General features: G+C 55.3%; 1 protein-coding gene across 2 annotated transcripts; it reads left to right on the top strand.

Moving 5' to 3' along the window:
* Window positions 1–3,729: 3,729 nt before the first annotated feature.
* C3H8orf34 (chromosome 3 C8orf34 homolog) lies at window positions 3,730–53,011 on the top strand. Of its 2 annotated transcripts, XM_054178941.1 has the most exons (13): window positions 3,730–4,191; window positions 16,184–16,331; window positions 17,177–17,308; window positions 20,181–20,309; window positions 25,908–25,936; window positions 28,879–29,048; window positions 30,058–30,224; window positions 32,995–33,130; window positions 44,147–44,232; window positions 46,684–46,757; window positions 50,585–50,705; window positions 51,161–51,660; window positions 51,981–53,011. In XM_054178941.1, exons 1-13 carry the CDS (start codon window positions 4,123–4,125, stop codon window positions 52,041–52,043), a joined length of 1,824 nt encoding a protein of 607 aa, XP_054034916.1. In that variant the 5' UTR covers window positions 3,730–4,122; the 3' UTR covers window positions 52,044–53,011. The 2 variants fall into 2 exon arrangements, with proteins under 2 accessions (XP_054034916.1, XP_054034922.1); XM_054178947.1 differs by lacking the exon at window positions 20,181–20,309.
* Window positions 53,012–60,948: the final 7,937 nt, after the last annotated feature.

Genomic DNA, 60,948 nt, shown 5'->3' with positions numbered 1-60,948 from the left:
GGTTCTGGAGGTGAGAAGAGTGGAGGGTGACAAAGCCACCACCATGCGATGGTGAGCAGCACAGAGCTCAGGGGTCAGAGGTGTGCACAGGGCAAGAACTGAGCAGTGTGGGCACCAGGATCTTAGTTCTAAGTCTGTGCTTTTGCCCCTCTCCCTCTCCTGTTTTAATTTACACTTCCCTGGGTGTGGTGCACGGAATGGGGACAGCTCTCCTCCTGTGAGGCCTGTGTGCAAATCTGTTCTTGCAGTTCAGCCCCAAGTGCTGGGGAGCTGAGATGCTGCACACTGCTCTTGAAAGGAAACCAGCCACAAAATGAAGCAAGGAGCAGAGCAAAGCACAAGCCCCAGGGCATGTTTTGTGACCTGGTTGGCATTTTGGTGGTCAGTTGCCCATACAAAAAAAATGGCTGAGAGTAATAACAATTTCTGGAAGTCCCAATCAGTAGTTTTAATCCAGGAGCTGTTTCTAAACCTGTGAGGCTTTGGTGTTCAAGTTCATCTGAAAAGATCTGTATTAGCATCAATTCAAAAAGCTAACTTAAAATATCATAGCTAAAGGACTGGCCCTGCTTTTCCCCTAAGAACTGAGAGGGCAGAAGGGGCATCCCCTGCTGGGGAAGATTTGCCTTTGTTCGAATTACAGCAAGCCTGTAGCTCAGAGAAGAATGCGAACACTTGGTAAGGAAAGGAGAGAAGCTGGGAGGAATTTGGTTGGATGGGTTAAAAGGTTGTTTTGTTACTTTGACCTATTGTGTGCCTTAATTACACGTACGCTAGTAGGAAGCAGCCAATTTAGATATGACACCTTTGCTTTCAAAGCCTGTAGAACCCTGCTGTGTAACCTAACAAAGGTCTTCGCTTGCTTACAGCTGGTCCTGAAAGCATTGCTCCGAGGCGAATCCCAGCAGCCACACTTGTACAGTCCCCAGCTCTCTGTGCTCGTTTGCCAGCGACGGGCATTGACTGATGGCTGTCAGCCTGGCTTCTCCTCAATCTAGCAACGCTGCCTTTGATTTCTTGGAAAACAAAGAGGCAAAGCTGCCAACAGCGAAGTGCCTTTTCCTACCCTGTCATGTCACTGAGTCTCTGCAGGAGACACCTGCACTCCTCTCCCTTCTTTCAGCTGCTGGAGACCTTCAACTAGGACACGGCAAAACAAAGGCTTGGTAAAGAACTGCCTGTGCTCAGATCTCCACCCCCAAAGTGCCTGATCCCCATCGATGATGACCCGTCAGGTGAGTGCTAGGGGAGCTGTGGGACTATGAGATGTGTCTGGTTACAAAGCTACTGCTGCATTTGGCCTTGGAAGCTTTCCCAGGCACTGTAGGATTGCTGGTGTGTTTCCCTGGCCCACTGGAAAAGTCTGGGTGAGGATTCAGAGAGGCAAGAGAAGGTCGAAGGAAATCGGAAGCAAGAATGACCACGGGTACCAGAGAGATCCAGCATCCTTGGAGAGCCTCAAAAGCTGTCTGGCAGCGGTGCTGGGCAGACAGCTGCTTGGACCAGTCCCTTCCAGCCTCAGCCCTTCCGTGGGAGAAAAACAAACCCCACGACCCAACCCCAGAGTTTTTAACACAGAGACTTCAGGACGCAGCTAACTGCATAATGTGCAACCAAGGAGAGTTGTGCTGTCTCTAAAGCCTCCTCCGATCGCTCTCTTTTCTGTTTATGTTGCTGATGGGCTTCCTCCTTCGCTCCTCTGCGGTCTCCACAGCGCAGTGACAGTTCGCAGGTCCTGGTGCGGTGAGGTCCCAGCGGGTCAGGGAGTGCTGCTGCCTGGAGAAGTCAGGCTGTGTCGGGCTGCAGAAACATCTGCTCTCCTTTCTGGGTCACGGGAGTGAAGCCTGACTTCGCAGAGCGGCAGAATTCTATCAGCCTGGGTTCTGGTGGGGTTTGTTCCTCTGATGGGCGTCATTAGAGCCGCTACAGAGAACCTGCAGCACCGGCAATTAGCCCGGGGATCGTGTGATCCTCATTAGGCTGATTAGGCTCGCTGAGCACCACATTATTTAAGTGGCTCCAGGCAAAGCAGCCGCGCTCTGCTGGGAAGGATGCGCTGACAGGCCGAGCCGGCAGAGGTTTAGAAGGGTGCCAGCATATTCGCTCCCCGCACCGACAAAGGGCAGGGAAATAAACACCGTGCCTGAGCCTGGGGGCAGCAGTGACACGGAGCCTGTTCCAGCGAAGCCACCGAAGAGCTCTACAACTCATTTCTTGCCTTACAGGGTGCACTGCTAACGCACTTCCACCTGACCTCCTGCTGGGGAGAGGCATGAGGTTAGGTCAGTAGGGACGTGGGAGTCGAGTGGCAGCCCGTGGCTGTGGGAACAGAGCTCTTGATCTTCAGACTCCTGAACACAAATCCTCCTTTTCTCCCACGGTTCCTGAACGAGGAGAGGTTTGTGCTCTTGCTTTTGCAGGGCGCTGCCGGGTGGGGAGCAGGCAGCCTGATTCAGCAGCTGTACTGCGTGTTCCCAGGATTCTGCAAAGCTGGTTTGAGCTGAAAAAAAATCTAGTGAAAAAACTGAAATGTCTTCCCCCCCCCCGCGGTGTTTGTTGTTTAACAGGTGAATGCTGGTACAGCAGGGTGAGTTAGTGCAGAGGAACAGAGGCGTCAGATCCTGAGAGGCATGAGTTTGTTCTTCTCCAGAGAGAGGGAGAGAAAGCAGCTGGTTATGACCCTGCTTGCAGGAGGGGTGGGGAGCTAATTACTTGAAGGGAAGAGAGAATAAACACAGCTTCTTTGATGGAGCCATTAACTCGCTGCTCCCTGCAGCCAGCTGCAAATATCTCCTTTACCTCTCCAGGGTTTGGATGAGCCCTTGGCTGTTGGAAGGAACTGGTGCACCCATGTGGGCATTATGCTTCCCACTCTAACAAGGATGCTGAGGAGCTGGAGCAGGTCCAGAGAAGGGCAACCAAGCTGGGGAAGGATCTGGAGAACAGGGCTGGGGAAGAGCAGCTGAGGTAGCTGGGGGTGTTCAGCCTGCAGGAAGCCAAGGAGAGACCTCATTGTTCTCTACAGCTCCTGGAAAGGAGGCTGCAGGGAGGTGGGCTTGGTCTCTTCTCCCAGTGAACAAGGGACAGGACAAGAGGAGATGGCTTCAAGTTGCACCAAGGGAGGTTTAGGTTGGGCATGAGGAAAATGTTCCTCATGGAAAGGGTTGTCAAGGCCTGGCCCAGGCTGCCCAGGGCAGTGGTGGAGTCCCCATCCCTGGGGGAGGGGGTTGGGGGGTTGTTCAAAGCCATGGAGACGTGGTGCTGAGGGACAAGTGGTGGCAGTGGTGGCCTGGTAGTGCTGGGTTAAGGGTTGGATCTGAACGGTCTCTTCCACCCTAAAACGTTCCGGGATCCTCTAAGTCTATGGCTTCTCCAGCTCCATGCTGCTGGTATCATAAGCAAGGTGGCATTTTAGGATTTAAAAGTGATGTAACAGTCAAATCAGGTAAGGCAGCCCCTGCACCCCCATTTCCCTGCTCCTCCACCTGCTGAAGTTCTCCAGACCCGGCCAGCTCCTCACCCTGCCCGGGGTTCTCCCGGTCCCGGCGAGCGGAGTCCCTGGCGAAACGGCCCCAGAGCTCGGGAGCCCGGTATTGCCGGGGGCAGAAGCCCATCCTCGGGAGGGCAGCAGCGCAACCCCCGCCTCTCTCCTCCCCCTTCCCTCCTTCCGTGCGCCGGAGCCCGGGCGGCGCTGCCGGGAGCCCCCCGGCCATTGGCTTCGGGCGCGGCGCTGCCGGGAGGGCGGCAGCTCGGCTCCAGCCGCGGCTCCGCCGGTAACCAAGGCGCTGCCAGGCACAGGCGCAAACAGCCGCGCACGGAGCGGGCTCGGGGCCGCCTTTGCAGCCTTTCCCCTTCCTCCCTGCACCATGCTCCGCTGCCGGCGCAGCCCGCCCGCTGCTCCCTGACTGGGGCACAGAGCCTGCTGCTGCTCCGGCACCCGCCCACCGACCCTCGCTTACCCGAGTTAGCTCCATCCCGGGGACTACGGGCAGCGTCTTCCCTCCGCCCGCTCCCCGTTGTGGCAGCCCTTGGGCGGCGGGGGAGTGAGCTGCGAGCAGCTCGGAGGGGACTGCAGCCGCCGCGGGGGAAGAGGAGCTGCAGCCGCCGCCTCCGGAGCTCTTCATGGCGGCTCACCAGCAAACCAGGATCCAAGCCTACCTGGAGAAGAACAAGATCGGGCCCCTCTTCGAGGTAAGCTGCCGGGGGCTTCGCCGCCGCGGGGGCCTGGTGCCCCCGGTGACGGCGGCTCGGGTGAGCGCAGGGACGAGGACGAGTTTGAGCCTGGGGATGGCACCGCCGACACCCCCTTGTTCTCCTGTACCGCACCTGTGCCCTCTCTCGCCGCCCTCCTCCATGCCCCCCAGGTGCCGGAGCTCCGCGCAGCCCTTCCCGGCGGTCCCGTCCGACCGGGGACTCGCTGCCCTCCGCTTCTTCAACCCCTGCGGGTCGTGGAACAGGTGCCCCTGCGCCCTCCCACCCGCTCCCCGGATACCCCTCGCGGTGGTGGGACGGCGGCTGGGGATCGGCACCCGTTCGGTGCGCTGCGAGGGGGCGGTGGGCTCCACAAACCCCTCGACTTGTCCTCAGGGCAGGTGCAGGGAGGAGCCGAGATCCCGACGGTGCCCTTCCGTGAGCGGCAGCGAGGAGAGGGAGAGGATGGATGGGTGGGTGGATGAAAGCCCCCGCCGGGAAATCCGCCCGCCCCCTGGACCCGGCACTCCCGAGGAAATCTGTCCTGTGCAAAGTCCCTGTCGATGGTATCTTGCGAGGTTCTCACCCGCAGTCACACACTCGGCAGCTCGGCTTTGCTGTGGGCTTGCCTTGCTCTCACGGAGCCGCGCTGGCTCGGATGGGCAGAAGCACAGATGTGCATCTTTCACTCTCTCTGTGCAGAAGCTGCGAGTTCTCAGAATTCAGGAGTGTGCTGGAGCAATCGTGATTATTGCCACTTGCTCATCCTGTTTCTCAGGCAGTTTTTGCATCTAAATGCACATACATTAACTCCGGCAGCCGGATCCCCAGACGCAGCTCCCTTTTCTCGGCATTTAACTCCTTCTCCATCGGTGAAACCTCTTCTGCTCTGCTGTGGTGGATGCCTTCTCTCCAGTGCATGTTTAGGGCTAGAATTTGCCAGCCCTCCTAAGACAGGTTTGAATTTGGTTAGTGTTGGCTGAGGGCTGGGGGTTGCACGGGCTGAGGCTGGCTCAGTGTCAGAGGCGGTGAATGTTTTCCTTCAGCACGTCAGTGGCAGGGTGCTGGGGAGCAGCAGGTGATGTTTCTAGGTCTAGAATTCACAGAAACCTCTGAGCAGTTCTGTCTGTGAATAAGAAGCTGCTCAATGAACACCGTTGCTAGGGCTGTGCAGGGAGAGGGTTTGGGGATCTTTCAATGGGAGCCTTGAGCCTTGGGGCTGTGGAGGAGTTAAGCCCTTGGCAGCTGTCATTTTCTTCTCCGTTTTCTTAACTCCTTGTTTTACACATTAAAATGCAAGCTGCTCGGCTTGCCTGCCGTGAGTCACTGTGTTTTAACCTAGTTTCTTGGTAGTGTAAGATGCTCCTCTCTGTTGTAGGATGCTTCAGAGCTCAGTAGTGGAGGAAGAAGTGGAGAAGTTGTGTCGGTTGCAGCCTTTCATAGATCATTACATATTTCACTGATCCCTAGAGCAAGGGAATTTCATCACGGTAGGAGGAAGCTGTGGAAGGCTCTTTGCATAACCTTGCAGGCTGTCCACAGGTTGTCAGTGCCCTCCTGTGTACCAGGAGGAGATCCTGGGTGTGAAATCCACACAGACCTGAATAGTCAGGAGAGGATCTGAGGCAAGAGGGTTGTGTAGCTGTTTCACTTAACTCTGTAACGCTGGGAGGAAGAGGATGGGGATTCTTCTCTCTTCCACTCCCTGGTTAGCCATTCAAAATCCAAAGGACGAGGTGGAGAGAGGACATGCAGGCTTACTGGGATGAAGGCAGAGATGGTGATGCATAACCAGGTCCTAGCACATATGAGGAAGGATCAGCCATCAGGAGGACCTGGTCCCATGGATTCTGGATAGTCTCACAGGCACAGCCGGCTGATGGCTGGAGCAGAGGGTGGGTTCAGCTGCTGAAGTACAGTTCCCTGCAGCACAAGCTGTTAGTGGCTGGTTGGTCATTCTGTTCCAGTTACCCTGGTGGTGTCTCTTTCCTCCCTTCTGTCCCGTCCTTGCCTGGTACGGTCTTTCGGGCTTTTTGTGCCTCATTAGCCAGCAGTATCTACTTGAGAACATCTGCTCTTTTGGCCTTCAGCTGGGTTTGATCACCTTCAGCACCAGCTGCATGTGCAGGTGAGCTCAGGTTTATTCCTTTGGTGTGGTTTGACACTGGAGCTGTCTTCCCAGTTCGTGTAAAGGAGAGGTGTTGAAGAGACATTGCTGCCACGTGAGCTGCAGGCAGGCTGTGGGTCCCCCCTTGGTTAAAAAGTGATTTCCATCTCCCTAACAAAAGGTAGGAGTAATCTTCTGGAGAAAGAATTAATGAGCTGGGGCTGACTCAGCAGGCATCAGGCTCCTCCTGACTACCACCAGTGCCTCCTGAGGGGTAGTAGGAAGTCCTCTCCCCTCAGCTGTGAATGGCAACACACAGGTTCACTCCATTCCAAACAGTTTTACTAGTTAAGTTCTTATTTATGGCTTGGAGGTGGGAAGGGAGGTGGGTGGGAATTAGTGTGTGCATCTGAGACTGTGTCAGTTTTGGGACTTAAGACAGATTGCAAACCAACTTGGATGCTTCAGCCTCATTTCCCCCCTGGAATGCACGTCCTCAGATCAGGGGGTTCTCAGACCTGCTACTTCTCTGCCTTTTCCTCTCCCTGCTGCCTAGAGGGTCTGCAGGTAAAATCCCTCTGAAGCTATAGGTCAGCTGCAGCATGCCCTGGGCTGTGCAGGTGTGCAGAGCTGACAGTGAGGTCTTCTGCCAGGTTCCCTGAAGGGCTTGCCCCGTGTGTAGGGTTTGTGTGCTGTGGTTGTCCTTTTCCTTTCACTTGTGAGACCTTAGGCATCTCTGTAAGAGATCTTAGAGCTCTCCTTTAGGTTTGAGGAATGCCCTCTGGAGATGCCTCCCTGGGATTCTGCTGCTAACACCAGCAGAGCACTACCTGGGTGTTTTATTTCCTTTTTTAGGTTGTTTCTTTTGCTCTACTGAACTTGGAGTGCAACAAGAATTCCCAATCTGATTTCTTTCTGTGATGAAGCTTCACTGTTGTGGGTTTTCTTCCCCCCCATCTTTCTCAAATGTGAACAGGAGGTGTGTGCCTAAAAAAGGCTGGGACAGAGTATTCGGAGTGGGCACCCACTCAGTGCTGCCTGAGTGAAGTGCTGACCCACTTTGTGCTTGGAGCATCCAGTCCTGGCTCTGCTGATAACCCCAGGCAGGGATCCTGCAGGCTTGGTGTGGCTGCAGCTCCTCAGCAGCCAGCTGTGCTCTCATCTGGGCAACCTGGCAGTGAGCTGCTGTGCAGGGGAGCTGGATCAGCACTCCTGAGAACAGGCTGCAGTACATCTCCACATTGAGTCTTTGGGAATATTCTTATGTGTAGAGCCACAGCTAGAAAGCATCTGGCAAGTACCTCCTGGTTGTGCAAACCAGCAGGCTGAGAGCTCTTGGAGCTATAAAGAGCCAAGTGGACAAAGCAGTCCCCTGGCTCCCTAAGAATCTTTCTCAGAGTAATGAGGGTTTAAGACTATAATTTTGGTTTGAGCACATAAAGGTTCTGTGCATGTTCAGAGAGTTACAGAACTGCTGTGGCTGGAAAAGCCCTCTGAGGTCACTGAGTCCATCCAGCAAGCCAGCACCAGCAGGGCTCTGGGAGTGTTACACAGGGAGGGGCAGGCAGAGTTGGTCTCTTCTCTTTGTTTTTGCTGCCTGCTTCAGTAGGACTTTGTGGTAGCCTCGATGTGCACTGAAGTAAAAGACCTGCTTAAGGGGAGGGAAAGTCAAAAGTGGTGCAGAGATGTCCTTTGTCTTTTGGGGAATAGCTGCTCTGGTAAAGTTGTCTTTAAGGACAAGCAAGTGAAAACCCTGACATGAAACTCCAGGCAGACCCTTGGCTGTGGACAAAGCTCCATCAGCAGGGGCTTTATGCTTTTGGCTTGGACTGGGGGACCGGCAGGCTGCAGGAGCTGTCAGAAACCTCCTTGTAATGAGGCCCTGGTAATCCTCCTCTCCTGTGGAATCTGGGTTTGGAAGAGGTTGGCCCTGAATGAGCAAGATGACATCTTGGGGTCTTGCCACCTGACAGGTCCGTCTGTCAGCACTTCTGCTGTGTGTGCTCCTCTGGGAGCATGTCTGCAGGTAGCTGAAGGCTGGGACCTCTCGGCTGTGTTGGAGCCTTTTTAATTGAATCTTTCCTGCTCTCATAGCTTGTGGTGCTCCAGGCTGGGGGTTTAGTACTCAGAAGGGCAGGCTGAGAGGCTCAGTTGCTGCAGGTCCTGGTTATGTTCATTGCTGGCTGCTCATCCCTGCTGTCCTTGTCCCAGAGCCGGTGGTTGTTTCACTCTGCCCTTAGCAGAGGAAAGGGAAGAACAAGAACAGAGAAGTGCAGAGAAGTGGGAAGTGCTCAGTTGGTTTGGCTTGCTGGGTCACCAGGTAGGCTGATGGGGAGCATGGCACTGACTCAGGAGAGAAAATGTGGGTGCCAAAGGGTGAGGGGTAGGAGAGGAGCACAGGAAGTTGCTGCATAAGGGCAGAAGTGATCTCCAGATCATCCCAGGGGTCCCAGCTGCTGTACACCAGGAGCTTGTGTGTTTCAGTCAGCTTCCTGTGGACCTTGGCTTTTAAAAGTGCGGTTCCCCAAAGGTGAGGAGAGTGTCCTGGAGGCCACAGTCCCTTCTGGGAAGGAGCAGAAGAGGGAACTGGATCGTTAGGAGGAAGTGGACCATGTGAATAGAGTGACCTGGAGGTGAGAATGGGTAGGACGTGGGAGGGGATGGGGTGACAAAGATCGGTGCCTCCTTGCCTGCACTGTGCTTTTTCTCTCCTTTGGCTTCCTTCTGTAAGCTCAGACAAATGGTTACCTGGGAGCTGTGCTGTTCTGCTTTGAAGAGAGGTTCTAGTGCTTGTGGTTGCTGAGAGTAGGACTGAAGGGTGACAAGCACAGGGCAAACACCAGAAGATGTCACTTCTCATCACCTAAAGAGCTCTGCGTGTTTTGCACATTTGAGTGTCTGACTCATCCTCCTGCTACTTGAGCTTGGCAATGCTGCTGGGATAGAGCTCTGCCAGGGAGTTAAAGGTGTCCTTAGCACTACCACTGACACTGCTGTGCCACAAGCTCCTGCAGCAGGCTGGCATCACACTCCAGTTTGGCAGGCTGAACACACCCCCACCCCCAGCTCTCTCAGCCTGTCCCCACTGCAGAGGGGTTTCCTCCTGGGGTCATTGTTGTGGCATCCTCTGGACCTGGCCCCTGTCTCCTGCAGTGAGGATGCCAGAGCTGGATCCAGCACTGGGCTTTGACACATCCTTTTGCATGGTGTGGAGCCTCCAGAAAACCCAGAAGGTGCTGGAGAACTCCTGCTGCATGTGCCCAGGTGCAGGGTAACTGCAGCAGATGTAGGGCAGTGCCCAGTGTGACACAGGGAAGCTGTTTGGAGGCGAAGGCTGGCTGGAGACTCACCTGTGTGGAGCAAAGAAGGGATACAGAGAGGACTAAATGGCTCAAGTAACAGATTTGAGCTCCATTTCCTATCCTGTGAAGGAGAATACCTGAAAGAAAAAGCTAGCAGGGGAGAGAAGGGAGCAAAGGTAAACACGAAATGGGAGAGCAGATTCAGTGGTGACAGAAGAACAGGCTGGGAAAATGAAGTTGGCCAAAGGACAGAGCCTCTTGATGGTTATTAGACTGAAGAAAAACCCAAAGAGTGAGGAGAGGAAATAAAATACACAGGAGTTAGGGTGCTGAGAGGGTAGCCAGGGGTCTGGCTGCTGTTCCTGCTTCTACTGCCCCACAGCACGATCACAGATTGCTCTGAGCTGCCCTTTCCCTGCACAGACTGCACCCCCCTCTGGCCCTTTATCTTTGCATGCTTTAGCCCAGCAAGGCCCTGAGCTCATCATGGCTCTTCTGCCTGCTCTGGCTTCTTAGTGCTGCCTCAGTGCCTGGCAGTGGCATCAGTCCCATGGCCTGGTGCCATCCATTGCCCCAGATGGGCTTCTCTCTCCTGCCCTGCCTCGGAGCTCCCATGTGCCCAGGGCTGCTGTGAGCACAGGGGGCTCTCACCAGGAGCCCTGCTGCTGGTGGTGAGAGTTTGCCAGAGGAATTCCTGCACTTGGAACCAGGCAGATTTAGCCTGAAGTCGAACAGCGATCAGACCTGCAGGAGGCTTTCACTGGGCACTCGCTGCCATGGGTGGGGAGAGAGACAGGGGATGATGGTTTCAACTCAGAGGAGACTTAGTCTAGAGAGAAGGAAGAAATGTTTGACACTGAGGGTGGGGAGACCCTGGCCCAGGCTGCCCAGAGAGGTGGGAGAAGCTCCTTCCCTGGTACCATTGCAGGTCAGGTTGATCTGGGCTTTGCTTGGAGGTGTCCCTGCTGACTGCAGGGGGTTGCACTGGATGACCTTCAAAGTTCCCTTCCAGCCCCAGCCAGCTGATTCCAGGACTCTATGTGATTATTAGAGCTCACCTTTCTTTGATGACTTCTTTTAAAGCCATTTTCTGCTGTTTTCTTTTCCTCTGGGGATAAATCTGTATTCTGAGGCGGTGTTTTCATTCCACAGACCAGTGTCCATGGGTTGTCCTTCCTTCATCCTTGTGCTTTGCATGGTGTAGAGATGGCTTTAACCTTGGGCTCAGCTATGTCACTTAGCTAATGTGTAACTCAGAGTGGAGTGTCCAGCTTATGTAAGCTGATATTTATTTAGCTGTCCCCATTATCTCAGACCTACTTTAGCTGTGGCCATGATATGATAAGTGTCAGCCTTGAGCCTGTGCAACCACTGCTCTTGTCCTCCCGGGGGCCAAATAGCAGTGACCAACATTTCCTTGCATTTCAGAGGCTTTTCTTCAGCTCCTGTTGCCACAGTTCTCAGTTTCCAGCTGCTCTTGAACTCCAGCATGAGGGAGGTTGTTCTTGCTGCTCACTTGGGTGAGGATTCTGTGGGGACTCAGGCATGCCAATCACTTCTGAATGGAAGAGTAAAGAGGAACTGATGATGAAGGTAAACTCTGGAGGTGCTGCAGCTCTCATCCAGCAGCATCACACCTGAGTCTTCATTGGCATTCATCTCGTTTTCAGCTGCAAGTGCTGGTTTTATACTGAGAGGTGCGAAAGACCTGGCAATACGATGGGCTGGTGGCAGCAGCTGCAGTCATGAATCATTGAACACAGAGGGCTGAACAAGAGGCTTCACCTTAGACCCTGACATTGGGATGAAGAGGCTTCAGCTGATCAGAGCAAGCTCAGCTCTAGGCTGCTGAGGTTGCTTTTGGGAGAGGCAGTGATGCACAGAGTGCTGCTTTGTGCCTGGAAGTTAAGGAAATCAGAGCAGGTTGTGCCAGCCCTCCTGAGCCCCTGCCTGTGAGCATTGCCCTCCATGGAAGCCCTGAACCCCCCTCAGAGAACCTCTGCTTTCCTCTTCTCTTGGCTGAACTGTGCAGTGCTGCTCCTTTGGGGCAGAACTTCCCCTGGCTGACGGAGCAGGTGGGAACTGAGGAAGATTCTGGGTTACACTTCAGGGAAGCCTTACAGTGACTCTGCTCCATCCCAGCCACCCTCATCTGATCAGTCCCTGCTGAGTGCAGGTCATGATGTGAGAGGGACACTTCCACAGCCCCAGATGGGTATGCAGAGGGCTGCTGGGAGCAGTGCAAGCTGCTCCAGAAAGTCTTTGTGGTTCAGCAGGCTGGGTGATTGGGGCATGCTGGGCTTACCTGGGGGCATGGCCCTGACCACCTCCTCTTCTGCTGAGCTGCTGGCAATCCTTGGGAGCAACCCAGGAGCAGTGACCTCCCTTTTGACAGCATTCTTGTCTGAAGTGAATGAACAGGAGGAAGGAAACCTTTCAGGGACAAAGCCCGAGAGCAGAAGTGTGAAGCTGCTTTGTGATCTCAGGAGCGCTGGGGACAAAGATGTTTGAAATGCCAGGAATGAGATAAGATGGGAAAAGCCTCAAAGGAAAGAGGAGTGAAAAAAATACAGCAGGAGGCTGGGGCAGGTGCTGCAGGTTAGGATGTGTGTGGTGGAGTGTGACAAACTGTCATCAGCTCAGCTTGGAGCTGTCCACCAGGCACACGCTGCACGTACCCTGGCTGCTCATCTGGGAGCTCGCTGGGCTCCTCTGCGCTCTCTGTGGACCAGATCACCGCTGACATTGGTGTGAGGTCTGCTGGATCTAATTGCCATCGTTTGGAGCTGATCAGAGTCTTGTTGTCTAAGCCACCTGATCCTTTGTCTGGTCAGGAGAGAGCTCTCCTGAGGGCTGCTCAGAAATGAGAGTGAGCAGCTTGCAGCCAAGGCTGCGCCCCTCTGCCACAGGCTCTAGGAGTCAGCCCTGTGATTGGTGTGTGGTTACTGTTAGCCATGACAGGGCAAGACAGAATGTCTCTTAATTAATTTAATAACCTGCTAGGTACATTTAGACATAGCTAATTAGAGCTTTCTTGTAATTGGCCCTATGATTAATTGACTGTGAAGACTGCTTCATTTGTATGAGCCGCATGGACAGGCACAAGGCGATGACAGCCTGGGCCTGTGCTGAATGGCTAATGGAGGAGCTGAGCACAGCACAGCAGTGAGAGATGGTCCCTGCAGGAAGACCTCATGCATTAGGTGCTAGCTTAGACCTGCTTGCTTCAAGATCTCTTGCAGCCTCATCAATATGTGCACACCTCCTGCTCTTGGAAACATCCACAGCTCAGCTGCTGCTAGTTCCTTTCAACCCAGTCTGTCTTACATGGCAGTGAGAGCAGTGGCTGTGAAAGCCTGAGGAGACACAGCTCCAGAGGAAGGAGAAATCACTGCCCACACTTCTTCTGGCTTGCACAGGGCAAGGTGCAATCCCTGCAGGAGTGTCCTGCCAGGTTTTATGGAGCTTACAGCAACTTTCTGCCTGCTCTGTCTCATTCTGGTCAGGGCAGGACCTAATCTGGGGTAGTACAGTGGGGAAGCAACAGCAATGGCTGTGCTCTCCTGGTGCTCCAGTCTGTAGGGATCTTGGAGCTTCCTCCCACCCCTTCTCTGCAGTGCAGCTGGGGTGCACAGGGGGATAGGCACTGAGAGCTGAGTAGGATTCTGCACTTGTTACCAGCTGGAAGGCAAAGGCTGAGGGAGTCCCACTGATGGAGAAGGCAAAGGGATGTAGTGTGGAAGGGGGACACAGCAGTCGAGATGTGGAGAGCAAGGAGACCCAGCCTGGCATGGCTTTCTCTTTGCTGTTATGAGGTGTGCTGTGCACAGAACATGGTATAAAAGAGGCAAAACTTTCTCTCATTTCAGTTAGGTGTAGCTGAGCTCAAGTAGAAAACGCAGAAGTTTGAGCTAGAATCAGAGACTGCATTGGGCTGGAAGGGAGTTCCAGCTCCAGCAGGCTGCCCAGGGCCTCATTAAGTCTGATCTTGAATGTCTCCAGCATTCACCACATCCCTGGGCAGCCTGTTCCAGTGTTCCACCACCCTCACTGTGCAGAACTTCTTCCTGGTGTCCAACCTCACTCTGCCCTGCTCCAGAGCATTTTGAGGAGACGTCGGCGTGCCTGACACTTCTGCTTGCACTCACAGCTGAAGCTCCTGTGCTGAATCTCAGATCAAGACATGGATCTGTTTCCATCATCTTGTGCTGTTTCTGTTCTGCCCTGGTGCAGAGGCAGCTTCATTCAGGCTGGTTCTTGCCTTCCCCTGGTGCAGCCTCCCCTGCCGAGCGCGCCGTGAGTCAGAGCAGAGAGAGGCTTTATTTCTGTGCCTCGTTGTACACTTTGGTTTCTCTTATTCAATCCCTTCCCTTCTGACATCTTGTTTTGGAACCAATTCAGACCTGTGAAGTCTATTTTGAGCCTGGTGTAGTTTGTGATTCCTGCTGTCTGCTGAGCTGTCACCCGAGCAGCAGCTGAGAGCATGGAGCAAGCTTGGGATGCTTTCATCTGAAGGTGGTTCTGCTGCAGAGTGGTGCTGAGGTGAGACTCCCCCCAGCAGGCATTGCTGACCTCTCATCTCCTCTCACCTTCACTGAAGCTCATGTTTAGACTTAAAAGCTGAGCTGAGTGCTGACTGGGGACCTGTACTGCTTGTGGGAAGTTTGCTCTTTCTGTTGGGTGGCTTTGGGGTTTTGGTTTCTCTTGCTCCTTCATCCCATGGCACAGCAGCCCAACACATGCAGGTCACACATTTGATGGGTGAATGCCTCCCTGGAGCTGTTCAAGGACAGGTTGGATGAGGCCTTGGGCAACCTTGTCTAGGGGAAGATGCCCCTGTCAGTTCCAGGGGGGTTGGAACTGGAGGATCTTCCAGGTCCTTTCCATCCCAAACCATTCTGTGATGTTTCCTGCTGGGGATGATGAGACTCAGAGGAAGCATCAGCTTGAGGAGCATGGCTTGGGGATAAGCAGGTGCTGTGAGGTGCCTTGGTGGTCTGGGTGGCAGAATCTGGTAGGAGGGCAGAGGCAGTGAGGACTCCTTCTGGGATCTCTGGCAGGAGGCTGTGGAAGGAGATAACTCTCCTGCTCGTGGATGTGGGTTTGCACAGAGCAGGTGCCTGAAGCTATGCTCACTGTGCTGTTAGTGCTGGCTGGGTGGAGGTGTCCAGTGCAGAGGCCAGGACTCAGCTGTGCTGAGCTGGAGACCACATTCAGATCTTGCTTGGAGCAGCTTGGGAAGCAAATCTCCAAGAGCTTCTTCCCTCCCCTTTTAGAACAGAATACTCAACCAAAGAGCTCTGCCCTCCACAATCACCAGGCTTCATGCTCTGGGCCACCTTGCTGTTGAGTTGCGCTTGCTTGTAAGGACCTCTCTGGAAGTGCTTGAGGCAGCTCAGCTTGAGGCTCAGGACACAAAGAAGTTTGGTGTTTTGCACTGCATCTTATTGCCTCTTTGGGAGGGTTCCAGCAATGGTTTTTCTTTTCAGCTTTAGGTGTCCAGGAGTGGCACAGCTCCTTTGTTGCTCCAGATAAAGGAGCCTCTCTCTCCACTCCTTTAAACTTTCCTGGTTCACAGTGCAGAAGTGATTGTGCTGGGGGTCAGCACAGATCTCTCCCTCAGCCAGGTTGTTCTCAGTGTTAGCAGAGGCTTACAGAGTGGTGCTGCTGGACAGGGGCTGATTTCCCCTCCCCTCAGAGCTGCTCTTGTTCCTTTTGTGCTGGATGCAATTATATCCTTCAGTAAGGTACAGAATCCCACAAGCAATTTTGTCAGGTTAATTAAAGACCATTTCCTCCTGTCAGTGGTGGCAGCAGTCAGGCACTGGCACACAGGCACTGGCACACAGGCACTCCACCACCTCTCAGCACCACGTTTCTGTGTGGATTTTGCCATGTGTCCTTAACAGATTGCCACCCAAGCTTGCCTTTAGAAATGAAGAGCATCAGAGCCTGCAGCTCTCTTCTCAGCTTCTTGTTTTATTCATCCAAGACCAAAAAGAAAGTCAGGATTGAGAGAAATGGTTCAGTCTAGAGCTGGCTGCTGCAGCTGGCCCTTCCCCTTCGGTACAGAGCCCTCTGCAGCAGGGCTCCTCCAGCTGCTGTGTCACAGCAGTGCACCTTGCTGCTCGTCACCGGTTCTGCGTTTTGGAGGAAAAAAAGGAAGCAAGCTTTGCTGTCAGTGTTGCCAAGCAACCAAAAGATGAATTACTCCACTTTCTGGATTTTTCTTGTGTGATGTCTGTCAGAGGCTTTCTCCCACCTTGGTGAGAGACAGTCTAGATGAAGCTCCCCTCCAGAGCTCCGCCGTCTCTAACATTAGCAAGCAGCTGAGTCTCTCCCTGTTTGGGCTGGTTTGGGTAGGAGTGGGCAGGCAGGGGCTGCTCACTGTGCAGTCCAGAGGGTAAGTGACTGTAGAGGCCAAGAGCCCTTCAGGGAGCACCATCTAGGGCAGAGCCAGCAGCTGTGTGAGGATGTGGCTCTGTCCAGCTGCTCTCTCCAGTTGGTAACAGGCTTGCCCTCTATTGGTGCTCCTTTTGTGCAACATCCCACTAATGTTTTGTTCTGTTTTGATTTCCCAAAGGAGTTGATGACCAAGCTGATAACAGAGACCCCTGACCAGCCAATCCCATTTCTAATTGATCACCTTCAGTCCAAACAGGGGAACCGTGGGCAGCTCCAGAGGACCCTGTCTGGCTCTGCTGCCCTTTGGGCAGAGACTGAAACCCCAGGTATGTTCTGCCTGCTGGGAAGGGCTGCCTGCATTCTCACCCTCCTGCACTTCCCTGCATCCTCTCCTGGCTGGGCATGCCCCATGAACCCTCTTTGCCCAGCAGACACTGAATTGAATGGGTGCTGCTGGCTGCCAGCTGTGAGCGTGGGGCAGAGTGTGGGAACATCTCCGGGAGAAAGAAGGTGCAGATAAAGGTCCCTTGGTTCCCTCTTTGCCTTCCCATTTCCCTTGCCCCTCCTGTGGTGTGTTTGTGCCTGAGGTTAGCCTCCATCCAGGTATTTTCTCTGAGACGACCCATTTTTGCCAAGCCACCCTCCCAACACCTCCTGAGAAGCTGCTGGTGCTACTTCATGAACCCCACAGTGAATAATTCATGACAGCAGATCTTCAGAAGCATAAAATATAACTTCTGAACTAATATTTGCTGTGATTCTGAAGCAGAAGTGTTGGCTTTGATATTCTGGCACAAGCTGCTATTAGAATGTTGGAGGCTGCACTTAAAAACTGACTGTGAGAGATCTCAGGGAGTCCAAATGTTCACCGCCTGACAAATCAGCTTCCTGTTGCTATCAAATGGAAAGGTTTAAGCACTGCAACACAGAAAGCAGCAAATGGAGGTGAAAAGGACCTCTCCATAACAAAAAATGGAGGTTGTGTTTCTCATGGCCAAACTTAGTGATTTCTGAGTTCTGATGTTTGGGAAGTGGCAGCGCTCTGTGAAAGGCAGAGGAGAACAAGCAGAGCAGGCTTGGGCTGGGACTGCTGGGGCTTGGGCTGTGTGGCTGCAGTGTTCGTGAAGTCTTTGGCCAACCCTCTCATTGCCTGGTTCTCTTCTTTCAACAGAAAACAAGGGAACAAGGAGAGATTTTAGAAGCTATGATAAACCTTGGCAGGTAAATGCAAAGAAGCCTAAGAAGTCCAAGAGTGACCTTGCTGTGTCCAACGCTTCCCCACCCTCGCCGGAGTCCAAGTCATGTAAGGAGCTTCCCTACCTTGTTAGCTGCTGCAGAGTGCCAGGCCCATGGCAGTTCTGTTCTGTTGGACTGGGGTGGAAGTGGAAAGCAAACTATGAGCAGCTGAAGTGGCTGGAGATACATGCTGGGGGAGTTTGAGTCTTGCTCTGTGATCACCGGAGTGATGAATGTGCAATGATCAGGGAATTGTTTGCTTGGGGAATCCAGTCCAACATCAACCCAGAACTACCATGGCCACAGGGCCACAGGTTTCTTGCACACCTCCAGGGATGGGCACTCCAGCACCTCCCTGGGCAGCCTGTTCCAGTGCCTCAAGTGTTTCACAGCTCCTCCTTACCCCATGCTTCAGTTCACCATTCTCACCACATCCCACTCACACTCCACCACTGTGAACATCTGCTTGGCCCTGCTCAGTCCAGGGCTGCTCATTGCTCTCTCAGGCTTTCAGTGTCCAGGAGCTGTGTGAAGCACTCTGGCTGTGTCAGCAGAGAGCTGACCTGGATGCCAGTGTGGGCTGCAAAGCCAGGAGTCATGTTTTGCTCACTAACAGCACAGAGATTTTTGATCCTGGAGGTGGCCATGCAGTGTATTAATGAACTGGAGGACTTGAAGAGCAGCTGGCCTGGCTCTGTCTGCAAGCCCTGAAGTGTGCAGATGATAAAAGCAGTATTGATCCTGTGCCATCAGCCAGCAGAGCAGGCTTGCTGAGTTGTGACAGGGCTCTCAGGCACCTGGGAACGAAGCTGAGATGCACTGGCTGGGGGCTGTGCCACCAGAAAATGATGGCAGGCAAGTCTGTGCAGCCTTCTCCTGTGGGATGGGGAAAGCTCAGCTCCACAGGGGAAACCTGAATGTTTCTGTGCAAATGCTGTGATGGAGGTGCACTGAATCGCCTGGGCTGTAGGCAAGGGGCTGTGAGAGAATCTCTCAAGTAACAGGGTCGGGCTTGAGGCAGCTGATGTGATGAGGGAGCTGAAATCACTGCTGTGATGATTGTGAGGAATGAGTGAGTGGAATAAAGAAAGAGGAAGGTCAGAATACTGTGGAAGGATGCTATGAAGTGTGTAGTGCCAAGTGCATGGGAATGGGGTCTGATGGACTCCATCCATACCAAAGAGGGTTGTGTGTTTCAGAGGGTCTCCAGGAGTCACAGGGTTTGTCTGTAGCCTTGGCAGTTCTGATCCTGGGAGCTCCACAGCTGCTGGGTAGAGTTTATCTTGCTTTCATCGAGCTTCATTCATGACAAATTGTACCTCAGGGTCCCATGGTTTCTCTAAACTTCTGCCCTGTGGTGTTCTGAAGGATGTGGTTTGTTTCAAACTGATGTGATGCCAGTTCCAACTCCTTGGAGTTCTCTGCAGCCTGGCAGCCCTGAGGTTTGGTCATCTTTGGGTGTGGGTTTGCTGTACTCAGTGTCTGTTAGTCCTTTGGTGGTGCTGTGAGGTTCCTGTGGTGTGGGCTCAGTGTGCCCATGGAGAGAGAAGGCTGCCAAGCTGCAGCCAGGATGGGAGGCGTGGTGCTGCAGGCTGGGCTGGTGCTGCAGGCTGGGCTGAGTGTTGGCACACTGAAGGGAGGAGAGGAGATGGCTGCAGAAGCAGGCAGGGAAGGAGTGTGGGATCTCAGCACAACAGGCAGGGGAGCAAAAAGAGACCTCAGGGTAGAATTTCTTTCTTAGCCTTTGCAGCTGGTCCCAGGCTAGAAGCAGTGCTGTCTGGGGCATTATTGCATTCTTTTTCTTTATTTCTCTTTTTCCTTCTCCTTTTTGCTGTAAATAAGAAAAAGGATGAGAAATACTCAGGTTGTGCTCTCCTAGTTCCCTGTGCTAGGGGCTGTGAAGGGAGGCAGGTTTTGGTCACACAAGAATTTAGGTGACTTTTAATGAGCATGGTGGTTCCTAGCCCAGGGCACTACAAATGGACTGGTTGGCATTTCAGAGTGTCCCCAGGAATGATCAGAGCTGGTCTCTGGCACTCCAACCTGCCCTGCTCTTCCCTCCTCCTCGCTGAGGCTTCCTGTGTCCCTTTCCTCCTGTTCCTCTCTGGTGGCTCTGTTTAATGTCTCCTCAGTCTGTGATTGCAGCTGAAGGCATTACCTTACCTCTTGTCCCCTCATGCTCACCCTGCTCCTGAGAATTTGGTGGTAGATGATGAGTAGGAGACTGTGAGCTCAGGACTCTTTCATAGGCTCCTAGAATGGTAGGGATTGGAAGGGAGCTCTGGAGATGACCTATTCCACCCCCTGCTGACACAGCTACACCTAGAGCAGGCTGCACAGGAAGATCTCCCCCAGGATGCAGTTTGAGTGTCAGCAGGAAGATGAAAGGCTGTGCAGCGTGGGCAGCAGGGAGGTCTCTGTTCCACCTCTTTAATCAACTCTGTTTTCTACACTTTTTGCCATCTCTAGATGGTGCTTTAAAGGCTTTGTCTGAAATCTTTCTCCTTTATGAGAAAAGGGCCAGCAAAGCCCAAAGTGCCAGCTCCTCACCTGCATTCTGTCCTTCTCGGCCCCTGGGGCACACAGCTCTCTTTTGGGGTAAGTGAGGTCCCTCCACAGCAAATACTTTCATTACCTTTTGATGGGCTTGCACTATTTTATAGCTTCTTTTGTGGTGGTCACTATGAATTCTTCCTGCTTGCCCCTGAGTTCAGCCCCCTGACTCATCCCAGGTGTGGATTTGTTCTCAGATGCTTTCACTTTGGTTTCCCATTGCTAAAGCAGGAGGGAGAGTGAAGTCATCTCCCCTCCAGGCACCTGAGCTCCTAAACTCACTCTGCAGCTTTGTTGTGGGGTTTTTTGTTGTTGTTTTCTCCCCCCTGATGTAGGAGTCCGAAGCACCACATCTAAACTTCCTCTATATATCTGTGTACATTCAGTGCCAAGGTCAATAGAGCATCCTAAGTGGGACTGGAGGACAAACCCGGAGAGCCAGGATTTTGATGAACTAAATCATATCCTGCAGGAGAGCAGAAAGCTTGGAAAAGCCCTTGAGAATCTCTCTCGCAGTAAGTTGTCTGATTTCAGTTGTTTAATGTAACCTTGCTGCCTGAGTTGTCCTTGGGAAGTGCCTAGCAGGAAGGTGGCCTTCTGGCAAGGCCAAGCTCGGGGCCATCAGCAGCTCCATTCCCGAGGAGGAGGCTTGCAGAACGTCAGAGATCATTTAGCAGGCTCCTGCTGGCTGAGGCCACCGCCCCCCACCTCCTTTGTTTTGTTCCTTTAGCTTTCTGCCACTTCAGTGAACGAGCTCCTGGAGAGCACCCCCCGCAGAGGCTGGGCTGAGGAAGGTGCTGGGAACACACAGCAGTGAGGCTGAGGGTGAAGCCTTAACCTCTCTGATGGAGATCACTGGGAAACAGGGAGGTGTTCGGGGTCCTTGGCCCCATGTCGTTCCTGGGAGCTTCCCACAGCCATTCATGTGCAAAGCACCTGCAGCAAATCCTCCCACAGATGGTACTCAGCTCGTTCATCACAACCCCCAAGTGCTGCCCCTTCCAAGGCACAGTGCAGGAAGAGCAGTGTCTAAAGGCAGCATCCTCGAGTGGGCAAGGAGTAGTTCTGACAGTTCCTGGAGGTGATGAGGAGCAGCTTTGGTAGGGTTTGTTTCATGTAGAAGAGAGCTGCAGCCAGCCCATGAGAGGTGTCTTCTGAGCATGGGGGATTGAAAACAGGGACTTTGGAGGGGGGAATGAGGACTACATCAGTGAGAGCTTGCTGCAAAGGAGGTGTGAAGGACACCTGCCTTGTGAACCCCTTCAGATCCCCTCTGTGAACAGTTAGGGGTTGGAGTGCACATGGAAATGGGGATGGGATGGCTCAGTTTGCACAGGGTAGCAGCAGCTGGTGGTATCCAACGTGCTTTGCTGTGAGATAGGTGCTCCATAACACAACCTCTCAGCAGAGACAGCCAACACTGCTTCAGGAACATCTGAGTCCTTGGTAGGGCCAGGTGGCTGCCACAGATCAGAGGGAAAGAAATTGATCATGCTTTGGATTCAACAGGCAGTCTCAGATCAGGAACTGACAGCAGGTTAAGGTTAACCAAAGCTTTGGCAACCATTCCAGGTCAGGTGGCCAGAGGGAGTCCCAGAGACAGTGGCATCTGGCTGCTGCCATGGGCAAAAGCTTTGCTTTTCCCCTTCCTTTGGCAGAGGACTAATCAAGCCATAGATGAGTACAGAAGAAAGCCAGCTGCAGGCTAGGAGGAAGTACTGCTGGAAACCAGAAAGAGCCACAGAATATTTGAGTGTGGAAGGGACCTCAGAGATCATCTGCTCCAACCCTCAGCTCAAGCAGGGCCACCTAGAGCTGACTGCTGAGGACCATGTTCATAGCTCCTGAACGTCTCCAGGAATGGAAGATCTGAGTCCCTCCAGAGAGGCTCCACCAGCTCTCCTGATGCTGTTAGCTGGTTCTGCAGCGCTCAAGGCAGGCAGGCAGGATCCTGCTCCTTTAAGAGAAAGATAAAACAGAGAAGCCTTGGAGCCTGTTTATCTTCCACAGGGAAGATGATCAGCAGCAGGAGTAAAACTCTCCCGACAGTGAGGGTAGAACTAGTTCAGAAAAAGATCAGAATCTGCTACCAAGCCACTGAAATCCCATCCTGGGGTGGGTGGTGAACCTGAGTGTGGGATGTGGGAAGCTCAGTGTGTACATCTCTGAGCTGCTTCAGTGCTTTCAGCTGCCTCTGGAAGACATTCAAGTGAGGCTTTGTTTAGAAGCTTCTACGCTGCAGGGAACTACTGGGGCTTGGTGTGGGAGATGTGCTTGCATGGAGTGCCCCTGACAGGCACCAGACCTCTGCCCACTGGAACTGGGTGTTGGTGGTGGGGATGGTGTCACTGTGAAGCCATCCTGCATGGCACGTGTCACACAATGGCTCAGGTGGGAAGGGACCTCAGAGATCATCTGCTCCAACTTCTCTGCCATGGGCAGGGACATCTCCCAGCTAAACTCAGCTGCTCAAGACCTCATCCTCATCCTGCTCCTCCTGGCCTTCAACTTCCCCAGGGAGGAGGCAGCCACAGCCTCCCTGGGCAGCCTGTGCCAGAGTCTCACCACCCTCATACTGAAGAACTTCTTCCTCAGCTCCAGTCTAACCCTGCTCTGCCTCAGCTCCAAACCATTCCCTCTTGGCCTGGCTCCAGACACCCTGATGAAAAGTCCCTCTGCAGCCTTCCTGCAGGATCCCTTTAGGCACTTGAAGGCAGCTCTGAGGTTGCCCCAGAGCCTTCTCCTCCCCAGGCTGAACACCCCCAGCTCCCTCAGCCTGTCCCCATAGCAGAGGTGACCTCTACCAGTAACCTTTGGCAACCAGCTGAGGAGGGCACAGCTTAGGACATGGTGCTGCAGTGGCTTCTGTGTCAGAGCTGTGGGTCTGAGCTGGCCTCAGCTGTCTCAACAACCTCTCCATGGTCAGCTGAGCATCCTGCCTGGGATGTGTGCTGCTGATTGAGCCACACCAGCAGCCTTCTGCAGAGGGTTTTCGTTTCTCCTCTTCAGGCTGGACTTTGGACTGGTGTTGGCCCTGTGTGCGATCGATGGCTGCGATTGATGTCCTGATTGGCACTTTCAGAGGAGCTCAATCAGCCCTTTCAGGGAGGTCATTTGATCTCCCTGCTGCTGCTGCCATCCGATGCTGCCCTGGCTCCTGAAATCCATTTGCTGGAGGGGTGATGGATGAGCAGCCATCCAAATAATGGTGTTTGAGATTGGAACAGGAGGGATGGCAACAGAATTATTGCTGTTCAATTATCAAGTGGAGCCTGTGTGGCCAGGAGATCACTGCTGCTTCGCTTCTAAGCAGCTTTTCCCTACAGATGGCAAAGGTTTAATCATCTTTGTGGAGATATTTGCTCTTCTGCTCTAACCTACTCCAAGTCTCAGGACTGAAGTCCCTTCCTGAGTCACAGTGTCCTTTTCTGGAGCAGTATTTGTCTTGCTGACAGTCTCCCTGATGCTGTTGCAGAGCTGGGGTGTGTGCGAGTGTCACCTCAGGGTGGTACCTTCCAGTCCTTGGAAGAAGGGAACTGGCATTCAGGGGCAAGTAGAAAGGTTGAGCTGTGACTGTCTTTGGCTGCTGTGTGCCTCCCATCCTAACCAACCTCCTGCAGTGCCCACCTTTGCCTAAACCCAGGAGTTCTGAAGGGCTTTGCAGTGTGGTTTACTCTCTCCTGAGATGGCCTTGGCCTGGGGAAGCCTCTGGGCCATGATGTCTGCATCAAAGCTCCTGCACAGAGCTGCCTGGGAAGGGCTCCTTTCGGGTAAGTATGTTGTGGGGGCAGTGCTGTTTGGTGCAATCAGAGCAGTGGTGTGGGGGGTCCCTTTTCAATGCAAGGCTGTTTCCATTTCCCTCGTGTCGAACGGAGGGTGGAAACGGGCAGAGGGAGTGGAATCCAGCGTGCTGCGGCAGGAGGGTTTGCCATGGGACATGGAAGTCGAATCATTAAGGTTGGGAAAGACCTTTAAGCTCATCAGTTCCAGCTGTAGCCCAGCTGCCATGAGCACCAGACCCTGCCCTGCAGCGCCTGTCGGGCTGCCTGTCCCAGCAGCATCTGCGCAGCCCGGCGGGAGGGGGCCCTGGGCGGTCCCTGCGGAGGGCACACATGGGGCAGGGTTTCTGTGCCGGTGCCCAAAGCTGCAGGGCTGGTCACGGCAGAAGGATCACGTCCTGGGCTGTGCTCCCGAAGCTGGGATGCTCCGAGGTTGGCAGCTCGGCCATCCAGGAGTTCCCTGGCCCGGACTGATCCCGGGAATGACCTTTGCCAAAGGAGCTGGAGCTGCGGTGAGGTGGTCTGAGCGCGTCCCGAAGCTGCCAGGTCCTGAAGGCTTGGGAGGGAGGCGGTCTGGCGCCTGGGAGCTCTGTGGCCATCTTCTGGATGTTCAGCAGAATGCTTCAAGCTCTTGGCTCCCACCGAGCTGAAGAAGGCAGCTGAAGGAGCACCGATTCGGTTTCCTTCTGGCTAGGTGCTCGTTGGACTTGCCAGGGGCAGTCGTGCAGCTGACCACGGTCAGGCTCGCAACAGCCTCAGCTCATTCGGAGTTGCTTTGTCTCTTGCTGGCATTATTTAAGGACCACAGCTAAAGGCAGAAATGGTCTCTGAAGTTTCACAGCTTTCATTTTCATCCCAGCACCCCTCCTGTAGCCCCAGCACATGAAGATGCTGCACAGTTTGAAGCTGCTGAGGGAGAAAGCAGCAGGCGGGGGCGGGGGGGGGGGTGCCCTGCCACATCAAAAAGACCTGAACTTGTGCTCACTGGTTTGAAAATTAATTGTGTGCTGTGGAATGGAGAGCATCAGAGCCTGGAAACGACTCCTTGAAGAGGAATAATGCCAGGGAGCAGAGGCATTAGGCCCTGGATTGATTGTGTTTGCTGCAGGAGAGCAGCAGCAAATAAACCTCTGCTGCTCAGAGCTGCTTGGGCAGGAGCTGAGGCCTGATGGAACTGTTAGTAGCAATGCTCAGAGTTCAATTCCTGGTAAGCTAGGAACAAAGCAAGGGGTCCTAAAGGAAGCCTTGAATGGGCATCCCCCACAGTACAGCCCCCAAAGGGATTTCCTTCCACTGAAGGATGCTGCAGATGCACTTTGGGAGGGCCCTTTTTCAGCAGGGCAGACACTGCCGTGCTGGAATGACCACCGGATGCTTTCTCCCTGCTCTGACCATGGTGCTGCTGCAGAGGCCACGGGGCTGGGAAGAGGGCTCCAAGACAAGCCTGTGAAGAGCAGCTCTAAGAATGCATGTTTGTTCTGAAACCAGCCGTGGCAAACAGCTGGGCTGAGAGTTTGGGTAGCAAAAAGCCATAGAGAGAGAGATGCTTTGGGGCAAGCTGCTCTTGAATGGCTCCTGGCCTGGAAATGCTTCTGCCCAAACCTCCTCAGCACTGGGAGTGCTTTGCTTTCGGTCTGCCAGAGGTTTCAGCGTGGTTCAGTGCATGGTTACCTCCTTCCCCCGTGGGCCAGGGGGGTCCTGTGAAGGTTTGTTGCCAAGTGTGAGACCACCCAGGCCCAGGTGTGTTTAGTGTGCCACGGGAGAGTCACAGCTAGGAGAGCTCACTGGCAGGATGGAAGCAGGCAGGAGAGAACCCCAGCAGGAAGGACAAGAGCAGCAGCCAGGCTCTTGTCCAGGGGGCTCAGGCAAACTGGTTTGCATTTCACTTGGAGAGTTCCCTCTCCCTGAGCTGTTTTCACAGCACCATTTGCACACTGAGCCATGGAGAGAGAGAGGGGAGTCGTGCCCCTGCTGCCCTGTGTGCCCCTCAGGGTGAGGGCTGCATCAGGAGGCTTCTGTGCCCAACTGGGGCTCTGCTGGCTGAGTTTCAGGAGCCAGCGGGCGGTGGGCTTAAGCTCCTTGGCACCTTTCTGTCCCAGCTGCTGTTTGCTTTTCCATGTATTGCTGAACACTCATCTTGCTGGCACTGGAGCTGAGGGAAGCTCAGGGCAGGTTGTTTCCAGGCCATTTCCCTAGCGGCACCAATCCTGCCCCACGGCGTGGTGCAGGGGAACTTTGCAGCTTCAGGCTTGCTTTTGCCTGCTGTGCTGCAAGGCATTTCGAGGGAGAATGTTTCCAAAGATGATATTTTGTTTTCATCTGTTTTGTTTCCAGGCATTGCTCTTTCTGATGAACTGGATAAGGTAAGACCTCCTGTGTGCCTCAGGACCCCCCCAGACAGAGGTGCTCCTGGTAATTTTAGGCAATGAGAACTGAATCTGCCTGTCCTGGCAGAGAGCCTTCAGTGCTGCTGGGCTCAGAGGAAGCTTGCACATAGAAAGCTCTGTGGGTGAGTACAGTTTGTGTCAATGCATCCAGAGCTGCAGCCAGGGTGGGCTGGCACCTGTGGACAAGAGCATCTCGCAGAGAAAGGAGGTCAGAGAGGCTGTGCTGAGCTGGTCTGACAAGGCTGCAGGAGCACAGCAAGGTGACAGAGAGAGGCAAAGCATGGCTGGGTCATGTAAATGATATTGCTCTCTACCAGAGTCTGAGAGTGCTGCCATGGGCCCCAGTGTGTCTGGGAAAGAAATCAGCATCAGAAGGGCAGAGGCAGCACCCCGGGGGGCTTGTTCTGCTGGTGCTGTGCACAGCCTGGGCTGCTGGCGAAGGGCACAGGTTTGGGTGCTCCTCACTTTCCCCTAAGGGACTGGCAGCTTTCAGCAGGATTCCCACTGCAAGCTGCTGTGAGCTCAGCTGCTCCAGGAAGCATTTCTGTGAATGGTTAGGAATTACCCTAGGGAGGAAGGGGTGGGAGAAAAGGGCAGAGAAGCAGGAGAAAACCTCAGCAAGGGCAGATGGGTCTCGGTTAAACCTCAACCAAGCACCTTGTGTAAAGCAGGCACTGTGGGCAGGGCAATAATCCTTTTTTCCTGGCTCCTAGGCATATGCTGGGAGTCTCCCCCTGGCCAAGGGGCCAGAGGCCATTGTCCCCTTACCTGCATTGCCTGACTGTGGCACAGCACCAGGCAGATGTGCACAGTGCATACATTCACCAGTGGTCAGGCATCTCTGCAGCCATGATGTGCTCCTTGGATTTCTCCCTTCTCTCCTGGCTGCATTCCACTTTCAGTGTCCTGCTGTGCCAGGCCAAGCTTGCAGGAGGCAGACCTGGGGTGAACAATGAGCTGATGGAGTGGTGGGCAGCTCTGGAGGGACATGGAGTGTGGTGAGGCACTCATGGGAGTGCTGCAGGAGCAGGACAAGAGGACAAGGGGCAGTGAGGCTAATAATGGTTGGACTCAGTGGTCTTAGAGGTCTTTACCAGCCTAAGCAATTCTGGGATTCCATGATTCCAATCCAGGGTCACTCTTGTGTCTGTCCAAATGGAAGCTCTTGGAGTTCTGCTGAGCAGAGTTAGAGCTTCTGGCCAGGGCAGGGCAAAGATATTCACAGGACAGCAGCTCCCAGCCTCTTTTTGCTTTGTGGTTTGGTGCATTTCAGGAGCTGCCTCTGCTTCAGACTGAGCTCTTAGCAGGTCTGTGTCAATAAGGAAGAGGCTTTGCAAATGGTTTGGGTTGGGAAGAGGAGACAATAGTGTTGCTAGGCTAAGTAAGCACTGCAGTGAGTTTCAGCAGCTGCTCTTTGTTTGGGAATCATTGTTTCATGGCAGGAATATTTACTGACACAGCTAGGGAGCAGCCAAGGATTTGTGCTCCTAACATCTCTCTCGTTAGGGGATAGGAATAGAACATCTCTGCTAATTAGGAACCTGTGTTTGAAGTGTCTCTGCTGGCCTACAAAAGAGTTTAAGGCAACTGAAATATTCCTCTCCCATCATTCCATCTCAGTTTTCTTGCAGTGGTTTGCAGCTGGCCTGGCCTGTTGTACACAGCCCTTGATCTGCAGCCCTTCCAGTGAGGCTGAGAGCAGAGACAGCGCTTCAGAGAGATCCTCTGCTCTGGGGACAGGCTGGGGGAGCTGGGGGTGTTCAGCCTGGAGAAGAGAAGGCTCCAGGCAGACCTTAGAGCAGCCTTCCAGTAGCTGAAGGGGCTGCAAGAAGGCTGCAGAGGGACTGGTCCCAAAGGCCTGCAGGGACAGGACCAGGGGCAAGGGTTTGAAATGAGAGCAGAGCAGATTGAGATTGGATGTGAGGAACAAGTTCTGCACCAGGAGGCTTCTGGAACAGTGCAGAAGGTTGCCCAGGGAGGTGGTTAAGGCTCCATCCCTGGAGCTATTCAAGGTCAGGCTGGACAGGGCTCTGAGCAAGCTGCTCTAGTGGAGGATGTCCCTGCTGACTGCAGGGGGTTGGACTGGGTGAGCTTTGGAGGTCCCTTCCAACCCAACCCATTCTATGATACCACTTCAGAGCAGCTTCTTCAGACACCTTTGAAGGACTACTTGTTTCTTTAATCTCAGTCCCCAGCCTAACCCTGGAAATCATCACTCTTGCTTTGACAGCTCCACTTGCATTGTGCTTGTAAGCCCCTCGCAGCCCCCTCCTCCCAGCGCGGGGTCACAAGTGCCAGGCCCAGCCCTGCAGCCTCTTAGGGCAGTGATGCCGTTCTTGGAGCGAGGTGGAAATCCCAGCAGGGCTATGTCTGAAGTGGCAAATGCAGAGGCATTTATTGGCTCTGCATTAACTCCCCATGCAGGTAAGGGCAGTGCTGGTAGTGGGCAGCAGCCTCCGGGCTGTGCGTGGCTCAGCAGAGCTGGCAGGCTGCTGCCTGGGGGAGCTCTGCGCTTGTCCAAGAGGCAGCAGCAGTGTTCAAGATGATCCTCCAGGTAGCTCCAGCTGCTGCTGGAGGGTAAGAAATAGGAGAGGTTTAGGCACTGGAGCGGGCAAATCCCTCTCGGAATCTTGGAATCGTAGAACTGCTTCAGTTGGAAGAGGCCTCTAAGAATCTTCTCATCAGTCCCTGACTGTCTCTGGGCCTTCTGCAGCCCTCTGATACTGTCCTCACTTTGTGCTTTTGATGACCACTTCTATTTTCCATTTATTCTTTCCCTGTGTGGCTGAGAACCAGCAGGGCAGCATCTCCCTTGGGGGTCTGTTTCCCCTCAGGACACAGCAGGTTTTTTTCTCTTGGGGGTCTGTTTCCCCTCAGGACACAGCAGGTTTTTCTCTCTGGTTTTTGCTCCCCCTCAGGACAGTGCAGGTTTCAACACCCCCATCCTGAGGCCTCGAGTGATTGGGGAATGGATTGGCCGTGAGGAGAACGACGCCGACCCCCTGGCCGCGGAGATGCTGCAGCCCCCAACGCCCAGGAGCAAAAACGAGCAGTGGGACAGTGAGGACAGCAGCAGCCCTGGAGGCAGGTGAGGCTTGGCTGCAGCCTGCACATGGGGGTGGGGGTGTAGGGAGAGGCTGCAAGAGCTGCTGGTCCAGAGGCAGCAGTGTGGAGCAGTGATCCTGCAGCCAGGCGCTGTGCTGGAGCCAGCAGGACTCAGACCTTGCTCTCTCCAGGGCAGATCCTGGGGAAGCAGAGGGCCTGGGGTGGGTTTTGTTTCCTCATTCAGCAGTCTGATAAAGACACTGGATAAAGATCCAGCCCAGGCTGCAGAGCAAATGAGGCATATTGTGTGCCTTGCCTCAAGGGGAAGGAGCAGGAATCAGCATCTCTATCAGACCTGCAGAAGGGAGCAGGGAGCTTTAGTTCTGAGGAGCTAAGATGATTCAAAGCAGCATATTTTAGTCTGTGTAGAGGGTGGTACAAGCTGTGAGAAGCCTCACAGCTAATGCTGTAATTATCAAATGTGATTAATGGCTTTGAGAAGAGTATTGGAGCAGCTTTGTTGGGCATCATGACAAAATCACCTTGCCTGGTGTATGAACAAGGAGAACAGGGGGCACCTGATGCCAGGAGAGGCTCACAGGCCACTGAACCACTAAACCACATCCTCAGGTGCCACATTTCCACAGGTCTCTTGAACCCCTCCAGGGATGGTGACTGCACCACCTCCCTGGGCAGCTGGTTCCAATGTCTAGAAAGGAAAATGTTTCTCCTCACCCCCAAACTAAACTTCCCCTGGTGCAGGTTCAGGCCATTTCCTCTCCTTGTATCATCTGCTACTGGGGCCAGCACCCAGGACAGATTTCATGGCTGGCCTGACTGGGAAAGCTGGGGTAGCCAACCCAAGGAGGCTGGTGCCCTGCCAGCCTGTGACCCCTAGCAGCCAGTGATCAGGGAAGGGGGGGTTTGAGTGTGCTGAGGTGGTGTCCAGCAGCAGGTCTGGAGGACATCCTGGGCTGCAGCCATCTGAGAAGCGTGTGGCCTGTGTCCTAGAGAGCAGCAGTAAGAGAAAGTTGTGCTTCCCTCCCTCCCAGCTTGAAAATGGAGCCAAAGAGCAAAGGACTGAAGCAGCAGCAGCAGCAGCACAAGAAGCTGCTGGCTGCCATGCTCTCACAGGACTCCTTCGACTCTGCCCAGAGCACAGCTCCCTCCGTCACCGAGGAGGACATCGACAACGAGGATGATGCGATGGAGCTGCTGGGTAACTGCAAACCACTCCCTCTGTTCTCTGCCACTTCCTGCAGTAGAGATGAATCTAACAAGTGCCATAGCTGCCCACAGATAAGCTTCAAACTGCTCCTCCTCTTTGAAGCTCAGGTATCCAGCGGCTGTGTGGAGCTTCCTAGGGTTTAGCTTGCAGCTGCCAGGGGGGGATGCAGTGGAGAGTGTGTGGAGACAGCAGCAGCTGCATCCATGTCCTGTGAAGTGCCAAATGCTTCAGGAGATCTCCTACACCAAGCACTTGCAGGTTCTGCTTGGGGAATGTATTTAGGTGCAAGGAGCAGAATCAGCTGTGCTGCCTTTCACTTGGTTCTCTTTTTCTCAGCTGTCTCGGCTCTGTCTCTGGTGTAGTTTGGTTGGGATTTAGCAGCTACACACAGCTTAGGCAGTGGGCATTCGTAGCCTCTCCAGAGGTTTGGCTCTGTTTTTCCAGCAGACTGTAACATTAGATACATCAAACTACACTCTGGGAGCATCTCTGCTGACTGTCCTGGAATTGCTGGTTGAGAGAAGGGAAATCGCTGGAGGAAGTGAATCAGTCTTCCCTTTTCTGCCGTTGTTCAGTGCGAGACGCTTAGCAAGCGCTCACGGCTTGCAGCAGTGTTTTTCCCTTCCAACATTTGTTAGCTTTATCTGAAGATAAAGGCCAGCAAGGGAATGAAATGCGGCCGAGCTGCGTCTGTCCGGCCGGGAGGGGGCTCAGGGCGGCGCAGTCCCAGCGGAGGCCACCGGAGGGCGCTGCTGTTTGGCTTATCCCCGCGCGGCCGAGCTGCGAGCGGCTGAGCAGCGGAGCCGAGGCTGCAGGGCAGCAGCAGCGCTCCGGCGGCTGCGGAGCTGTGGAATCTCTCTTCCCAGAGATCGTAGAGCCGGTGGGGAGTGTTCAGCTGATGCTCTGCAGCTTGCTGTGGTGAGCTCTGGCATCTTTTGTGCTACTCATTGCCATGGACATGCATTTCAAACCTGTGGTTGTAGATCAGTGCACATCCAAGTGTCAGAAGCACAGCAATGACCTACACCCCTTGGGCACATTGACAAGAAACATGCAGGAGAGAGGAGAAACTGATTGGTTATTTTTTTCCCTCCTCTAGACTAGAAAGTGACCTTTTCATAGGGGGAGCAAACAGCAAAATAATTCACACTTCCAGAGCCCCGCTGCAGGCTGTGTCAGAGTGGCTCTGGAGCTGCCCAGGCTGTCCACCCTAACAAAATGTGGCAGGTTTCCCAAGGCCAGGGCAGTGATCCTGTGAGCTCCTCTAATGGTGCACGCTGTGGATGTCTGCCTCCTGTCATCCTGAGCGGTGCAGGAGCTGGGAGAGCAGCACTCCTCAGGCTGTGCCAGAGCCGCAGCAGCAGCAGCTGTTGCTGCTGGGGGCTGTTCCATCCTGCTGCTGAGGAAGGGGCAGCCAGGCAGGTCTGGCACTGCCAGGAGCAGCCTGGGCTTTGTGTAGCTTGAACTGGTTGTGAATCTCAGCAGCAGGGGTGGGATTGTGAGCTCTGGGTGATACCAAAGGTCTCTTCCAGCCTCAGCAGTTCCCTCCTTGTGGCACTGCTGCCTCTTGCTCACATGCCACCTCTCCAGCAGGTTTCTGCAGCACACCCACGTGGGAGGCTCTTCCTTGGGGTGTGGGTTTGCTGAGGGATCCCCAGAAGCTGGCACTGGTGGCCACTGCAGCAGCTGCAAAGGAACGTTCTGATCGTTGTCTCTGTCTGGCGCTCGGTGTGCACACAGCCACAGGCAGCTGGGAGGGAATGGCTGCAGAGAGGCAGCTCCTCAGCCTGTCACAGATTTAATTGTTCCATCACCAGCACCTAACTGCAGAAGTTCTCTAAGTAAGGTTTGGGATGGAGGAGGCTTGGCAAGGTGTCTGCCAATGGCTTGCAGACCTATTTCTGCTGCTGGCTGTAAGGGGAAATGGATCTTTGCAGGGGATTTCATCAGATGCTTTCCATGCGAACTTGGATGCTCTTAGAGGGAGAGAAAACTCTCTTGACATGTTTGAGTATTTCTGAGAGGAGCTCACTTTCCTGCTGTGCTTCAGGAAATGGAGAGCAACTGGGCTGTGTCAGTCACAAATAATTAGGCTGAAGTTATGGCTGTGTTGTTTCAGGGGTGCTCCCATCATGATCTGATCACAGCGGTGCTGCCTTCCTGAGCTCTGCTCCAGGTCCATGGTTGGTCAGCACAGAGCTGTGGTCAGGGCCAGCCGTGCTCATGGGCTGGCTTTGGGCAGAGAATAGGTAGAAGAGCCCTGAGGAGAAGGCCTTTTGGGTGTTGGTTGATAAGTTCAACATGAGCCACCTGTGGTGGGAGGGAAGTGCAGCATCTGCATGGGAAATCTGAGGCCCTCAGATTCTGGAGTCACTCAGCACTGTGGCAGAGTGCAGGAGTCAAAGTGACATCAAATGCTGCAGTCACAGAGTCCCAGCATGGCGAGGGTTGGAAGTGACCTCTGGAGATCACCCAGCCCAAGCCCTGCTCCAGCAGGGTACCCACAGCAGCCTGCCCAGGAGGGCTTCTGACAGAGCCCCAAAGGAAGGAAAGTTCTTTGACATTCCACCCCAAAACTGATGGGGCCTGGAAGGACCCAAATCTCTCTCTGGGTAAATCCAGTCTTTGTAACCCCTCTCAGATGCCTTTGCCCACGGTCACACAACTACCTGCCTGTGTTTGCTTCCTGATTCTTCGTTGACCCTACAGGAGCAGCATTTGAGCTGCTGTGTGTTCACCCAGCTCTCCTGTCTCCTTGCAGAGGATCTGGATGACCTGAGAATGGAAGGAGTCACAAGTGTGATGTCTTCTGGGAGCAAATTCAATCCAGCCCGGAGCACTCACCTGGCAGAGCCTCAAGCCAAGGTGACACTGAACATCTGTGCCAGGTGTGCCAGGTAAAAAACAGAGCAGCCCCCCCTGGGCTCCCCCCAGGCTCTCTGTGCTGTGCTAAAGGAAAATAATCTCTTAGCTCCCAGCTCCCCTGTGGCCCCTGGCAGCTGGGCTGTGCCAGGCAGGTTGGTGCTTGGTTTGTCACACCAGCAGTGGGTCAAAGGCCAGGGGTAGCCTCAGGCCTTACTTCACAGCCTGAAGCTGTCTGAAGCTCCGTGTCCCTGAGCCTCCCTGGCTATTTGAGCCTCTGTGGTTTTGCAGGGGATGACTCAGGGAATGCCAAGCTTCCAGCACCTGCAGGAATGGAGATTGAGTTGCACAGGTGCACTGCAGCACTTCCAGCAGTGGCTTCTTAGCACTCCATAATCTCATCCTGTTCCACCTCTGAGAAATGATTTAGTCAGCTTGAAGCCTTTTCGGTTTTGACAGCTGGAAATAATTCCTGCCTGTACAGTAGGAGGGCCAAATAAACAGGTTGGCCTCGCCGGAGCCAAGTCAACTTGAGAAGGCAACACTAACAGAACCCCCTGAAACCGCATTCTTCTCCGCAGACAAAAGCTCATTTGGAGCAGGGCTTTAAGCCTGTTGAAATGACAAAAGTGGCCTTCTCACCCTCCTGTTAATGGGCCAGATTAGCAAGAACAAAGCCGAGGCATGCCAATTTCATCTGCCCGCCTTTGCCGCTGCCTGCTCCTTTGTGTGGCTCGAGAGGGGATTAGCTGCTTGTAAATAAAAAGCAACCTGTGGTGAAATTAAGTCAAAAGTTTGGCCATATGCCACCCTACCGCCCTACTTTTTGCCCCATTTTGCTCCTAAATTACTGCTTATGTAGGAGGAGGGGCTGCAGGGCTTCCTCTGGGACACCGCATCCCCCACGCAGCATCTCCCCAGCGGGGCTCGGGGCGGCAGCCGCCGGGGGGCTTCTGCCGCTGGAGCCGTGCTGCCGGCAGCGTGGCCTCCTGCTTCAAGGAGAGAGCAGTCGGTTTGCTGGAAAGGAGCTGCCTGGGCTACGAGCGATTGCCGAGCCAGCAGCCAGGTGAAAGTGCGGCAGCTTTCCTTCAGCCGACATCAGTTGTCCGTGGAGTCACCACTGGAACAGGAAGGGAAAGAGAAACGCTGTTTTCTGCTTGGCCTTCTTGAAGGTACCCGAAATCCTGCCTGGATTGCTCTGAAGGTTAATTAAATGTGAAATTCCCTGGAGCAGCCCTGACAGCAGGTGCCACAATATTCTCTATGCCCTCTGCCCCGTGTACCAGGGAACAGACAGCTCAGATCTTGTGCCAAGCCTCACAGCCTTGGCCACTGCTCTTCTCCTTTGGCTGGCTGCACTGTGGCTCTGCACTCTAAACAGGAGATGGGAGAGGAAGATCTCATCAAATCCTCTCCTGACAGCTCACTTCTGCAGAGCAGAGCTCCACTTAGCCTGGACAGCTCAGCGCAGGCTCTGCACTGCCTGGGGAAGGTGCCTGGATGGTCCCTTCCTGGCTTGGGCCCCTTGCACTTGCTGCAGCTGAGCAGTTTCTGCAGAGGCTGGGGGAATTCAGTAACTATAGCACCTCAGAGCAAGGCAAGGGGGCAGCAGGTGTTGCCAGCAGGTGCTGCTGCTGTGCTCAGGAACCAGCATTTGTCCTTCGGGGCTGTGAGGGCTCTGTTCCGCTGCAGCATTTCATCCTTCTCCCTGCATCTGAGGGCACCTTCCCTCTCTGACTTCAAGTGAACAGCACAGCCAGGTCTCAGACCTCCAAAGCAGCTGAAGCAGTGGGTGGAGAAAGCTGTGTGAAGCTTGGAGGACACCCAGACAGGGCTTTGCCCTCCTTGCCTCCAAGAGCAGTTCCATTTTCTGCTGCTCAGTGGTGCAGCCATTGCGAACACCCTGCTGTGAACCCCCAGCCTGGGGCTCTGGGTCCTGCCTGGGGGAGCTCTGAGTGCTGCCATTCTCTGCATTCCTATGGCAAAGCCTGGTGTTTATTGCAGGGTCAGCATGCAGAGCATTGCTTTGGGTTAGAAATGGTATTTGGGGGCTCCTGTTCTCTCAGCAGCCTGGTGTGATGAGCCTGGCTGATCAATGCTCTGGGATTTGACTGCAGGCACAACTGAGAGGGCAGAGCAGAAGCTGCTGCTGGCCATGCTCTAGGCTGCAGCTCGGCAGGTGCCTTGCCTCTGCCCTTGGCCTGGCTTTGGGTTGCACAGAGTGAGCTGAGTGGAGCTGTGGCTGGCAGTGGGGGTGCTGCAGGGCTTGTCAAGGCAGAGCTGGGCTGCTGGGGGGGTGCTGGCTGCCTGTGGGAGGAGGATGCCTTCCTGCTTGAAATGTGATTGGCAGAGCTCCAAATGTTAGGAAAGGTTTGAGCTCAGACTGGAAGCTGACTTTGACTCTTGCATTTGCATACATCTCATTCTTTCACCTTGCTGCCTGTCAGAAATGAATTTGAATGATTCCCTGTCTCCATTTTCCTGTGATCCCTCCTCTGGAAGGCTCCTCGGGCATGTTGGGGCTCTTCTGAGGGGGATTTCTTTAAACAACTGAAGGAGACAGTTGAGAATGGACAGGAGCAGAACTGCACTAAACCACCCAACCTTCCCTTTTGTTCATAGGAACTGGTACCCAGCCCTCAATGCTGATAGACTTCCCCACCACCTTCCACTAACAGATGGCCTTAGGACAGCCCAGGGCAGGAGTTTTAACGGAAGGTGAAGTTCTCCCCCCTAGGAGACATCCAGGAGGTAGTGATGGGAGATGCTCTCAAGCTGTCACACCAAGCTGGCATTTACAGGTTTAAAAAGCACCCCAAAATCTCCCCCCCTCCAGGCCCCTAACAAACACAACCCCCCAAACCAAAGAGTGGGAGAGAGCAATATGAGGAAAGGTTAATGCCCCAGAGTATAAATTGATTTGCAGCCTGGAGTATAGCTGTAAGGAGCAGAGGACTCACTGTGCTCTGCAGGGATGCTTCCCAGCCCCTGGTGAAAGGCAGAGGGAGAGCAGCCTGGGGAGGGCTTTCAGAGGGGAAGGGGTCTGCAGAGCAGTGCTAGTGCCAGAGCTGCCCCTGGGCTGCAGGGCAAGGCAAGCAGCACTCCTGGGAGCAGGGGTGCCAGCGATCAGAAGCTGGACAAAGGAGGTTTAGAGATACAGAGAAAAGGCTGCAGCCCCCCTGCCCTTGGAAGGGTTGGGGTTTGCTCTTCAGTGCAGAGTCGGCATAGAGCCTTTTGGTGCAGCTGAGCTGGGCGCGGAGCAAAGCTGTGGTCACAGAGGTTCCTCCTTCAGCCAGGGGCACACCTGGGCTGAGAGGGAGGCTCCTGCCCAGCCCAGCCCGCGGCTCCGGCGCTGCTCTCAGCGCAGGCAAAGCGCCGCGTCTGGCTGCCGAGCCCTCAGGCACCCTCCTCACGCATCAGCAGAGCTCCCAGGGGTTAAAGAGAGATCTAAACAGCGATTTGTAGGAGCCAGACCACACTTCCACCTCTCCTCCTGCTTTGTGAGGTGCAGCTGAGCGTTTTGCACGAATTTAATCAGGCATAAGGTCTGAGATAACCTTAATATGCTGTCTGAATGCATTTTAGGGGGGGCTCTTTTCTCTCCCTGCTGTTGTGGGGAGGGTTTTTTTGCAAGGACCACCCATTAGCCTTGTGTGCCCACTGCCATGCTGCAAAGTTAAACCTGGGTCTTGTGGAGCCCTGCCAGTGCATTCCTGGAAGTAAGAAGCTTTTTGTTTTTAATAGTGCAGGGCTGCATTCATTCTTCTTGCCATCAATAGGATACAAAAAAGGGGGCTGCATGTGATTAAAACAGCAATGGGATTATAGCAAACACACTGTGCCACCAGCTTGGGGGCTGCTGAGCAAGAATGCTGGGCAGGGGCAGCAGTCGCATACCAATGGAGCCAGCTGCGATAGTCCGGCCCCTCTCCGGGCAGCAGCAAAGGCAGCCAGGTCCTGAGGCCCTTCAGCACGAGAGGGAGCAGCCCAGGGGGTCCCCACAAAGGAGGGCATCTGTCCCCTGGGGCATTCAGCATGGCTCTGCTGCCTGGCACCGCCGGGGTGCGGAGCACAGTTCAAGTGCAGCAGCATCTGCTCGAGCTGCTAATGTGGGATAAATGAGGGGCTCTGAGCCTGCTGCCAGTGCCACAGGCTCCTGGAAACTGCTTGGGGGAAAGCCACTCCAAAACCCTCATGCCAGCCTGCCTGGCTGTGCCATCTGCATGGCTGCCCTGCTCGGCAGCTCCGGCCCTGGCTCTCTTGGGGTGTCTTGTCCCCCGGTCTGCCACTCGGCTTTTGCTTGTTCGCTGACTGGGTTGGCTTGCAAGTTACAGCCCCCTGCCATGGGGAGATGTCCCATGCCTGGAACCATCCCAGGTCAGGTTGTCTGGGGCTCTGAGCCAGCTGCTCCAGTTGCAGCTGTCCCTGCTGGCTGCAGGGGTGTTGGACTGGATGAGCTTTAAAGGTCCCTTCCAACCCAGGCTGCCCAGGGAGGTGGTGGAGTCCCCATCCCTGGAGGTGGTCCAGAACCCTGTGGCCATGGCACTTGGGGCCATGGTTTAGTGGCCATGGTGGGGTTGGTTGGTGCTTGGACTGGGTGATCTTTGAGGGCTGTTCCAACTGAAACCCTTCTGTGATGACACAGATCCATGAGGGCTGTGAGCATGCTGGGGAGGAGCCTAGTTTGTCCTAGGCTGCAGAGCAGGGGTGGGAGAGCAGGCTGTGGCCTGCACAGCCTGGGGCAGTGACTCCTGGCTGGCTGGGGGATGCTCTGCTGCTGCTCAAGCTTTGACCATTGCAGTTTCTCACAGTGAGTCTGCTGGGAGGTGCTGGCTCTGGGCATCCCACAGCCAGGACAATGCTGATGAGACCTGAGGCTGCTGGGAAGCATTTGGTGGAAGGTTTGCTAATGAGCTGTGAGGAAATGCAGGAGAGAACCTCCCAGGGTTTGTGGTTCCCTGGTTTGTGGGGGCTAGAAGAGGGTTTGGTCATCTTCTGTGTGCAGACACCAGGGCAGAGAGAGCTCCTCCCAGGACACAGCAGGCTGCTGCCTCATTCTGCAGCAGGGGGCAGGAGCCAGGCTGGTCTCAGGCCGTGCAGGTGGCACTTCCAGCAACCCATAATCCAGGGCTGTGCCAGCAGGAAGAACCTCTCAAACCCTCCCTGCCAGCCCTGCTCTGCTGATGGCATCCCAGGGAATGGGTGCAGGGAGAAAGGATTTCCAAATGGAAGTGGCTGGCACAGAAATGACCTGGCGGGGGGAAACTCTTCTGATGGTGGAGAGACAGTGTTGGGAAGCTTCTGCCTTCAAGTCTCACCAAACCTTTACCATCCTGATCCCTTCCCTCGCTGCCTTCTGCTCGCCACTCTCTGGCTGTGTGCTGAGCGGCTCTTACAGCAGGCAGCCCTGCACTGCTCACTGCCCCTAGCTGCCATGCTTTATTTCCTTCCATTTCTGGTTTAGTTTGGGGCTGCTTTGGGGTTTTCCTTTGTTTTCTGGGTTTAATTTCTTCCTTTAACTTTTCTTGGCCCTCCTCTCACTGAGAGCTGATCTTGCCTCAGGTTTGTGCTGGCTCCACAGGCTTGCTGCTAAGCAAGCTATTTGCTGTGCATCTCTCTTGAGTGACCAACAAGCCAATGGGACTCTCTTAGTAGTTCTTCATAACTTGAAAAAGTCTTCTTTCAGCTCAGAGAGCTGTGGGGGAAGCCACCTCTGCCCTTCTGCTGCTGGAAACTCCTCAGGCAGAGCCCCTGGGACATCTTTCCAGCAGCTGCTTTATTTCGTACTTTCTGGTTAGCTCATGCTGGTTGTAAAAGGATAGAGCTGGTGTGGGCAGCTGGCTGCACTGTGCACAGAAGAACACCGTGGAGGAACTCAAAGCAGAGTAGGCTTGGAGGGTTTTTCCAGTCCTTTGGAGTCTGCCAGCCTTGATTTGCAATCATGAGGCCAGCAGGAGCATGTTTGAAAATGAAATGGTTATTGCTGTGTCTGGTCCTGAGCATGATTGTGCTGGCTCTCAGCTCCCCCCCTGCATCCCAGCCCTCACTGGGGGACCTGCTTCAGACATCTTTCTCTCTTCCCCTCCAAAACACTCTTAACCCCTCAATGATTTCAGAAGACAAATGCTCCCCCAAGCCTTTCCCCCCTGCTGCCCTTGCTCTCTTTGCTGTGTGCTGGGAAGCTAATTCCTTATTGCAGTGTGCATGGATCCTGCTGCCTGGGGCTGTGCTGGGATGGATCCCAGCAGCTCCAGGGGTGTGCATGGATCCTGCTGCCTGGGGCTGTGCTGGGATGGATCCCAGCAGCTCCAGGGGTGTGCATGGATCCTGCTGCCTGGGGCTGTGCTGGGATGGACCCCAGCTCCAGGGGTGTGCATGGATCCTGCTGCCTGGGGCTGTGCTGGGATGGATCCCAGCAGCTCCAGGGGTGTGCATGGATCCTGCTGCCTGGGGCTGTGCTGGGATGGATCCCAGCAGCTCCAGGGGTGTGCATGGATCCTGCTGCCTGGGGCTGTGCTGGGATGGATCCCAGCTCCAGGGGTGTGCATGGATCCTGCTGCCTGGGGCTGTGCTGGGATGGATCCCAGCTCCAGAGGTGTGCATGGATCCTGCTGCCTGGGGCTGTGCTGGGATGGACCCCAGCTCCAGGGGTGTGCATGGATCCTGCTGCCTGGGGCTGTGCTGGGATGGATCCCAGCAGCTCCAGGGGTGTGCATGGATCCTGCTGCCTGGGGCTGTGCTGGGATGGATCCCAGCAGCTCCAGGGGTGTGCATGGATCCTGCTGCCTGGGGCTGTGCTGGGATGGATCCCAGCAGCTCCAGGGGTGTGCATGGATCCTGCTGCCTGGGGCTGTGCTGGGATGGATCCCAGCTCCAGGGGTGTGCATGGATCCTGCTGCCTGGGGCTGTGCTGGGATGGATCCCAGCTCCAGAGGTGTGCATGGATCCTGCTGCCTGGGGCTGTGCTGGGATGGATCCCAGCTCCAGGGGTGTGCATGGATCCTGCTGCCTGGGGCTGTGCTGGGATGGACCCCAGCTCCAGGGGTGTGCATGGATCCTGCTGCCTGGGGCTGTGCTGGGATGGACCCCAGCTCCAGGGGTGTGCATGGATCCTGCTGCCTGGGGCTGTGCTGGGATGGATCCCAGCAGCTCCAGGGGTGTGCATGGATCCTGCTGCCTGGGGCTGTGCTGGGATGGATCCCAGCTCCAGGGGTGTGCATGGATCCTGCTGCCTGGGGCTGTGCTGGGATGGATCCCAGCTCCAGAGGTGTGCATGGATCCTGCTGCCTGGGGCTGTGCTGGGATGGACCCCAGCTCCAGGGGTGTGCATGGATCCTGCTGCCTGGGGCTGTGCTGGGATGGATCCCAGCAGCTCCAGGGGTGTGCATGGATCCTGCTGCCTGGGGCTGTGCTGGGATGGATCCCAGCAGCTCCAGGGGTGTGCATGGATCCTGCTGCCTGGGGCTGTGCTGGGATGGATCCCAGCTCCAGGGGTGTGCATGGATCCTGCTGCCTGGGGCTGTGCTGGGATGGATCCCAGCTCCAGAGGTGTGCATGGATCCTGCTGCCTGGGGCTGTGCTGGGATGGATCCCAGCTCCAGGGGTGTGCATGGATCCTGCTGCCTGGGGCTGTGCTGGGATGGACCCCAGCTCCAGGGGTGTGCATGGATCCTGCTGCCTGGGGCTGTGCTGGGATGGACCCCAGCTCCAGGGGTGTGCATGGATCCTGCTGCCTGGGGCTGTGCTGGGATGGATCCCAGCAGCTCCAGGGGTGTGCATGGATCCTGCTGCCTGGGGCTGTGCTGGGATGGATCCCAGCTCCAGGGGTGTGCATGGATCCTGCTGCCTGGGGCTGTGCTGGGATGGATCCCAGCTCCAGGGGTGTGCATGGATCCTGCTGCCTGGGGCTGTGCTGGGATGGATCCCAGCAGCTCCAGGGGTGTGCATGGATCCTGCTGCCTGGGGCTGTGCTGGGATGGATCCCAGCAGCTCCAGGGGTGTGCATGGATCCTGCTGCCTGGGGCTGTGCTGGGATGGATCCCAGCAGCTCCAGGGGTGTGCATGGATCCTGCTGCCTGGGGCTGTGCTGGGATGGATCCCAGCTCCAGGGGTGTGCATGGATCCTGCTGCCTGGGGCTGTGCTGGGATGGATCCCAGCTCCAGAGGTGTGCATGGATCCTGCTGCCTGGGGCTGTGCTGGGATGGACCCCAGCTCCAGGGGTGTGCATGGATCCTGCTGCCTGGGGCTGTGCTGGGATGGATCCCAGCAGCTCCAGGGGTGTGCATGGATCCTGCTGCCTGGGGCTGTGCTGGGATGGATCCCAGCTCCAGAGGTGTGCATGGATCCTGCTGCCTGGGGCTGTGCTGGGATGGATCCCAGCTCCAGGGGTGTGCATGGATCCTGCTGCCTGGGGCTGTGCTGGGATGGACCCCAGCTCCAGGGGTGTGCATGGATCCTGCTGCCTGGGGCTGTGCTGGGATGGACCCCAGCTCCAGGGGTGTGCATGGATCCTGCTGCCTGGGGCTGTGCTGGGATGGATCCCAGCAGCTCCAGGGGTGTGCATGGATCCTGCTGCCTGGGGCTGTGCTGGGATGGACCCCAGCTCCAGGGGTGTGCATGGATCCTGCTGCCTGGGGCTGTGCTGGGATGGACCCCAGCTCCAGGGGTGTGCATGGATCCTGCTGCCTGGGGCTGTGCTGGGATGGACCCCAGCAGCTCCAGGGGTGTGCATGGATCCTGCTGCCTGGGGCTGTGCTGGGATGGATCCCAGCTCCAGGGGTGTGCATGGATCCTGCTGCCTGGGGCTGTGCTGGGATGGATCCCAGCTCCAGAGGTGTGCATGGATCCTGCTGCCTGGGGCTGTGCTGGGATGGATCCCAGCTCCAGGGGTGTGCATGGATCCTGCTGCCTGGGGCTGTGCTGGGATGGATCCCAGCAGCTCCAGGGGTGTGCATGGATCCTGCTGCCTGGGGCTGTGCTGGGATGGATCCCAGCTCCAGGGGTGTGCATGGATCCTGCTGCCTGGGGCTGTGCTGGGATGGACCCCAGCTCCAGGGGTGTGCATGGATCCTGCTGCCTGGGGCTGTGCTGGGATGGATCCCAGCAGCTCCAGGGGTGTGCATGGATTCTGCTGCCTGGGGCTGTGCTGGGATGGACCCCAGCAGCAGCAGCAGTTCTTCTGGATGCAGAGGATGCAGGGAGGAAGGCAGGAGGAGCCCAGGAGCTGGGGGCTGCTGGCTGGGGCTATCTGAGGCTCTGGCTGGCAGCTCAGGGTGTCCTGCAGGCACACAACTCTTTCCCAAGGCCTAGGAAAAATGGTTCACAGGGGAAGAAAGAGTGCTGAGGCTGAAAGGGCTGACAAAGGCTGTAATTTTTCTGCTGTGAGATAATGGTCTGAAGCCAGCAGCAGATAAAAGCTTGCCATAAGAATGGCTTAATTCCCCATCTTGTAAAAGGATTAGATAATTCAGGCTCTTTATGGATTCCTTACTCTGGGAAATATATTTCCACTTTGGGTTCTCCTCAGAAAGAGCTGCAGAGGGCACTTATTGAAATGCACAAAGGGCTGCATTCAGCCATCCTGAGAAGGCAGACAGACACAGAAAAGATTATTCTGCAGCCTGGGTCAATGAGGAAGCTTTGCTCAGCAAGGGGATATTCTGCTTTCCCCAGCTGAGAGCGTGGGGGCTGTGAATTACCCACTGGTGACATGGAACCTTGCCACAGACATCTCCAGGAGTGACTGCAGAGTAATGCTTTTAATTTGCAGAGAGAGGATGGACTGAGCCCAAATCCACTTCTGTTAGGACTTTTCGAGCCATCTGCTGTGTTCTGCTGGGCTGAGCAATGGCATCCCCAGGAGAGGGAGTGCCCAAGGGCTCTTGAGCCAGGTGTGGGCAGTGCAGAAGGGCTTCCTTGGGTGGGGCAGGGTGGAGCTCAGCCTGGGTGCTGAGCATCTGCCATGAACAGAACTGATGGAGCCAACAGCTTCCTGCCCAGAGCTCTGCACTGCTGGATTTAGGTTGCTAGGAAGTTTCTTCAGGTAATGCTGATGCTCACTCAGCTCACCAGTGGCCATGGCAGGGTCTGATCCAAGTGGTGCTCGCCTCAGGCCACCCTCAGAATCTGAGTGGCTTCACTCAGCTCTGGCTTGCTCTGGTTGAGAAGAAAAAGAAGGTAGCAGTGTGGGAGCCACACACAGCGGTGCTGAAACTCTGCCTGGCTGGGGACTAAAGGAGAGTTGGTCCTGACATGGGAAGCATTCTGCCTGGGGGGTCAGTTCTGGGAGGAAGAGGCTGGGAACTGCCTGGGGTGAAGTGACCTGGGTTTGGAAGGCTGTGGCAGAAGTGTTGTTAAAAACTCTGATCCCAAGCAGTTTCTGGTGGGCAGCTGAGTGCTGGCTTTGGGGCAGCCTTGCAGCACACCTGCACACTGCTTCCTGCCTCCCTTGGTGCCAGCAGAGACTCTGCTTCATGCAAATGCAGGAGGGCCCTGGCTCCCTGCTCTGATTCAGACAGGCCAGGGACAAACGATCTGCTGGTGGCTGTCCAAGCCCAGAGCAGAGCTGACCCTGCGGAGCGGCTGCTCAGGCCCTGCCAGTGTGCTGCCAGCTGCCAAGTGAGGCCAGAAGAAAGACCAAGATGCACTCAGGGCTTTCTCCTCATAGCAATGACTGGATTGCCACAGGGATCTTATTGTGGCTCTGGAAACGGGGTGGGAGGATGAGGAGGTTGCTGTGAAGGGAAATAAAGTTAATCCATGAGGCATTTCCTCGTGGGAAAAGCTCAAGAGCCTTTCTTGGAGTGCTGGAATGAGGCTTCCTGAAAGGTCAGGCACAAAGCTTGAGGCTTTGTAGCACTTGGTCAGTCTCTGCCAGCTGGACTCCACCAAACAGCCCCTCAGCAGAGCTCCTCTACCAGGCAGGTCTGCAGTGGGTCCTCAGCCCCCAGGCTGTGAATCTGTGAGGCAGAGCTGGGTTGTGAGCAGGGGGTGCAGGCAGGGCTCTGTGGTACCACTGCAAGTGTTTTGATTCCATTTTTCCTCAACTTAGATTGCAGGGAGAGAACTTGGCAGAGAGGCCAGAGGATGTCTCCATGGTATCCCAAACAGCTGAGCCAGCAGTGCCAGACTCTGATGGTAAGTCACAGAAATATTTGCTGCTCATAAAACCCCCAAACACCAGCAGCCTGAGCTTAGGGGGAGAGGTTGTGTCTGTAAAAGCAGATTAAGCATTTGCAGTGTTCTGGGCACTCAACTCAGTCCTTCACCCTTCAGACCTGCCAGAAGAGCACCCAGCGTGGTTTTGGCCGGGGCCAGCTCGCACTCCAGGACAACTCCTGGGGGTGTTTTGGGTTTTGGGTCAGATAATCAGAGCACCACAGAATGGTTTGGCTTGGAAGGGACCTTCAAAGCTCACCCAGTCCAACCCCCTGCAGTCAGCAGGGACATCCTCCACTGGATCAGGTTGCCCAGAGCCCTCTCCAGCCTGACCTTGAATATCTCCAGGCATGGAGCCTCAAGCACCTCCCTGGGCAACCTGTTGCAGTGTTCCAGCAGCCTCCTGGTGCAGAACTTGTTCCTCACATCCAATCTCAATCTGCTCTGCTCTAGTTTGAAGCCATTGCCCCTGGTCCTGTCCCTGCAGCCCTTTGGGACCAGTCCCTCTGCAGCCTTCTTGCAGCTCCTTCAGGCACTGGAAGGTTGCTCTGAGGTCTGCCTGGAACCTTCTCCTCTCCAGGCTGAACACCCCCAGCTCCCTCAGCCTGTCCCCAGAGCAGAGCTCCAGCCCCCTGAGCAGTTTTGTGGCCCTCCTCTGCCAGTCCTTGTCCTTCCTGTGCTGAGGGCTCCAGACTGGACACAGCCCTGCAGGCAAAAGAAAAACTACAGAGTTTCTTCCTATGTATCAGAAGAGCCCCAGTGACCTCTCCAAGCACTGCTGTCTGGTGTTAACAGACACCAGAAGAGGAGCTCAGGCAGGAGGAGCTCTGAAGAACGTTTCTGCTGCTCTTACAAACATCTGCAGGTCCTGCAGGCAGGACACTCAGCCCTGTCCCAGCTGCTGCTCAGGGCCTGGAAGAGAATAACACCTGGAGTCTGCCCTTCCTAGGGTGGCTTCCAGAGAATGCTTTCTGGGAGAGCTGAAGCTGGGGAGGGTTAACTTTATCTTAGCTGTCACTGGAAGACCTGCAAAGAGAGATCTTCCAGTCCCTTGCCTGCCTGTTGGGCAGGGTTTGATTTGCAGTCTGGTCTCCAGCACCCTCAGACAAGTCAGCTCTGCTGATTAATTCATGCCAAACAAATTGGAGCTAATTTCTCTTGCTTTTAATCTCTTCCAACCTGAGTGATTCTAGGAGTGATCTGCTCAAAATCTGCATCTGCCAAGCCCCAGCCTGGGTTTCAGGTTGAGGGGGTTGGAGAGGTCACCTCCTGCTGAGCCTTTTGGTTTCAATTTGGATGTTAAGGAGCAGCATCACTAAAGGATCTGTGCTCCTTCAGTCCCAGCTGCCTGCAGGTACCACAGGGCCTTGCTTCACTTGGTTCAGTCTCCTTTGCTGAGGATGAGATCAGGTGGTGCTGTGCCAGGGTGGAACACTGAGTGTGCTGAATGAGCTTCACTAAGCAAATGCCCCAGCACTTTGTTCCCTGTCCAGCTGGAGTCCCTGGGCCTGTTGTGGGCAGTTAGCTCCTGCTTCTGGCCAGCAGGAACCACAAAGTTTCTACTTCTGCTGGAAGAAAATCGAACAGATTGGGATGAGTAAATGGGACTTTCCCCTGCTTTCCCCCCACCCCCCTTTAAAGTGCCAATGTAGTGAAAAATCAAAGCAGGCCTTTGGCTGCAGAGGACAAGTTTGAAATGGGGCTGTGGGGCAGCACCAGGTTGGTGTGGAGCAGTTCTGGTGCTGTTCCAGCTGGAGCTGAGGGACCAAGCTGTGAGGATGCAAATGTGTGGAGGTAGGGTTGAGAGCTAGGTGTGGCAGTGGCTGAAACGTGGCATCACCTCCCACTTCCTACACACTGAGCACAGCTTTGCAGCCTCATCACCTCCTCTTCCCCCACTGCTGGCTGTCTGCAGTGCTGGTGGCTGCTGCCCTCCCTCGGTGCGGTTCTGTCCCTGTGGCAGGGCTGGGCTGAGCTGTTTGACAGATGGGCACCTCCCTGCTCCCATGGCCTTCAGACATGGCCTGAGGTGTCCTGAGCTGCCTCCTTCAAGGCTTCTAACTCTGTTGTAATCAGGCTAACAGAATTGAAGAGGTGTAATTTCTGTGGTTTTACTAAAGCTGAGGCTCCAGCAGGGCAAGCAGTGGCACGACCTGGGAGAGCCCTTGGCAGCTGGGGGAAGTCTGCTTGTCGCCCAGGTCCTGTTGGAGCCCCTGCTGCTCGCTGCATTGAGCTTATCAATTAAAATCAGACCCCAAATTAGCCCTGCATTAGAGCAGCCAGCCATGGAAATGGGCTGAGGTGCAGCTGAGAGCAGTGCCTGGAACACATTTACCTCCCCAGCACTTAATTTATGGGCGTTTGCTTTTCCGAGTGACTAATGCTGACTTAATTAAAGTGATTTACTTCTCTTCTACCTCTTTGGAGCAGCTCAAGTTCCCGGGGTGGAAGCACTTCCCGAAGATATTGATGAGTTTCAGAGTGGCTCTCAAGTGGCAGGATATGTAAGTACCTTCCCTCTGATTGTTACAAAGGGTTTGATAAAAATCAGGCTGTGCGCAGAGACAAAGGCTGTGCCTGGCAGCAGTCACCCTGCAGAGAGGAAACTTCACTCCCTTAACCTTCCTGCGCTTTCAGCCCTCTGGCTGCTTTCAGTATTCCATGCCAGGAAGGGGGATCCTCAGAGATCAGTTGCCGTTGTCTCACACAGCCCCAGGTGCTGCAGGACTTGCCTGTCCTGCTCCCCTTGTGGCTGCAGCCACCGAATGCTCTGTGTGTGCTCAAACGGCAGCCAGGGAGCCCTGGGAGCAGGGAATATTCCATGGCACGACACCAAGGGAACAAAAGGCTTCAAACCCTGAATTTCAGGACTCTTATCTTTGCTTGGAAACCGATCCCCCAGGGGGGTCTGCTGCAAACCCAATCCCCCAGGGGGGTCTGCTGCAAACCCCTGGCTAGGTGAGGTCGTTCCCCAAGCAGGACTGAAACCTTTGTGAGAACATTTCCATCACTTCTTTTATTTGTAAGAACATCCTTGTGGATCTGGCAGCTTCCCAGAGCAGGTAACCAGTGGAATAAGCTCCAAAATAATGAGCAAGGATTATATGAAGTAGCTAAAATTCCACTGGACAGATAACCCAGGAATGTTGTTGTAGGAAAGGTGGTTACATAAAAGAATATCCCCAGAAATAATTTCTTCTCTCTAAATCTCTAACCTTGTGTGCTCAGCTCTGCAGCCCTGTGTGCTCAGCTCCATTTCATGATTCACCTAGTTCAGATGCATTTTGATTGCTTATTACTCTGCAGTGTAACACAGAAAGTGTGCAGTAATGCAACCTAAGTGTTGCACATGGCATCAGCAGTCTGAAGCCAGGCTCCAGCAGCTTTGCTGTTTCTAGGGCAAATCACAAGAACTGCTTGGGTTGGTTTGGGTTTTTTGCAGTCCTTTAGGCAGTGTCAAGAGGACACAGGAATTCCTGTTGGAGCACAGCAGTTGTGGCTTAGAGCACACTTCAGGGCTGGTCAAGTAAGTGGAAAGGGCTCAGAGCTTGTTAGCTGAGGGAAGAAGAGGCAATGCTAAAGAGAAAAGAGAGCTAAGGGTGCAGGCTGGTCCTGCAGTCTCTCAGGCAGCTGATGAAGGGCCACTAACAAAGCTGAATTGGGCTGAGCACAGACTGTCCCCAGCACTCAGCTAAGCAGCTGCCAGGTCTGGAGCTCCAGATCAACTCCTGAAGCCTTTTGGAGAGCCTGGAGAGCAGGATCTGGGGGCTCTTGTGGAGAGCAGGATCTGGGGGCTCTGTGGAGAGCCTGGAGAGCAGGAAGCCCATGGAGTGTGGTGGATGCTGCACAAAAGGAGCAAGGAGCAGATCTTTAGCTGCTGTTGCTTTGAGCCCCTTTGCCAAGCCTCCTCCTTTCTGCTTCACAGAGGTAGAATCAATCTTGCAGCAGTCTCTGAGGCCACTGTTTTCTTATTGATTAGGGCCTGCAGCTGCCAGCTTTGATTTCTCAGTTCCACTGCTGTGTCACACAGGGAGAGAGCAACAAATAAACTGAATTGCACAGGGAGAGAAAGCTGCAAGGGAAAGAAGAGATCATTACGAGCAAAACCTTGCAGCCTTCTACTCAAAGCTTCTGCTTAAAGAGCAGGTAGCAGCTGGCTGTGAGCTTGGATCTCTTTGTTGTTATTTAAGGCTGAGAGCTGGGTTTGTTCAGCCTGGAGAAGAGAAGGCTTAGGGCAGACCTTACCACCACGGACCAGCACATCAAGGGTGGTCACCAGGAGGGTGGAGACTCCCTTTATACAAGGAGTCCCATGGCAAAGACCAGGGCTGCTGGGGACAAGGGGCTGCTGGGGACATTCCCATGGGACTCCAGAAGAAAATGCAGCCCCATGAGCACAGCTGGACACTGGGATCAGCTCCCAGGGGCAGCAGTGGAGTCCCCTGCCTGGGACAATTTGAAGGCAGCTTGCCAGGGTGCTGGGGCAGCTCCTTTCAGCTACACCATCACCTAGCAAGGCTGGGGCAGGTGAGCCTTGGGGGCCCTTCCAGCCTGGCACTCTGGGGTTCAGAATAAGACCCATCCAGCTCTCTAGCATTGAGGGTTGTCTGCAGCTGTATCTCCTCACAAAGGACAAAGTGATCCAACTGCTGTTGCTCCTGGGAGCTCTGGAGGAAGAGGTCTGCTCCCCAGTCCCCTCCCAAGTTCCAGTGACACTTACTCTCTGACAACCTTGCCATGTGAAATATGGAGGTGGTGCTGAGCTGGCTGGCAGGAGGGCTGTGAAGATCAATGTGTGCTTGCAGTGGGCTGCCACAAATCCTTCCAGGCAGGCAGAAATACGCTGTGCAATTACTGCAGGGCTGCTGGCAGGGCAGATGCTCGTGACTTGGAATGAGTCTCAGGCATTACAGGAGAGGGGAGATGCTCCAGGAGGCTCGGGGGGAGGCAGCGAGAGCCTGGACGTGCTGCTGATCACACACTGCTCATCAGCTGCCCAGATTGGTTTGTGGCACTCCCTGCAGTGTGCACATTACCTGTGTGAGCTGCTGGCCAGGCCTGAGGGTGCAGCTGGGGGGGCTGCATTCCAAAGGCTCATTGCAGTCTGCCCCTAGTTCAGTGGATCCTCAGCATCAGCTTCTCCCTCCTCCTCCTCTGTATCTGACACACTTCCATTAGATGTGCCTCGTCCTGCAGAAGGGTTGGAGGAAAACTGAAGCAGGCTGCCCAGGGAGGCTGTGGCTGCCTCCTCCCTGGAGCTGTTCAAGGCCAGGCTTTGAGCAGCCTGGGCTGGTGGGAGGTGTCCCTGCCCATGGCAGGGGGTTGGAACTGGATGGTCTTTGGGGTCCCTTCCAACACAACCTGTGACTTTCTGATAAAGCAGCAGGAATTACCTGAAGGGTCTTTGGAAGAGAGCTGTGTGAGCCCTGTCTTCCTGGCCCCTGTGTTAAGTCCATGTGGAAGATGCTCGGTGTGGAAGCTGAAGCAGCGTGGGCCCCAGTATTTAGAGGGGGCAGGCACCATCTGCTGCTTGAGAGCCACAAAGCAGAATGGTTCAAGTCTGCTGTGGTTCAGCTGGGTCTGGCCAGTGTGGTGCTGGGCAAGCTGCTGTGGGTGCCCCTGCTTTAGCCTGCAGAGAGCCCTTCCAGCCCCCACAACGCTGGGACTCTGGGCTTGATGTTATGGTTTGTGGTTTCAATGAGCAAGCCTTGCGGAGGCTTTGCAGTAAGAATCCCTCCTGGGGTATCTTAAGGCCACCCCTGGCAGCTGTGTTGAGAGGTTCCTGGAAGTGCAGGGCCTGCTGGGCACCAGAGCTCCCCAGGGAGGTGCCTGTGCTGCTGGGCTGTCTGGTGGCACCAGGCTGTGTTGCCCTGCTGGGTCAGTTGCTGTTGCTGCAAGGAGTCCTCCTGGCAGCGCTGAAGCAGCACAGGCAGCGCTGCTGAGGAAATCTGTGGTGTTCCCAGCAGTGCTGCTCTGCAGAGACACAGTGCCAAACGCTGCAGTGATTTAAAGGCAGTGCAGCCCCAGCCCCACTGAGGAGCTGGGCTGTAAATCAGTGAGGAATTTGTCCTGTTCTGATGGCTCAGCATGGAGCAGGAGCCTGGGGGGGAAGGGTTAGCTGAGTTGCTTTGGATTCTTGGGTTGCCAACTCGTGATGTTAATTAAGGTAAGAGAGGCTATTTGGTAATAGCTTTCATAAAGTGTTTTCTCTTCTACATAAAAGCAGCCCCAGGCACCCTGCTCTCCATGGGGATTGCCTCTGGTTTACTGCTCCATGCTTGAATGTGAAGCTGCATTACAGAAGTGATTCTCTTCTCTGTGTCTGTGCAAGGCTCAGGCAGTTTGGACCCTGGATGCTGTGGGTGTCAGGCCTGGAGGTTCCCCAAGGCAGAAGCTCCTGAAGGATTCCTTAGCAGCAAAAGAACTTCAGAGCATGGAGAAGCACCTTGCTGGTAGGTGTGGTGGTGTGGGAGCACAGCTAGCAGGGCTCTGCCTCACCTGATGATGGAAACAGGTCAAACCCTGCAGCTTCCCCTTGGCTTCACTGCAGAGAAACAGCACAGTTGTGGCTGTAGATGTGATGAACCTTGCTGTAATTGTAGGGAACCCAGTAATGAAGCAGGGATTTAAGCAGTAATTAAGCAGTGTTGCACATGCTGCAGCCTGGGAGCTCACTGACAAACCTGTTACTGTGCTCACGTTTCACCAAGGTCTGTGCAGTGACAAGCTCCTGATGCTCCTCCTGCACCCAGGCAGCCTGCAGGCAGGGCTGCAGAGGAGCTTTGGCTTGAGGAGCAGCTGTGGTGCTGCAGCAGAGGAGCAGTTGTGGTCCTGCAGCAGGAGGAGGTTTAGGCTAGAGAAGGACCAGGACCTGAGTGTCTGTCTGTCTGTCTTTGTGCGTGCACAGACATCGAGAAGGACCTGGCGCTGTGGGAGGAAGCGAGGCTCTCGAGAAGCCCTGCTGCCCAGCACGCCCCTGGAGCTGCCTCTGACCATCCAGGCAATCTCCAAGCCGCGCAGAGCCAGGCTGCGCGGCCTCAGCTGCCAGCTCCCACGGGGAAGAACGCTCAGCTGCAAGGGAGCAAGTCCCCCCCGCCGCCCAGCAGCAGGGCACAGGTCTGCAGCGCGGCCGGCGGCAGGTCCCCGGCGCCTGGCACGCAGCCCAGCAAGCCACCGACCCCCTCCACGGCAGGCAGCAGGCCCGGGACCCCCAGCAGCCTGCAGCCACGGCCGCTGACCCCCGGCAGCCAGGGCAGCAGGGAGGGCACCGTTAGCATGCAGAGGAGCAGATCCTTGACATCGAAGAGCCAAATGGGGAGGACCCTGAGCGCGGCGTCGGGGCTGGCCGTGCAGCTGGGCGGGGACATGGTCGGCACTGTCACCACCCAGAGGAGCAGTTTGTCAGAAGTAAGATTTTCCATCTAACCTTCCTGCTGTGTCTCGGAGCTGCTGGGCTGTGGCTGGTGTGGAGGTGACCACGGGGCGCCCAGCGGCGTCCTGCCCCCGGCGGGGCTGGAGCTGTGCTGAGGAGAAGAGCAGCGAGGAAGCGCTGCTGAGCCCGGAGGGGGCTCCGGCAGAGGAGGTCACAGCCGTGCCCCCTGAGCCCCCAGCGGCTCGGGAGGGCTCAGTCTGCTCGGTGCACAGCACTCCCATCAGCCTTACACTTCCCAAGAGGTGCCTGCCTCTGGAATATTAAACACAACTTTCTCTTCTCTTTGTGGTTCCAGGGTAATTTTTTCCCCTGCCAGACCTGCAGTGTGGAGCAGTCCCTCCCTCTGCATCTTCTGTAGTGGTTTTGGGACCCGCTGGGATGATCAGCAGGGCTGTGCTGGGTGGAGACAGGCTTTGCAGAGCACCAAGCTGGGCTGCAGTGAGGAAGGTCCAACCTCCCTGAGGCGCTGCCCAGTGCTGTGAGCATCTGAAGCAGGCTGGGGCTGAGCCTCAACACTTCCTCTCCCCTAGCAGTGGCTTTCAGTGGTCTTTGTTCCAAACAAGAAGTTAAATACCGTCTCAATTTTGCTAACCTTGGCTGCCTTAAAGACCACTCTGGTGTGTAGGCAGTGGGAATAAAGGCACTTGACTCAGATCCATGCCTTACAGAGGTGAGTTTCTCTCAGGTAAAGCCTGTCTCTAGTACCTGCTTCTCTCTGGGTTGCTCAGTTTTCAGCGGGGGAGCATTCTTTGATTACAGATCTCTTTGTACTCCTTTGACCAGAGCCCATTGCCCTTGCTGTGTGACTTGCCAAAGGCCAGCCTCTGCTGCTGTCCCCTCACGCCTCCTGTGTACAGACTTCTCTCAAGGGCTCCAAGGGCTGAGCAGCCTTCTGCCCTGGCTCACAGCTGGCATCGTGTGTCTGCTGTCACCCAGCTGCTGCTCAGCCCCAGCACTGCTCCGCAGGCTCTCATCCTCTGCTTTAATCCCTCCCAGAAGTGACAAATTCTTCTCTCACTGGGTACAATGGCTGCTGCTGACCCAGCTCAAGCCCTGTTGATCCTTTCCTGACGTGCACAAGTGACCTTTGGCTTCACAGAACCTCCTCTCGGGGCTAGCCCTGGTCCCCAGGGGAGTGCTGCCGGTGTGACACAGCACGCTGAGCACCTCTGCCACGCTGTCAGGGCCCTTGGAGATGAGAGAGTGGCTGATGGAGGTCTGGCCCCACCTTTGGAGGGGTCCAGCAGAGCCTTTGGGAGCTCCCCAGAGCTCTCTTTGCACACTGACACTCCTGGTCACTTGGAGAAGTTCGGAGAGAGCACAGCAGCAGTGTCTGAGTTCAGTGGCATCCCTGCCTCAGCAGAGCTGTGCCCTGTTTGTGGCCATGGGATCTCATTCCCTGCTGCCCCAGCCTCTCTCTGACAGTGGAACCAGGCTTTAAAAAGGCAAAGCTGGGCTGAGGTAGGAGGAGCACAATGAATCTCTGTCCTCCTTTCCACCTTTTGTGACCACAAACACAGAACTCGAGGCTGTTGCTGTGTAAATAGCTTTGCAGCTCTCCTCGCAGTTTTGTATCCTCCTCCTGTGTGAGAGCAGTCAGACAGGAGGAGGGGAATTGCCTTCACTCTTCTCAGCCCTCTGGTGTGGACTGGGAGCTCCCCTGGGTGTGAGCACACAGTGGTCTTGCTGCCACTCCTGCAGGAGGTTTTGGAGCTCGTTCTGCTTCCTTGCTCTCAGGTGGTGTTGATGGCATGGAGCAGTCCCTCCCTGCCACCCTGGGTGAGAGGCAGCCAGCTGGGCAGGCTGGGGGTGCTGGCTGCCAGGGGCATGGCTGCCCAGAAGGAGCTTCAATTAAAGCCTTCAGAACCTGCATGGCTGTGCACTGTGGTTATTTATCACCAGTCCTAACACAGCTCTCACTGCCTTCTCTCTGTGCTTGAGTTTGTGACAGGTTCCAGGGCACAGAGTAAGAGTGAAATACAACAGCCTTGCAGCTAAATACAACTGAGAGCTGTCCTGAGGCTCTGCTGAAGTCCCTGCTGTGGCTCAGGGTGGTTTAATCTCATTAGAGCACAAATCTGATAAAATTTGGCAAGTGCTTAACATTATCAGCTGCTAAGAATCTTTTAGGGGCTTTTAATGCTCAGGACTTAAAATGATCTGAGATTTTGTGGCCACACTGCTGCCTCTTGGCACACATCACACTGCAGAGGCCTGCCAGGTGGGTTTTATTATCAGCTCTGTCCAGGGCTGAACTGAATTACAGCAGAGAAATGCTACCTGGAGAAATGGTTTTATTGTCTCTATAAATCAGGGCTCCAGAGCCCTTGGCAGAGAGGCTTTGTGTGCATTTGCCTTTGGTGCTTTGTGTCCACCGACAAAGGAATGTTGACTCTTGCTCCTCTCTTTGGATGGAGCCCTCTGTAGTGACAGAGCCCTGTGGTGCTGGTCAGTAGCTGCTGAGATGAAGCTCCTCCTGGCTCCCTTGGTTGCCAGTTTGCTTGCTCAGCACTTGGAATTCTGCTGCCACTGCATTTATCCAGGTGGTTTGAGATGGTGGTCAGCAATCTGTGTGGCTCTCTGGTTGTTACCAGCAGGGGACTGCAGCTTGTTGGGAGGCAATGATGATGGACACAAGTTTTCCCCCTGCTTCCTGGGGTTTGGAGCAGGATGTGATGAGGACTCTGGTTCCCCTGCTGCCTGGCTCAGTTCTTTGCTCTGTGCTTTTGGCAGGGGAGAGTGTGCTGGTCTCTGAGAGCTCCTCACTCCTGCTGCAGCAGGCCAGGGCCACAAAGCAAAGTACTTTGCCCAGTTCAGTGCTGTGGGCAGCAGCCTGCTCCAGCACCGAGCTGCTTCAAAGTGGCCTGAAATGAGTGAGCAGCTGCTGCCCAGCTCCTGCTGGGTCATGGCAGCAGCCTCAGTGGCTCCTTTGCCAGGCTGCTGGCAGAGTCAATCCCTCCCTGCCAGGGAGGTGGATCTTGTTTGGACAGCCCAAGGTCTCCAGCAGCTGATCCAGACAAGCCTGGCTCCTGGTTTCAGCCCAGGCAGCCCCACAGTAAAGATTCCCCTGGAGCACTGTGCAGGAGAGTTCCAGCTGCACAGGGAGGTTCTGGCTTCCAGCTGCTGTGGCTGCCAGGGCTCTTAACCCTCTTTTTAAGGCATTTACAAGAACCTGGGCAGTAGCTTTATGGTATCTGGCCCAGGTTTGAGTTCTTTTAGAGGCCAGAGCTGCCAGTTGGAGCTGTTCTGAGGATAACCTCTTGTGCTCCAGCCTCATCTCTCACCTTGGGTGTTGCAAAGGCACCTGGCACTGCTCTGTGTGGCACTGCTGTGTGTGGCCCTGCTCACACACTCAGCTGTGGAGAAGTGTTTGTATGGACACAGCCACAGAGGTTCCACAGAGAGGGAGGCAGCTGTAGACCATTTAGAAGGGAGATCTTCAGCTGTGTGTGGAGTTCTGACTCTGTGAAACATTTCTGGTCTGATGCTCAGAGCTTTATGGTGTCTGGGAGACAAAAACTTTCCACAACATTTTTCCTTCCTAGGCTTTTCCCCCTCCAAGAAAACCTTAGGTTTCAGGTCCTTGTTCTTACTAGATCAGGGGCAGTGAAAGTCCTGACAAAGCAAAGCCTCAGTGAAGCAAATCCTGCCTGGCATGTCCAGGCACAGCCCCAAAGCTGCAGGGACAGCTCTGCATTGGGCTGATGCTTGTGTCCCTGCCTTGCTGAGGTGAGTGTGGCTGCAGCAGCCAGCCAGGGAGGGCTCTGTTGTCAGGGGAGATAAGGAAGGATTCACTGCACAGGTTTGCAGGGGTCCTGAGCACCCCCTACCTCCTGCTTCTCTTGCACAGCAAGACTATTGCTGTTTGCAAAGGCTTTCTCCTCGCTGCTGAATTGAGGCTAGGAGTGTTTGCTGTATCTGTGTAGAGCCTTTCTGTGTCCCTGTGTCCAAAGCAGATCTGTTTGTGGCAGGATGAATTCTTACAACAGCTTCAGCCTGCTCTGCAGCCCTGGACCCTGCCGAGCAACACAGAGCGAAGGGCTGGCAGCTGCCCCAGGCAAATGTGAGTGTGCTTGGCAGGGCCAGAGGACACCCCAAGAGCCCTCAGCTTCTGACTTCTCTGCAGGGCCTGTGCAGGTGAGGAGCTGCTCCCAGAGGTGCTCATTCCTCACTTGTTGGAGGGCTGAGCTGTGCAGGGTGGATTTGCAGCAGCTCTGTGATGTGGCTGAGCGATGACAACGTGATCAGAGGCCAGGGTTTGCTTGGCTAAGTGGAACAATTTGTCCTGAGGTGCTACAGCAGCTGCTGCAGCGAGGTGGCATGGAGCTGAAATCGATGCTCTCTGTTCAGTGACTGCAGTGACCAGCAGAGAAGGCCCCAACCCCCCCAGCAGCTCTGCAGAGCCGAGCCTTGCTCCCCAGGACTCCCTTCTCCCTGGCTTGCCTGCCTGCTCTGGAATGCCTCTGTAGGGAGAAGCAGTTCTTAATCACACAAGTAAGTAATCCTGAATGTCCTCCACCCTTTGAAGCAGCTGTCTGAGGGTGACAGCAAAGGTCAGCAGGGTCTTGACCCAAATGGCAGAGCAAGCAGCAACAAGCAGTGCAGGGAGTGCAGCTCCTTCCTCTGCCTGCCAGGGAGCTGGAGCAGCGCCTCCCAGCTTTGTGCTTGCTGCTTTGGTCCTCGGGAGCTTTGTGCTCTGCAGGGTGGGGAGTTGCCAGCTCTTTCCTGACAGATTTTAGGTGAGTAAGCAGCACAAAGCTGGCCCGTGGTGACCAGCCACCAGCCAGGTGCAGCCCCATTCACTACAGCCCTTTGAGCTCTGCCTTTCAGCCCCTTCCCCCAGCACCCCCTGAAGCTGGACAGCTGCTCCAGGAGGGTTTCTTGAGGGGCAGCAGGCAGAGCCTTCCTGAAATCCAGAAAAAAGCCCTCCCTGCACCACCTTTCCTTCACCCAGGAGGTGTGTGAGGAGGGGAAGCAGTGAAACAGAACCTTCCTCTTGTGAGCCCATGGGGACTGAGCTGCACCCTTGGAGGGTCAGGGTTGCACTGAGCAAACAGAGCAAAGCTGTTTGCTGCCAGCAGTGCTTCCTGCCCCAGCAGTGCTGAACGTTGTTAACATTACCCCCAGGAAAGGCAGCAGCCCCGACGGGGGGGCACACTGCTGCCACTGGCACACAGCAGCTGCAGAACGGACCAAGAGGAGCTGCCAGCCGCCGGCTCCTCCTGCGGAGCTTCGGCGAGGGCCCTGGAGCTGTTCCTGGTGCCAGTGCTGGCTCCCGGCAGCAGGCAGAGCAGCTGGCAGGGGCTGCACCGCACTTTCCACCCGGCAGTCAATACATCTGTGTGGACCTGGCATGATGGGGGGCCGGGAGCTCATCACTCCTGAGGCTGAGCAGAAGGAATCTCTGCAATGGCAACAGCTGCCCTGTGCAAAACGGCACAGCCAGGGTGCACAGCAGGTGAAGGAAAGGTTGGCTGAGCAAGCAAGGCTGGCTCCTGGGGGAAGGTGTGGAGGGATGTGGCTCAGTAGGGTTGGATAAGTGGTGGGGAGGAGAAGCTGAGCCTCTGTGCTGCTGTGGATCCCCTGGCAGAGCAGCAATGCCCTGTAAGGTGCCCTGGATTAGAGCCAGCTGGAGCAGGTCTGAGGCAAATGGAATCTGTCTGGGTGCAGGGTGATGAGGCTGTGTCCTGGAAAGCAGTGACCCAGGGACTCTGGGATGGTCATGGGAGATCATCCCAGGGGGAGCTCCCAGCTGTCAGGAAGGACCTGGCCTTGGCTGCCTAAGAAGTGAAGCAGCCAAGTGATTATTGTGCCTCGTGTCAGGAAAGCCGTGGCTTGGTGCCCTGCCACCAGGAAAGGCTTGGAGTTACCTGAGAGAGGAGAGGTGCCAGGGTCTGAAACCTGTTGGGAGTTCTCCTCACCTCCAGGCAGCCAGCAAGGGAGCTGGGAGAGGGCTTGGAGTCTGAATAGGAAAGATTCCACTCCTCAGGCTGTGAGGAAGGGAAGGAGCTGCTCTGGCCTGGCAGCCAGGGGAGCTGATGAGCTGGGGGTGCTGGGGAGCTGCGGGGGTGACAGGGGATGGACAGTGGCACAGGCTGGGGGCTGTGTTCAGGTACAGGTGGGCTCTGCACAGCTGTAGAGGAGGTCAGAGCAGCACTTCCCACCCTGGTGTCTGTGAATGTGTTGATTCCCACCAGGAGCAGCCTGGATGTGCAGTGTTTGCTCCTTTCTGGTCTGACAGGAGGTGTCCCTGCCCACGGTGGTAGGTTGGAGCTGGATGACCCTCAAGGTCCCTTCCAACCCACACCATTGTGTGATCCTGTGCTTGTTTAGCTGTGAGTTCAGGGCATGGATAGCTTCTGCAGTGTGCCAGCCCAGTGAAGGATGAATTTGCCCCTTGGTAGCTGGAATTTGAGCCCTAACTTCTGTGTCTTCTGTCTGATGTCACAGGTTTGTGAAACCAGAGGGACTGCTGAAGAGCCATTCAGGTCCCAATTCCCTGGGCACAGCCCCACCTGAGAGTTTCCTTTACCTTCTGCCCAGAGATTTTAAGCAAGGTAATTTTTGCAGGCTCAGCAGTCCCTCAGTGGCACCCCTGGGAGCAGGGGATCCAGCACCTTCCAGGCTCACTCGAGTGGTTTGCTTCACTTTATGCCCTGTGGCTACGGATTGAGGGTAGAGAAACTGAGCTCTGTCTGTCCAGAGCTGCAGCTGCTGTGGCTTTGGACTTGTCTGAGGTTTTCTACTGCTTCTGGTTTTGTAACCTTGACTCTTTTCTAGGCTAATAAACATCCAAGTGTTTGCCCACAGCTGCCACTGTCTGTGTGCCCCTGCAGCGGGGGCTCAGAGGGGAGGGGATGGGGGGCAGAGCTGGGGGCTGCCCATGCTGTGGAGCTTCCTCTTGAGTTCATCACCTGCCTTGATCTCTAACCCACGTAAAGACTCTGGTCCCAAGGGGCAGTGTCAAGGATGGAGCCCCCCTGCAGGCAGCCACCGCACAGAGGAAGGTCCTGGCTGTGGTGGAGCCTTCTCCTTAGGGGCTGCCGAAGCCAGCCAAAGCCAGGGGGAAACCCTGGTCCTGCCAGCCCCCCAGAGCTGCAGACAGTGCCTGCAGAAGCCTCATGGGAGGCCACAGGATGTGTCAGGTGCTGCCAGGGAGGTCTCTGCCCTGCAGGGTGCACAGCCCTGCTCTGGAGTCACCTCTGGAGCAGCAAAGCCCCCCCGAGCCCCCACGCCTCGGTCCCTGGAGCTGTCTCCAAAGCGCACACGAGGAGCTCAGGAGTGCAGCTCCCAACCTTGCTCCCTGGGGCTTCAGAGGGGCTGCAATTCAGCACCTCTCCCTGAGTGCCTCCAGGAATGGTCCTCTTCCTCCTGAGGTGTGAAACCCAAGCTCTCCACGGCTCCAGGCTCATCAAGTCTGGGGCCCTTCAGCTGGGATTCCAAAGCAACTTGGACTTCCTGTGCCCCCAGGTGAAGCTCCATCTCCCTGTCCAGAACAGGTCATCTGTCACTGACCTTACACCCGGGCACAGGGCACATTTCCCCTGAGGATGTGTTGAAGGCACCTGCAGGGCTTGTCTGGGGCAGAGCTGCTGGGAGAAGCTGCAGCACCAACCTGCCGCACAGCTCGGGGCTGCTGTGTGCCCAGAGGAAGCTGCTGGCTGTGTGTCTGTGGCTGCTCTTGCTCCTCTTGGAGGCGTTCTCCAACCTGAGTGATCCTCTGACTCTCTTTAGTAGGTGGAGCTGAAGCTCTTCAGGTAACACCAGGGCCCCAGAGACGTGTGCTGGCTGCTCCCCTTGGCAGGCAGCTGCTGCAGAGCCTGGCAGATGCAGTGCTACCTCCTGGCCCTTGCTCTGGCTGCAGAGTATGAGGCCGTGCTCAGGTGCTGGGACACTGATCTGGCAGTCTCCAGACACACCAGAAGAAGGTGAACTTGGTGTGGAAAGGTAAGAGTTGTGCCCTGATGAGGATGAAGGTAAGGGAGAATGAATTCAGGAGTGTGGAAACTCTTCTTGGCTCCAGATGGATTTTCTGGGGACAAAATGTTTTGGCTGAGGCATGATCTAGCTTGACAGGGAAAGCAGAGAGCATCTCCTTGGTCATGGCATGGAACAGCTCCCCTCCTCACATGCCACAGGGGCTGCTTCTCCAGATGGAGTTCCCTTCCCCTCCCTGCGGGGGGCTCCTTCCCTGCAGCAGGGCTTCCAGTGTATTCCAGAGGGATGTGATGGGGTTGGAACTAAGGTGCAGGCCAGTGGGAACAGGCAGGATGAGCAGAGAGCTGCAGTGCTCAGCCTACCAACATGCACTTGAACCGTGCATGCTCTGCGTGCGAGGCCCATGCAAAGCACTCCAGTGGCTGCTGGCTGTGTTTGCAGGGATGGCAGCCAGCACCACTCTGATTTACAGCAGAGCACCTCCCAGTCCATAATGACCACCTGGCACCACCTGCCCTGCTCAGGACCTGTGGCAGGAGCACAGGGAGCCGCCAGCCTGGTGCCCAGGCAGCTCCAGCACCGTGGAAGCTGCCCTGGGACATGCTGATGGATGGCACAGAGGTGAGAAATGGATCTCTTGGAATCCCTTCTGAGCAGGCTGAGGGCTTGGGAGCATCATTGCCTGGTTGTGGCACTGTTGAGGTCTCCAAGGTGCCAGCTGGTTTCCAGCCTGTGGGTTTGAAATCTGTGATGACAGAAAGGTGCCAGGGGACAGCTTTATGGGATGTAAAGCACAGCCTCATTTTATGTACCCTGATAGCTGTAAGCTGTGCAAGAAGTGTGTGGAGATGTTGCTGGCAACCCTTGAAGCTTTAGCTCACACCTCCAGATGACAGCATCCCAGGGCTTGTGCAATGGCTTTCCTCCTGCTCATTCCCCTGTGCTGTTACCTTGTTAAGTGCTGCACTGCAGACTGCAGCAAGGCTGAGGGCAGCAACTCTTAACCCCGGATTTGGAGAGGAAACTTTTCCCCCTTCTTTTTCCAGCTGGGGTTCCCCTTGTGCTGAGCAGGACAGCAACAGCCTGGTGCTGTCTCTCAGAGCTGACAGCCTGGGTTCCTGCCCTGATGTGTTTTACACCACAGTTGCAATGCTCTGTGCTGCACTTCCAGAGCTGATCTCAACATCTTCAGCTGAGGTTGTTTTCCCCTCCCTTCACCCATGCCCCCATTCCATGGTGGATTGAAACCAGGCTTCCTGGCTGCAGCCTGTGGAGATCTGAGTTTGATCAGTGCTGGAGCCTGGAATGTCTGAGCTGAGGAGGGG

Source organism: Dryobates pubescens, chromosome 3 (assembly GCF_014839835.1).
Source record: "Dryobates pubescens isolate bDryPub1 chromosome 3, bDryPub1.pri, whole genome shotgun sequence".
Classification (NCBI taxonomy): Eukaryota; Metazoa; Chordata; class Aves; order Piciformes; family Picidae; genus Dryobates; species Dryobates pubescens.
The sequence above is the reverse complement of the archived record's forward strand: the minus strand, read 5'-3'. Positions and strand labels throughout refer to the sequence as shown.

Bases quoted from the DNA above. Each gene is read 5' to 3' on its own strand.
- C3H8orf34 (XM_054178941.1), top strand. From the start codon at position 4,123: ATGGCGGCTCACCAGCAAACCAGGATCCAAGCCTACCTGGAGAAGAAC. The intron at 17,309-20,180 runs GTAAGGAGCTTC...GTGTACATTCAG, and splicing joins CTCGCCGGAGTCCAAGTCAT to TGCCAAGGTCAATAGAGCAT. The intron at 33,131-44,146 runs GTAAAAAACAGA...TCCTCAACTTAG, and splicing joins ATCTGTGCCAGGTGTGCCAG to ATTGCAGGGAGAGAACTTGG.